The following is a 51,045-nucleotide window of genomic DNA, read 5'->3' as shown; positions in this document are numbered from 1 at the left end:
GACCATTCTGAGGCCACAGACAGAGGAGCAAGGGTTCATCTACACAGGAGGAAATCACCCTTGGCAGCATGTCTCAGAGCCACGGTCAACTGACTTGGACTTCCAGAGCTTGCCCTGTGGGGCAAAATACAGCTGTGTAGATGTTCCTTCAGGCCACAGATCTCAGGCTCTGAAACCTGGTGAAGGAGAACATCTCAGACCTCCAGTTCAAGCCCAGCCCAGAGTAACTACAGTGCAGTTTTTAGCCCCATAGCTCAATCCCAAGTCAGCTGACCAAGGCTCTGAGACTTCCTGCTGCGGTGTGTGGGCTTTTTTGCAGTGTAGACGTATCCACAGGGTCCCTGATTTTGACTCTTTGCCCAAGAACCTGCCTCAACCTCTCTTTAAAAACGGCGAATCCTAGTGATGTGCCAACGAGCCACAGGACAGGCTAGTTTTGCTAGGTGAGCTAGGTCTGACTTCTGAGTGAAACTGTCTGTGCTGATGTTGTCAGAGTGAAATGAACACAGCACTGCTTCTTGCAGGAGTTCAAAAGCCATTAGTCAGCCTGCCTAAAAATCAGGAAATTGGCTTAAAAACCATGAGATTTTAGATACATAAATTTGATCCTCTTGGGCGAGGTTTAAGGCAGGTCACGTTTCCCTCCAAGCTACTGACAGCTGCTGTCAGGGCTAGAAACTTATGTTAAAAAGTGAAAACTGAGACAGAGGCAGTGAGAAAAACACCAAATCTCACAAAACTAGTGATAGAGTGACAAGTCAAGAGTAGGCAATACTGAGAAAATCTGCATGGAACAGTGAGGCTCCTGCTCTTCCAATGAGCCAAAAGCTTGGCAGTGTGGGCAGAGTTTTCTCTTGAGTTTTTTAGGTTGATTTGACGCTGAAGTTAAAGCAAAACCGAGGGGCTTATGTCGTAGTGTCATGATTAATTTTTCTCACTGTTACGGCCCTCAAATATGTGCTAGGTAGGGTGGGATAGATAACAATGACTGGCCGCTGCTTAAAGAGCTGACAGTGTCTCTTAGTCTGACTTTTATGAGAGGATCTGGCAAATATGAGGGTTGCAGCAGGAAGAGGGTGTGGTTTCTGAGGGCCTGATTCTCAATTCGTCCATTGGGGAAGGGATGATGAGGATGGGGCAAAAGTTATTTTAGATTGGGATTGATCTCCCTGTGTCAGCCATGCAGGGGTCTTCCCAGCCCCTTTTGTAAATGACAGCAATCTCCAGGCTGCTCTAGTATATTCTCTGCCTCAGTGGGCCCTGGAAAGCAGCAAATAGGCACTGTGAACTATATAGCAGCCACACCCACGATCCATCCTCTGCCGCAGGAGTTGGGAGCACAGTCGGTGCAGAGTCCTGTATGACATCTCCACGTCAGTCAGGGAAGCCCTCTTCCTGGCAGCAGTTCTAGGTTTTCCAGCCAACTGGGGGACGCAGTGTAAATGAAAGCCCTTGAGCCCTGTTGAGTAAGCTGCTGCCCTGTTGGATGGTGCTGCTAGTTTTAATCCCGCCTCACGGTTCTGAGCCTTCCCGAAGCAGGAGCTCTGAGACATTGCTCTGGGATATAGGAGCTTGTCGACAGGAGCCATGGCTTCCCACCAAAGGTGCAAATAAGCTGAGGTGTTCCAGTGCAGTGCCCAGGAAGAGAGTGGCCAGTGCGGGGTGGGGCTGTGGATGCTGCTGGCCACTGTAAATGAGTAAGATTCCCATGCTGGTGCTGGGCATGGGCGTCCCACCTCCCCTCTGCTGGCTTCCCTCCCCCACAGGAGCCCAAACCACTTCCCCTTTGGCCCCAGTGTGAGATAGCTAGGAGCAGGGAGGCCAGGCCCAGCCCTGGATGGCCCAAGCCAGCACCCACAGCGCCTGGGTGACATGGCCATAACACACCCAGACTCCAGCCCCAGAGTTCAGGCAGCTGGGCAGCATGCTCCCCCCGTCCTACCCAGCCCCAGGAATCCAGTGACCAAGCAGTGTGATCCCCAGCCAGGCTCAGGGAGCTAGTGAGCAGGCAGCATGATCCCTGGCCTGCCCTGGGGATCTGACAGCTAGGGAGCAGGTGGTGGTGCCACAGTGACCACATAGAATCATAGAACACTAGGACCGGAAGGGGCCTCGAGAGGCCATCGAGTCCAGTCCCCTGCCCCGATGGCAGGACCGACCACTATCTACACCATCCCTGATAGACATCTATCTAATCTGTTCTTAAATATCTCCAGCGAGGGAGATTCCACAACCTCCCTTGGCAACTTATTCCAGTACTTGACCACCCTGACAGTTAGGAACTTTTTCCTAATGTCCAACCTAAACTTCCCTTGCTGCAGCTTAAGTCCATTGCCTCTTGTTCTCTCCTCAGAGGCCAAGAAGAACAAGTTTTCTCCTTCCTCCTTATGACACCCTTTAAGATATCTGAAAACCGTTATCATGTCCCCCCTCAATCTTCTTTTTTCCAAGCTAAACAAGCCCAATTCTTTCAGCCTTTCTTCATAAGTCATGTTCTCCAGACCTTTTATCATTCTAGTTGCTCTTCTCTGGACCTTCTCTAATTGCTCCACATCTTTCTTGAATTGTGGTGCCCAGAACTGGACACAATATTCCAGCTGAGGTCTAACCAGCGCAGAGTAGAGCGGTAGAATGATTTCTCGTGTCTTGTTCACCACACACCTGCTAATGCATCCCAGAATCATGTTTGCTTTTTTTGCAACAGCATCACACTGTTGACTCATATTTAACTTGTGATCTACTAGAACCTCTAGGTCCCTTTCTGCTGTACTCCTTCCTAGACAGTCTTTTCCCATTCTGTATGTGTGAAACAGATTATTCCTTCCTAAGTGCAACACCTTACATTTATCTTTATTAAACTTCATCCTGTTTACTTCAGACCATTTCTCTAATTTATCTAGATCATTCTGAATTATGACCCTGTCCTCCAAGGTAGTTGCAACCCCTCCCAGCTTGGTATCATCTGCAAACTTAATAAGCATATTTTCTATGCCAATATCCAGATCATTAATGAAGATATTGAACAGAACTGGTCCCAAAACAGACCCCTGCGGAACCCCACTTGTTATGCTTTTCCAGCTGGATTGAGTACCATTAACAACTACTCTCTGGGTGCGATTAGCCAGCCAGTTATGCACCCACCTTATTGCAGCGCAATTTAAGTTGGACTTGCCTAGTTTGTCGATAAGAATATTATGCGAGACCGTATCAAATGCTTTACTAAAGTCTAGGTATACCACATCCACTGCTTCTCCCTTATCTACGAGTCTCGTGATCGTGTCAAAAAAAGCTATCAGGTTGGTTTGACATGATTTGTTTTTTACAAAACCATGCTGGCTGTTCCCTATCACTTTACTACCTTCCAAGTGCTTGCAGATGACTTCCTTAACTACCTGCTCCATTATCTTTCCTGGCACAGAAGTTAAGCTGACTGGCCTGTAATTTCCTGGGTTGTTCTTATTCCCCTTTTTGTAGATGGGCACTATATTTGCCCTCTTCCAGTCTTCTGGAATCTCTCCTGTCTCCCATGACTTTCCAAAAGTGAGAGCTAACGGCTCAGCTACCTCCTCTATCAGCTCCGTGAGGATTCTAGGATGCATTTCATCAGGCCCTGGTGACTTGCAGACATCTAATTTTTCCAAATGGTTTTTACCTTGTTCTTTTTTTATTTCAAAAACTAACTCTACCCCTTTTCCACCAGCATTCTCTATGTCAGGCATTCCTTCAGACTTCTCTGTGAAGACCGAAACAAAGAAGTCATTAAGCATCTCTGCCATTTCCAAGTTCCCCGTTACTGTTTCTCCCTCCTCACTGAGCAATGGCCCTATCCTGTCCTTGGTCTTCCTCTTGTTTCTAATATGTCCAGCCCTGTGCTCCCCCTTCAGCCCCATGCACACAAACACTTTCCAGTCCTCTGCCCTGAGTCCCACCCCACCCCAGCACCCTGCCCAGAACCCCTGCACTACACTTCCTTACAAGTTTCTTACAAGTACTGTCATAGCATAACCCCCCTGCCACCGCAGTCCCCTGCCCTGAACTCCCCAACACGACTGTACCCATAAGAAATTTTAAGTTACTTCAAGAGTCCTCTACAGACACAAAAATTATAGTCCCATCTGTAGCCACAAAAATGAGCTGCGGATATCCACATTGACATCTATGGGTGCAGATACCCACGAATTTGCAGGGCTCTAGTTACGATCACCCCGGCTTCCCCCCTGTATTCAGAGGGAGCCGCTTTTGAGGCTCCCATTCTGCAAAGACTTGCACACAGAACTCTGAGCCTGGGCATCAGAAATGTGGCTTTGGAGTCTCCATGTGCATCTGCTCAGAGCCCCTCTGCCATTAGTCCTACCAGAGCCCCGTAACCTTATAACTAAGAGCCTCACCGTCTTTAATACAGGGATCCTCGCAACATCCTGGTGTGGCAGGCAATGTTATTCCCTAGCTGTGAAATGGGGTTAATGATACTGGCCTCTCTTGTAAAGTGCTTTGAGATCTGCTGATGAAGAGCTCTGGGTAAGAGCTCGTTATTATAATTATCCCCACTTTACAGAGGGGTTATCCACACTGCAAAAAAATACCACAAGCAGCAGGTCTCAGAGTCTGGGTGAACTGACTTGTGCCAAAAAAACAGCAGTGGAGACATTCCCGCTGAAGTTGGAGTCCGGGCTCTGAAACCTGGCAAGGGGAGGGTCTGAGTCCAGGCTGAGTGGAGATGTCTGCACTGCTAGTTCAGCAACACACAAGCCTAACTCGGTGGAACTGAGCTGTCAGGCTCACTGGCACAAGACTTTACTTGCCACGAGGCACAGACAAACAGTGGTTTCAATGGGAGTTAGGCACCTACATCCCTCAGACAGACTCATCATAAGTGACTTGCCCAAGGTCCCATAAAAAGTCCATGTCAAAGAATGGAATTGACCGGAGGGTGGGTTTCTGAATGCAAACTAGTACCCTCCTCTACATCATGTAAAGCTGTCCCCAGAGGCTGCTCTTCTTTGTTCGTTCTAGGCGAATTATATTTATGTAGGAAGTGGAGGGGTGAACCATTTCTCACAAAGAGGTGGACGTTAGGAGAGCTGGAGGGGTGGGGAGAAATGCTGGTGAGATAGCACATTAATGGCAGTGTTCCGGGTTTTGCAATGGATAGAAACGCTGATAAGGATCCAGGCTTCATAGCAATTCAGTTAGCCAGCCAGAAGACTGACAAAAAGGCTTTAAAAGGAAGTTCACCCAAACGGGAGCTGTGAGTACCATTTTTACAGGCTTCCCTGTAAAAATATATTGACATAAACAGGATCTGATCTGCCAACTGGCAGCATTAATTTAGGACGGGGCTGACCCCATCCACAGAGTTGGGCTTCTAAATTTGAGCGGTTTGTTTGTGATATGAGTCCATCTTTGCCCCCAAAATGAAATGAAACGAAACAGACACTTCTATGGCTGATAGGGTCATGTGGCTTTGATAATATTAGCAAACGGGCAATTTATTATCACACCATGACAGTAAGGTGGGAAGAAAGGTCAGTATTATCCCCCGATACAGAAAGAAAAACTAAGGCAAAGAATGGGGAAGAAGTTGCACTTAAAACTGTCTAAGCAGTTGAGATGCCTGAGTGGAGGATAGTGAATTAGGTGCCTAGCTCCTCTAAAAGCATTTGAAAATCCCACCTAAAATGAGGGGGCTTTTGGCAGAGCCAAGATTAGAACTGGGGACCCCCATAAGCCCATTTTTGTTTCTCCAGAGCATTCTGCTGCCTCAGTCTGGGCTTGCTGATCTGCCCTGCACCCATACCTAGCCAAGGGTAAGAGAGTGACAAGCCAAAAGGAAGCCTACCTGGACAGCAAGGCAAAGCGTACTCTTGAGGTATCCTATTCAGCTAAAGAGCAGAGCGGGTTTGGCATCTCTCCGGCTGCGCGTTGGGTTTTTCACATAGCAAGACATGCACTCACTCAGCCGCAGCAGTTAGACATCTCAGCACATCTGAGATGCTCACATCAGCCTGTTAATATCAAGATAAGAAGATTTCCCCCTGGGGCCCCATTTTTGGCATTGTCCAACACCCTGAAAAATCCAGCCCTGATTCAGTCTAATCAGGAGCCAACATAGACAAACTTACTTTGCTTTTAAGCAATGTGGGCATATTTCTTTGCACGGAAGAGATCAGTTCAGGGTTTCGGAATGGATCGGGGCTAAATCGACCTTGTGAATAAAAAAGCAACCAAGCTATAAACGACACTTACCTTTCAACAGTGCCTCTCGGCAAGGGTTGCAGACATTGTGAAGTGCAGAGAACCTTCTCTGAAGTGACTTGGCTCCTTTATTTCTTGCTGTACGTTTGGGACGCTAAGTGCGGAGGGAAGGGGCTGCTTATGCTGATACATTTCATCAACCTGGTCTGGGCGTGGTCTGTCATTTTCTTTCTCTTGCTCAACTCACTTTTCCGCTGTTTGGTTAAGCGTAACTGTTAGAGTTCCCTGCATTTCCTGTTCAGCTTTGCGACCTTCATGTAGCCAGACCATATTTTAAAGGGACACTGTTGATATAACAGCGAGAGCAGTTCCAGAATTTCAAAAGTTCTCAGCTCCCCTGGGGAACAGTTGAGAATCAGGCCCTAATAACAAAGGTGGCTGCTGTTGAATTTCTAAGAAACCTGGCCCATAGATTGCAAGTGCTTTGGTGTCTTTAATCTACCTGTAGAGCACCATGCACGCTTTTTGTGCTGTGTCCAGAGTTGAAAGTGAGATGCTCTGGAAAAAGCTGGCTGAGCTGCAGCAAAAGCCATCAGGGAGCTGTTGAAAGAGCTGGCAGGGACCCAGGTTGTACTGGGACAGCAGCTGCAAGAAATTGTAAGTTACTTTCACCCTGGACTGTGTGAGTCATTCTAATTTAAACAGCCTTTGCCTGTATTTTCAGACGCCCACAAAGTCCTGATGTCTTCAGCTCTGGGGAGTCTGTCCAGCCCATTTCTGTACTCTCTGGCTGGGAATTTTAAGGGAATGCAATGGCACTAGGCACTCATTGAGTCTGGAACATCCAACTGCCTTGAGTTCTTTTGACATTCCCTACCTGTCATTATGAACCAGGTTTTTAAAAATCTAATTTAGTTTTCGCCTTTTGGCTGTTCTTTGGAGGGCTGGAACCAGACTGGTCAGTGTCCCTTTTGCTTCGGTTTCCTGGATCTGGTGTATAGACGATTCATGCCTTAGATCAGTGGTTCTCAAGCAGATTCCCATGCCCCTGCAGAGTACACAGAGGTCTTCCAGGGGACACATCAACTCATGTAGATAGTTGCATATTTTTACAGCAGGCCACAGGAAAAGCGGAGTCAGTATAAACTCAAAGTTCATACACTGACTTCTTTATACTTCTCTATCTACTATACACTGAAATATAACAGAGTATTTGTAGTCCAATGATTTATTTTATAATTATATGGTCAATATAAGAAAATCAGCAATTTTTCAATGCAGGTTGGACCTTCCAGGTGTGGCACCCTTGGATCTGACCCATCCCAAAGAAGGGAGTTTGCAAGACCGGGGGAGGTCAGGCCTCCTGGCTGGCTGTGGCAGGGGAGAAGGACCGCTGCCACTGGCCCTGCTTCTATCAGCCCCACTGGCTTCACTGCCTCCAGCCCTGCAAGCTGCCAGGACACCAGACCAGCTCCGATCCCAGCTGCTGGGGGCGCTCTGGTGCAGCAACATCCATGGTCTTGCCAGACCATGGATATTGCCAGACCACACTCCCAGAACGGAGAGGAACAGCCTATACTAGCATGCTGTGACACTTATTTTTTGCCTGATTTTGTAAACAAGTCCTTGTTAAGTGAGGTGCAACTTTGGGGAATGCAAAACCAACCAGGCTCTTGAACAGGGTCCAGGAGTCTGCAAAGGTTGAGAGCCTCTGAGTTAGATGACAACAGAGAGAAAGCCATGCTAGTCTATATACTATCAAAACAAAAAGGCAGTCAAGTAGCACTTTAAAGACTAACAAAATAATTTATTAGGTGAGCTTTCGTGGGACAGACCCACTTCTTCAGACCATAGCCATACCAGAACAGACTCAATATTTAAGGTGCAGAGAACCAAAAACAGTAATCAAGGTGGACAAATCAGAAAAAGAATTATCAAGGTGAGCAAATCAGAGAGTAGAGGGGCAGAAGGTGGTGGTCGGGGGGTGAGCCAAGAATGAGATTAAGCCAAGTATGCAAACGAGCCCCTATAGTGACCCAGAAAATTCCAATCTCAGTTCAAACCACGTGTTAATGTATCGAATTTGACTATAAGAAAGAGTTCAGCAGCCTCTCTTTGAAGAGTGGTGTGAAAATTCCTCTTCGGTAACATGGAAACTCTTAAGTCATTAACAGAATGGCCCACTCCATTAAAATGCCAGCTAACAGGTTTATGGATCAGGAGTGTTTTTATGTCTGTTTTGTGCCCATTAACTCTTTGTCTAAGAGAGTTTGAAGTCTGTCCAATATACAAAGCATCTGGGTATTGTTGGCACATGATGGCATATATGATGTTAGTTGAGGAACATGAGAAAGTGCCCGTGATTCTGTGACTAACCTGGTTAGGTCCAGTGATGGTATCTCCAGAACAGATATGTGGACAAAGCTGGCAGTGGGCTTTGTTGCAAGGAGTAGTCCCAGTACTGGTATTCCTGGGGTATAGACTCTGGCTGTTGCTGAGAATCCTCATCATGTTGGGAGGCTGTCTGTAGGAGAGAACAGGCCTGTCACCTAGGGCCTTCTGTCACCTGGGCGTCCTGGTTAAGGATAGGTTGTAGGTCTTTAATAATTCATTGCAGTGGTTTGAGTTGGGGGCTCTAAGTGATGACCAGTGGTGTTCTGTTCTTAGCTTTTTTGGGCCTGTCTTGGAGGAGTTGGTCTCTGGGTATTTGTCTGGCCCTGATGATTTGGTTTTTTTTTTTCTCCTGGAGTGTAATTCAGGTTTATGAGTATTTGGTAAAGATCTTGTAGTTTTTGGTCTCTGTCAGTCGGATCAGAGCAAATGTGATTGTACCTAAGGGCTTGACTGTAAACGATGGATCTAGTTATGTGTGCAGGATGGAAGCTAGAAGGGTGTAGGTAAGTATAGTGATCGGCGGATTTCTGGTACAGTGTGTTACCGATCAGGCCATCCTTGATTTGTACTGTAGTGTCCAGGAAATGTATCTCTTGCGTGGAGTAATTGAGGCATAAGTTGATGGTGGGGTGCAGATTGTTAAAGTCTCTGTGGAATTCTTCTGGAGTCTCTATACCATGGGTCCAAATCATAAAGATGTCATCAATGTATCTTAAGTAGAGGAGGGGTAATAGGGGACGAAAGCTGAGGAATCATTGTTCAAGGTCAGCCATAAATATTTCAGCATAGTGTGGGGCCATGCGGGTGACCATAGCAGTTCCACTAATCTGGAGGTTTCTGATTTGTCCACCTTGATTACTGTTTTTGGTTCTCTGTGCCTTAAATATTGAGTCTGTTCTGGTATGGCTGTGGTCTGAAGAAGTGGGTCTGTCCCACAAAAGCTCACCTAATTAATTATTTTGTTAGTCTTTAAAGTGCTACTTGACTGCTTTTTTGTTTTGAGTTAGATGATGTGTGCAAAGTACTTTGGTGATGAAGAGGCAAGCGCTAAGTATTATTTGACTGAGGAACGAGAACTGAAGTGCTGTGCCCAGTGCATAATTCTTAGTTAAATTATTCAGTCCCTTAGAGATGTACCCACCACTGATTCTTGCTCTCCAAAGCTGAGCTAACTGGAACATGAGCTTTGCAATGTTGCCCGTGCTGCCTATGGGTACTTTATGGGGGGTGGTGTGAACATAAATGCCCCTAGGATGATTGCACATAAGTGGAACCATCCAACAAATTCTATCTTCCTCCCTGTTTAGGAGATCAAAGCCAAGCTCCTGCACCTATGGGTGACATGGGTTAAATAGTGTTAGAGACAGGTGGGTGCTCTCTACCTCTCAGGGCCTACCTCCAGCTGTAGTACCTGCTTGGCAAGTGACTTTGTTTGCCTGTGCATTGTTATGAAGGGTCAGTTGCAAGTAGTTTAAAATCTGAACAGCTGTTGCAGCTACTGGAGCTCCTGGGGCCATTTGGAGAACCTGAGAGAGGTCATAGGAAGTGTGCGCGTGTGTGTGCAATGTTAACATGATGGTAGCACAGACTGGGAGTCTTGTGACACCCGTTCCTGTTCCTTGCTGGCTGATTTGCATTATTTTAAGTGCTGTGGAGATAGATGCTTCTGTTGGTAGGATTTAGCCACAGAATTTATCAGTTAAGCTGGGTGGGCATTGTGGCACTTATGGTTATCAGGCAAGGAGACAGTGTGGTGAATTTTTGTGGCCTTTCTAAGTGGTTGCTGAGCATGCATTGTAGCGAAGTGCCTCATGCGGGTGAAGCACCTCACTGAAAGCTGGCTATCCTCCATGTGGCTCCTGGGTGATGGAGAAGAGCAACTGAGGAAATGGGCCTGGCTCATTCTGAGGTGTGTGTGGATCTCAGGAGATATTTGCTGACCTGTTTACATGCTTGGTATCTTTTCCTGCTGACAGCCTGCCAGGAAGCAGTGACAGCATGTGGAAGGGTTTGACGCAGGATTGACGTAGATTAAAAGGGCTAAATCTGCAAAGTTTGCCTGAGGAACAGCTAAAGGGTGGTATGACAGTGCTCTGCAAATATTTGAAGGGTGTTAGCACACTAGGAAAGGGGAAAATTATTTTGTTTGGCATGCAGGGGTGCAAATTAAGAAAAGCAGAGTTCTTGAACTATGGTGTGTATAGTTTATTCTCCTAAAGCAGTGCAGATCCCCCTGACTTGGGACTTTAAAACACAAGAACTTTTCTTTCACAGCAGGGATGAGAGCTGAATGGTTGACAGAAATGACATACAGGCCCAGCTCCTCAGTTGGTGTAATTCCATGGCTGTGAATGAGTCAGGCTGATTTACTGTAGCAGAGATTATGGCCCTGATCATAGAATCCTAGGGCTGGATGGGCCCTCAGGAGGTCATTGAGTCTAGTTCCATGCCCAAAGCAGGACCAGCCCCAACTAAATCATCCCAGCCAGAGCTTTCTCAAGCCAGGACTTAAAAACCTGTAGAGATGGAGATTCCACCACCTCTCTGGGTAACACGTTCCAATGCTTCATCATCCTCCTGGGAAAATAGTTTTTCCTAATATCCAACCTACACCTGCTCCTTGTTCTGATCTTCACTGGAGCTCTGGTGGAATGAAGTGGAATTGTAGAGTAAAACACCAGGGTTTGGGAGATCAGATCTAAGGGAAGGAGAAACTTGTTTTAGGTGGCAGAAGTCCTGGTAAGATAGCTCCTGAAGTTTTAGGCTCAGCCACATTTAGGAGCTGTGACTAAGACCTGTACATTGTGACTAAGGGAGTCCAGTCTCAGAGCCTTCTGTGCTCTCAGCTTGACTGCAGATCAGCTAGGCAGCAACAGCCACACTGCACGTAGGAGCTAATAATTACATGGCCCCATACTCTCTCAGGGGTGCATATCCTCCCCAGGGGCCCTTGTGGAAGGACTCCTGAAAGCCCTGAACAATCAGCAGCGTGACATTGCCCCAATGGGGCTGCATTAGCCTTGACTCTACACCTTTCATGGAGGTGGTTCTCAGCATAGCAGGGCAGTTATGATATTAAGTGTAGACACCACTGCAGATAGGTTGGCATAAGCTGCCTTGCATTGACCCAATTCTGTTTAGAACAGGCTCACATATCTCAGCACCTCACACTGCTTAATGTGTTTATCCTCAGGGCCCGCTGAGACAGGAGAGTGCTGTTATCCCAGGGTGTAAATAGGGGTCAGGGGCCCAGAGAGGCTGAGTGACCTGCCCAAGTCCCACCATCCATCACAAATAAGGACTGACCTCAGGTCTCCTACAGCTATGCTGTATCATAGAAATACAGTTTGAACCTCTCTAAACTGAGATCTGTGGTCCAGCATGATTTGTGTTAGCTGGATGTCCACTTAGTTTCCCCATGAACTTTATTTGTAGCTACCACTCCTGGCTCTCAGTGTTCTGTGCTATTATTTACCATAACTATCTTCTAAGAGCCTAGTGAGCAGTGGAGAACACTGACCTCCCTGCTTCAGCAAATTCTCTCATTCAGGTCCCAAGGGTGCCAGACTAGAGAGATTGAACCTTAGTGAGGGACAGAGGGTAGATTAATAAGGTACATGTTTCTGAAGCTACTGCAGCTATCCAGAGTGGACAAAAAGACAGGTGACAAGCCAGCTTCATTTATAGAACATTTATTCATCACATGCATTTTTAAACTAGATTTTTCCAAGAGACACATCTTCATTAAAGACAAATATTAGTGCTGAAACTTGGCTGGCGTTCTTCTGAACGCAAAGTGCAGCAAGAAATGAGGGTGTGAAGAAACACGACTAAGTCCATTCATGGCAGGGATCTGTTCTGTCCAGGTTTAGAAGTCTAACTCCCTTAGCAGCAGGTATGACCCCATCACTGAGAAAGTGCCTGAGGATTTCCAATCGTGCTTGAGACCATTTCAGAGTAAGACTGCAGCCTTTATGGACAGACAACCCAGCCCTGAAAGCCCCAAGCAGGGGCTATGAGAACTAGGCCTGCAAATACAGAAGCAGAGAGCAACCCCTGCTGAAGCAGTGTCATGTGAGAGCAGCTGCTTGACACCTCCTGGGGGAGGGGGAAGGAAATTAGCCCTGCAAGACAAGGCAGTGCTACAATTCTTCTGTAGAAATCAGGAAGTCTAGCAGTTGCTCTGTAGGTGGATTCCCCACAGATCAGGCCCTGGATTGGTCCAGGGTAGGAGTAAACAGTGTATTATGACATGAGCAGGGGGCACTCAAGGCAAGTCCTGTAAGGCGAATTGCAGGGTGAGGCTAGTGTGGAAATCAGCCCAAGACACTTAACCCTGAGCCCTACCGCATGGGATCAGCTGTCTGGTTTACACTGCAGCAAGCAGCTTTACAAGTAGTGAACTGGCCAGGCTGGTACTAGAGGGAACATCAAACCCATTGGAGTCCTATTTCCCCACACCCCCACCTCCCCATTTTGCAGAAGAGCCACCCCCCAGCCCAAGCAAGAGAGGATTCCTTTCCTCAAGTCAGCAACTAGAGGGCTGAGTTCAACCACCAAGCAGAACTCCATCTTTCCCAGCCAAACAGCTGCTCTGAGGGGGATGCTTGTGTTAGGAGCAGTACACATCCCCTTTCCCACCCCCCCCTTCCTCTTCAGGAAACAGAGCCCCAGTTTGAGACAGACCCCCACAACCTTTCAGTAGCATAGGCCCCTTGCAATCACCGTTTACTTCCACCCACCCCCAGGAGAGCTGATGCTGCCCAGCAGGGAGGTTTTAGTACAGCATGTACATAAAGCATCCCATGGACAGTAGGCTCAGTCTCCCTCGTTCAGAGCCTCAGCTAGGGCACTACACCCCTCTATTTGACTTCAGGAAGAGTACCTTGTCTCTTCCACCCACTGCTTTTACCCTATGCCCTTGAGGGTAAGTGTGTCAGTCCAGGGGGCATAGAACTTGATACTTTCATTCCTAGCCCCTCCTTGTTGAGCATCACAGGGTCCTGTTCTATTCCTGTTTCCAGCCTTTACCTCCCATTGTAGGCCTGCAAGAAGAGGGGAGGATAAGCCAGCAGTCCACAGCTATTTTAAATAAAGGCTTTACAATACACATTGCACACAAGGGGGTCTTTAGACACCTATCCATAAATACAATTCCAGTCTAACTGATATTACATCACTTCCTAGTAGACCGATCCAGGAGGCAGCTTATACAGTGCAATGCAGAAGGAGGCCGTCACTGAAGTCCCCAGAAAAGCCTTTCAGCAGCTAAATCCTGACCCAGGATTTACTTGTGCCCTAAGGCAACCCTTCCATGCACATTGATAGAAACTGCCTTCCTAGTGGGCCTGTAAGTTTAGTAGTTGAAGACACATCCTGATGACTGCCTCACAAGGCACAGGGAAGCAGAACAATTTGTGCTGTAGCATCATGGATTTGGCTTGCAAGGGACACTCCTCCGCTTCGAGCTGTAGAAATCTGGAGGGAGAAAGAAAAGGAGATTGCTCTCTGGGAGCACAAGTGAGCCCTACCAGTAAACTGTGGCTGGAGGAGCTGTGAGAGCAATAAGCATCTGGATTTGTTTTGGCAAGGGGCCTAGAGATCAGATTGCCTGGCTGACAGCAAGGAAGGGGGCATCGGTACAAGTCTCATTGGACTGAGTGGTGGTGGGACACTGGTTTGATTTTTATCGTCTGCTACAGTCTTGCAGTGACCTGGGAAATCCGATTGCAATTCCCAGCTCTGCCAGTCACTCCTGTAGAAAGCAGAGAATACTGGCCTTCTCCCTGCCACCCAAGCTCTTCAGGGTAGAGTGTGCCTCATCCAACACTAGCTGTTCTCTTTACACCTACTGCCATTCCATCTTAGTCTGGCAGCTACTGGGGTACTTGTGAACTAGGGGCCAGGACAGGCACATTTATCCTTACCTTTTATGCTAGTCTGCTTTCGTTTCAAGTGCCATGGGGAGCTGGCCAGGCGGGACCCTGCTTCACTTGCAAAGGCTGCATTAAGATCCTTTGTGGAAACCTTAAGTGCTGGAGAGCTCTTGTTCTTGTCCTCACTGTTACCTTTGGAGTGGCTCAGTAACTCCTGAGAAGGCAGGCAAGCAGGTGATGCAGATGCATAGAGGACTCGCTCCCACTTGAATTCACCTTCCAGGGGCGTTTCTGTCTCAAAGTCAAAATTCCACCTACGCTGGGCTTCTTCCAGGTGTCTCCTCATCAAATCCTGAAAGTCATTCTGGAGCTGCTCGTGATCCACTGGGCCAAAGAGGTTTCGACAGAGCTTCTTGCTGCAGGGGGTCTGCCGGAGGTTACTCTGGGACAGTGGCATGTTTCCAGCTGTAAGGAAAACAGGCAACATGGTCACTTAGATGCAGCTTAACTGCTCAGTAGTTAGGCTACTAAGTGAATTAGTAATCTGAGGTACCAGTGTCTTATGGGACCACTCTGGTATGCAGTGTTAAGCAGTCACTGACTACATGTACAGTCAAGCCCCAGTTATCCAAACCACACGTGAGGAGGTGTGGGATGAAATAGAATATTGGATGATCTCCCCCAGATCTGCACCCTGGGGGGCTGGCTGCAGCTCAGTGCCCTGGGCAAGTAGCTGCTGCCCACTCAGGACAGTGGGGGCTGCCCTCCTGGGGAGTTGCTCCAACCCTGGGGAGCAGATGACAGGTCCATGGCAGCCAACAGGCCCCATGGCAGCCTGCCCTAGGGAACCTGCCACCTGCCCTGCTTTGGCCTCTTTTGCAGTCCCCCATTTTCCCTCTCACAACCCTCTACCCTACTACTGATTAGCCAACATTTTAGGGTAGCAGACTATTGCCCAGTCCAGATTGTGTCACATAATCAAGGCTTTACTGTAATGAATTGTAATCCCTGCAAGGAGCATGCACTTGTCTCCCTCTAGTGGCCATCTACTCAAGGATCGAGTCTGCTACTGCTTCCCAGGTATGGGCTTAGGACATGTCTAGCCTTACTAGAAGAGCACAGTGATGGCCACTGGTCTCCTGGGGTTCAATTTTGCACCCCTAAAATGGCCACACTAAAAATAGAATGATCAGAGCACTACCATTGACACCAATACTCTGTCAGCAAAAACACCACCACAGTTTAAGGTACACCAACTCGCTACACAGTTCTCATAGGTGGAGTTGCACAGCTTAAATTGCTCCCCCTGCCCCCAGCCACATAGACCTGGCCTTAATCCTTGAGTGCAAATGGTAAGGGCTGAGCTATCAACTGCTCAGTCTCCTAGGTTCAAACCTAGTCCTCAGACCCTGTGATCCAATAAGAGATATCACCTTACACATTTTGTTGTTAATATCCCAGGACCAACATGACTACAACACTCCATCATCCAAGTGTGGTCAATTACTTGGACATTTTAAAGTTTTTCTACTCATCAATATGTCACCTAGGAATGATGCCCCCACATGACACTTGTGACCACCACCTGGACAGGTGGAATGGACCTGTGCAGCTGTACTGTTTAGTCAGTCACTCCCACCCCTTCTCCACTGCCAGCAGAGCATGGCTTGGAATTAAGTGCTCTAAGCTTCTAAACAACTGAGCAAACAGCATAGATTTAAAAAAAAAAACAAACAGACATCGCTGTTATAACCAGAACAGAAATACTAGATGTCCACTTGGAGTATCTCAGAACTGGACCTGAATTTCAAGTGTGCATGAGGCAGATCCACATGCAAACAAATGACAAAGGCAACTGGAAATATTAGATGACTTAAATCCAAGTACCAGCATACAGCAGCAAGACTGAAACAAGCTGCACAGGACAAACTGCAAGCATGTGCATGTTGGTAATTCCCTTACTGATAAAGTTGTTGGACAGCCACTGATCAAAGACCCTCCTTTGTAGATAGAGGCAAGGAAGAGCCACATTTTGTCTAGAAACAGGAAGTAGGCTTAAGGTAAATGGTAAAGTTGCCAATTGCCCCCCAGAAGTCCCAGATGGTTCTAACTGCCTCCTACTCTGGGCATGCAGGGTTACAAATTACTCCCTGTGCCTACTTATTATGGAAAAGGAGACTTGTTTTAAAGGGCAGGGTGAAATAGGTCAAACCTCTCTAATCCAGAATTCTCTCATCCAGCACCATCCATTGTCTAGCATGATTTTAATTAGTTGCATGACCACTTATGCATTGAGCCAAGTTTCCCTTCAGTGCCATAAACTTTGTTCCCAGTCACCAGTCCTGGCTCAGTGTTCTATGCAGTTTTAGCTGTAATTTACCCCCAAATATCTAGGAGCCCAGTAAGCAGAGGAAGTGTTGGTAATGCTGCTAGACAATATTGACCTCTTGTCATCTGGCAAGTTCTCATCTAGCACCTGTGATATACTGAGGGTGCTTGGACTAGAGGGGTTGAACCTGTAGTTTATATGCATTCATCCAATTTGTTTTTACATTTGATGGCCTTGTGACTAAGGCACTAACTGGGACTCAGATCTGTTTAATCTGTCACAGCCACATACTTCATGAGGACATTGAGGGAATTCACCCCTTATACATATTGGGTAATCATTCTTGGTCTCCCAATTTAGGGCAGGCCAGGACTGTCTTACTATGTTAGTACAATACCTATGGCCTTGATGTACCTAGAGATCATTAATTCCCCCCTCCCACTGCACATGTAAAACAATGAAGAGATGATGTGCACCTGCAGCTTCTGACTGGTGGGAACAGAGCTCAGCACATGCTCTCCAGTGGGCAGTCATCATAAATCCATGAACAGAAAGCTGGAGCCAAGACATTAGCAGTACAACAGGGCAAAGTTTTAGCCAAAGCTTTGTGCCCAAAAAGTTTATTTAAAAAAATGCAGAGGTATCAACCAGAACACTTCAAGAATTTGACAGTTTTGCCGAATAGATTAAGAAGATTCATAACCTTTTAGTGAAGTTTGCTGATCTAAACCAGCAAACCCCCCCCCCCCAAAAAAAGGACATGGGTTGAACAGAGTCTGAGTTTGATTCCAGTTTTAAAAAAGTTCACCACTGTAATTAGCAGTGAGCAGTTGGCTCAGCTTTGCCTTAACACAAAGACCAAATTGTAGGATTGTGTGATTAGTCTAGGCAATATTTAGGCACCACAGTGCCTAAGGCCATATTTGACTTGTAGATCTTGAACTTTGTTTTTTAATGGCCTCACTCTTAGAGTATTCTATTGCCCAGGCTTGGTCTGTTTCTGCCTTTTCACCCAGAGAGGAAGAGGCTAAGAGATAAAAATAGAACTCAGCCTTCCTATCGCCTGACAGTTCACACCCTTGTCAACAGGGCAGTGAATGACATCATTGTGAGTCAGTCAAGTTCCAACAAGCCCTGGCAGGTAACAAGTTTCAGCTTGTTCTTGTATACAAGAGCAAATACTCACACCCATTAGAATGCCCACTCCTGAGATACTGAGCTCTCTCAAGGCTTCCCTAGACTTAAACCAGTGTCTAAGGCATGGGTGGGGAGACATTTTTTTGGGCTGGGGCCAGTGACCCACAGGAAAAAAAAGTCGTCCGTTGGGGGCGGGGGGTCTGGGCTATATAAGAGAAGACAAAGGGGAAGACAAAACCCAAACTTCCTCTGCTGACCTGGTCCCCTCACACACCAGCCCCAGAGCCTTGGGAGGGTGCCAGGGCTAGTAGATGTCATGGGTCCCACCTTAGGCTCTGAGGGGAGGCCAAATGTGGGAGAGGGCTGCTGGGAAGCAGGCTTGCAGTCTGGGGGTCTGGGAGGGAGGGTGCAGGAGCATGCTGGAGATGCAGGGGTGCTTACCTGGCAGAGCTCCCCAGGGGCACACATGGCTCCCACTACTTCCAGGCACCACCCTCTGCTGCTCTGATTGGTCAGGATTCCCACCAGAGTGGGAGGAGAGGGACTAGAGCCTCTCCAGGCAGCACTGCTCAGTGCTTGTGGGGAAGCAGAGGGGTTCCATGGCCTTTCCTGCCCCCACCAGGCAAAGTCCATGTACACAGAACCTGCCTCCCCCGCAAGCAGGCCAGATGCTAGGGAAGGAACCCCCAAAACTCAGGGGGTGGATTTGGACTGCACGCTAGGAGTCCCTTCCTCCTGATAAGGCCTGGTCTACACTATGAAGTGAGGTCACTTTAACTGTATCAGTCAGGGACCTGATGAATCTGCACCCCTGCTCAGCAGTTATGGGGCCACATCTGCTTACCAACAGCACTAGGTAAGCAGGAGAATTCTTTCATTACAAGGCAGCAGCCAGGCCAGAGAGGACCCCTCCTATCAGCATAGGTAGTGCAGACTCCAGAGCACTACAACAGCATAGCTGTACCACTTCAGCATTAAGCTACTCAGCAGTTCACTGGATCAGTGTGCCACAAAACTTCAAGTGATGCTGAATGCTCCATTGGAGGCACCCAATTGGGTTTTGGAAAGTGCTGTGCACTGACACTGGGTTAAGTCTTTGCATTTAGTTTCCCAGATGGTCAATTTGATAGCCTTAGTGGTTCGTGAAGCCTTTTCCACTTCCTTTCAGTGAATGAAGCTTTCTTGTAAGTCACATGAAAATTCTGCAAGAGCACCCTGCAGGCTTCAAGTAGCTAATACAGAGTAACATTTATCACCAGTGGGTGTCAGGGCAGTACCCATTCAGCTACACAAACAAAGGACAACTTGTCACTGGCTCTGCTCACCACAAACCCTCTAAAATAGGAGTCATCCTTGCCCTAAGCATTTCTTAGAAGTGGCATGGGCTCAATAGGAACTTAAGCAGAAGGCTGTGATAATGTTGATTGCACTTTGAGGGCTGTACACTTGCTTCATGACCTCGGCAAGTCAATGCTTCTGCCTAATTTCCCCATAGGCAAAGTGTTGATGAGGGACAGTGACTGGTCTAGCACAAGCAATACAGGGGGAGATTTAATTACAATACAGTTGTGGGGATTCTCTATATGCTCAAGCTAAACAGTGGCTGAAGATCTGAAGATTTAATAAACCCAGAACCTGTGGGTGAATTTTTGCTATTATCCTCACTTGGGCCACACCAAGATCTTTCTTTCAAAAGAAATTAGGACTTGATGGTGAGAGACCAGAGTGAGAAATCCTGGAAGGGAGTGATCTTAACAGCAGGGTTTGTGCTTCCAGAGAAACTGGTTGGAGCTGAGCGCAGCCTCCTCCTTCCCATCCATCCAAGTTGAGAAAGGAAATTCTAGGTGCAAGAGGAAAAGCAGACAGGGGACAGGCTTTGATGTGCAGCTGATTGCCGCTCTTTGTGGCAGATCTGAGAGGAAGGAATGGGCTTTGAGTCATTCGGCTTCAGTTTCCTTACTTGTGAGCTTTATGGCTCTATTGCACCTGTGATCCATCTTAGCCTAAATGGTAATAAAGTCACAGATAGCCACTTTAAGCAACCTGGGATATCAGATCTACACTCCACTCTGCCCCCGAGATAAGTTGCTCAGTTTAACAGCCTACCACTAACAAAATTAAGCAGCAGAAATATAGCACTTTCAAGACTAACAAAATGATTTATTGATGAGTTTTTGTGGACAGTCCACCAGGGGTAGGTCTCAGCCAGGAAATCTCTCCTCCCCCTTCTCATTACAGTAGCCTGCCAGATCTTTTCCTCTTATTCATCCCAGAGGCAGGGGACTGTTTAGGTTTTGCTCCTGACACAGGCAGCAGACCCTGTCAGCTTGCTTATGTGACACAGCCTGGGACATACAGGCTGGCATGCACCTTCCCCCGCGCCCAGGATTACATCAGCTGGGACGTGCCAACCTTCTGTTGAGTCAGCATGTGACCTAGGTGTGGTCATATATCCCATCTATCGATATGGGACAGTGAGCCGCACCCAGCAGTGACACGTATGCCAGGTACAAGGGACAGACTCCTCCACAGGCTCAGCTGAGAGCCAGCTGGCTTTTAGCGCCACATGTAGCATCTCCTGCCCAAAGCCCCGGAGATCTGAGGTTCAAGGCCCCCCCGGGTACAAGCACAGGGGAGCCCGCTGCCCTGGACGCTTACTGGTGCTGGGAGAAGGCTGCAGCAGATCAGACGCGCCCAAGGCCTAGTGAAAGCCAAGCCCGGCCAAGGCGGAGGCCGAGCAAGCGGCTCAGCCGGCGCTCGTGGGCCCAGCACAGACTGAGCCGGGGGACGCGGCGTGGGAGCGGAGAGACACTCCAGCCCCCGCGCCCTGCCGGGATCACGGCGTCCTTCCCGGCCGCCTTCCGCCCGCAGCTGCGGGGAATCCCCCGCCATGACTCGGCAGTGGGCGGGCCTCTGACATCACCGCGCGTGTGACTCGCCGGCCCGGCCCGGCCCGCCCCGCCCCGCCAGCCGGGCATGCCCAGGCCGCTCCCTGCGGGGGACAGCTACGGCCGCGCCTCCAGCCCGCTCCGGGACCCACCGCCGGCCCTGCGACTCCCCCGCGTCTGCCTGCCGCAGCCCCGAAAGCGGCAGAGCTCCCGCACCGCTGCCTCAGCCCGGGGGGGGGGGGGTCCAGTACACCAGCCACCCCCCCATCCAGCCCCTCGGCTTGGCTTGGCCAGGCCAGCGCCGGCTGAACCGCCCCCCGGCCCGTCACCTGTCCGCCCGGCCCACGGCGGGGTCCCCAGCCAAGCGCATTAAGGCCACCGCGCCGGGACCTGCCCACCGCAGCCGCCCGCGGCGAGCGACACCAGACCCCACCCCCGGCCAACGAGACCGCCAGAGCGGCTGGCAGGGGAGACAGCTGCGGCTGCAGTTGTGCCCGGGGGAGCGCGGGGCTCGGCACCGGGAGAACCGCAGCAGGCTCCCGGCAGGGGGCTCAGCCCCGGGCGCTCCCTGCGAGCTAAGGGGAGAAGCCGCAGGAGTCCCTAGGGGAGGGGTGGGACCCCGACCCGGCACCTGGGCCGAGAGACCTCAGGGTCCCTGCAGCGGGGGGGGGTCCACTGGCCGCCCAACCCCCACAGCGGGGCGAGGAACCGCAGGTCTGCCGGGAAAGGGGAGTCGCTGTTCTGCCCCACAGCACGAGCGGGGACAAAGCCACACGCACCCCCAGCCCCACTCACCTCGCAGCCGCTAGTCCCCTGCGCAGCCTCCCCGAGCCTCCAGCAGCGCCTCGGAGCGCGGTCCCCTGCCAGCCGCTATATAGCTCGGCCGGAGCTCCGCCCCGCCCCACCTGCCTCGCGCAGCTGATTTCCCCCGCAGCCAGCCCCGGGCTGGCGGCTTCGGCTCTGTGGCTGTCTGTCCGCCGGGGCTGAGCTGTACGGATCCCCGGTCCGCTCCTGGACAGCTCAGCCCGAGTGCCCGGAGCAGCTCCCGAGGCCGGGCTGTGTCTGCACCTCCGCTCAGTGCCAGCGCCAGGCTCCCAGCGGCTGGGAACACGCAGGTGAGGCGCTGCTCGGCGCAGCTGCTTCTACTAATGTCAGCCCTGGGTTAGGGGCCCTGGGGAGAACAGGGCAGACTGGGCTCTGCGCTCAGCACCGCTGCCCCCTGACTCCGATTTGACTCGGGTTTCCACACCAGAGCAGGATATTGCTCCACTTAGCTCACTCCAGGACCTCCAGCAGTGGCTACCATCTCTGCTGCCTGACAGCAGCCCCCCAAAGCAACTACCTCTTCGTGGCCCAGCTCCACCAGGGTACATGGGCACTTCACACACATAACCATTAAACTCTGAAATACCCTCAGAAGGTCTGGGCCCAGGCTCCTAAATAATTGCAGAATTGTTGCATATTTAAGGGCTGCAGGAAGATGGAGAAAGATATCTCTGCAGTGATCAGATTATACCCTGAAGCAGGAGATTTACCTTCCCCTTATCACAGGGCTGGTCCATACTGAGTTATAAGACACAGTGTCACTGCAAACCCCTCATGTAAATGCAGGGCAAACTCTCTGGGGCAGCTTAGTTTTCACACCTCAGCACTGCTTACATTGGTGGCTTGCCCTGGTGGGGCTATAATGGAGGCTGGCAGCATGTAACATCTATTTTGGGGCTCTTTAGGATCAGAAATACAGGTATGTGCTGCAGCATCTATCTACTCTCTCTGCACCCACCTTGCCTGCTGAAGTCTCAGGGAGGGGTGGGTGCTCAGCCCCTGATTTAACCCCTTCCACAATGCAGGGCTGCTTGCTTCAGGCTGGCCTGCTCTGACAGAGAATATGTTTGGGCATGTTCTGCTGGAGACGGTCTCATGACACAGGGCAGAGCTCTCCCCTGCAAGTCCCCTTGCAGCACAGGATGCAAACACATCCTGAGAGCAGGAAATCAGCTAGATGTTATCATACGTGGCACAGAGAGGGGCCCTGAAACCTGGGATCAGGAGGCGAACTTTCAAAAGTTCAGGGGGTTACGTAAACACAGGATTGTAGACGGATTTGTGCTTTGACTTAGCAGCGACTAATGTTTATCCATGCCAGGTTAGGGAACAAACCCACGTGTTTATTAACCTGACCAAATCTGATTTTTGAAGTTGTGCATTTTAATTACTTTTGCAAGCAAAGGCAAATGTACCTTTCGTTTTGTCCACCACAAAATTTGGAGAGAGGCTTTTCAGCCAGAGCAAGGGACTTTACTTTAGATTGGGAACAGCCGCAACCCAGGGAGAGAACAAGAGTAAAGTCCTCACTGTAAGAGAATACAGAGTGTCTTCTGTGGCATTGGACTGTGAGAACAAAATGGCTGCCAACTAGCATTCAAGGAGTGGACTTAGAAACTGGAAGGTCTGTAACGCAGAGAACAAAAACATAATGGGGCTATAGCTAATTGTGTTTATCACCTGTGTGCTAGTTTCAGTTATTAACACTTGTCTCAGTGTGGCTGGCCCTGTTATGGGATGGGGGAGCGCCCAGTGCTCTTGTGACTGTTTATTTCTGCTCAGTTGGGCTTGAGGGAAGACACCTTATAAAGGAGGAACCTGTGATTGAGACTTGGAAGGTTTTTGTAGTTGTGGAAGGTTATAAAAGTGTTTGATGTCCCAGGAGGACCTGATTCTAGCAAGGTAGCACAGGGTGTGGCCTGTTAAAAGCAGAAACTGGAGTTCAACTGTGTAGACTTTATTTTGGGATACACAGTTCTGTTTACATTAATAACGCTGACTCTAGGGAGGGGTATTTTCACAAGAGAAGCTTGTATGTGAAGGTGCAGGAGTCCTAAAAGAAGGGAAACTGGGGGAAGGGGCTACAGAGATACCCCTTTTCAGACAGGTGTGCTTGGAAGGCTGCAGATGCTGCTGTATTGATGTGAATGAAGAAGAGCTGTGTTAATTAATTTAAAAGATACAAAAATAAAGACACTGGAATAATCAGACATGGTGAAATTTTAAATGTAGCGGGTGAAAGACGAGATTTCTGTGCAGATGCACTGTTAACCTGTAGAACTCATTGCCACAAAGTTACGCTGCAGTACGGAGTGCAGGTTCAAACAAGTGTGAGACAATCTGTGGTTATATATCCTCCTTCAGGGCAGAAGCCCAGCAGTTACTCGTGTAACTAGGGAGAGGTTGTACGGGTAGGTAAGTTGTTCCATAATCATCGGCTATGGAGTTTATACCTGGTTCTGAAGAATGTGATGCTGGCAGCTGTCCGAAACCAGACACCGGGCTGGGTGGCCCACAGGTCCGGTCCAGTTTGGCAGTTCTGATCATTCTGCATTACACCAAATTGCAGCTGTCTATTTCATTCAAAGGCAACGGTGCGCCGATCCCCTGTCTTCATCTGTGTGACTGTCCTTGTTTTCTGTGACTCAGCCAACGACCTCACAAATCCCATGTGCATAGAATTAAGACACAGAAACCCTTAGGGAATTGATTGTTAGCATAGCTGTGGGGGCATCAGAGGTGATGAGCAGAACACCTCAGCTCCTGCTGACCCCAATGGACAATGGGGCTGTAGATCAGCTCCCAAGGAGAGAAGACTGAGGGCAGGTCTACACTATCCCAGAAGATCAACCCCTAAGCGGATCCATCTCCCAGGTTCAATTGCAGCTACTCAATTGCCATAGCTAGAATTGCGCGTCTGCAGTCGACTTTCTTAGCCTAGTATCAGAGGGGTTGCTGTGTTAGTCTGTATCCGCAAAAACAATGAGAAGTCCTGTGGCACCTTCTAGACTAGCAGTGTAGCCTAGTGTAGACATTGCTTAAGAGTTAGACCATCTGGCTAACCACAGAACCTGCTGCAAGGATACCCTCCTATAGGACCTGAAGCCTTCCTGCCACCAGAGACTAACCCAGGGTGGGCTTCGCTTTAAAACACCCAAAAACCCAGCAGAACTGTAGCACCCAGAAAAGGCGAAGAGAAGAATATGTTGTGAAGTTTGATTTCAACAAAGCTTCTCAACTGCCTGCATAGCACTCAGGGTCAGATTTTCAATGGCATTGAGGCCCAGACCCTCAAAGGTATTTTAGGCTCTGATTGAAATCAATGAGAATTAGTAACAGAGAGGGAGCCGTGCTAGTCTATACAATATCAAAACGAAAAGCAGTCAAGAGGCACTTTAAAGACTAGCAAAATAGTTTATTAGGTGAGCTTTCGTGGGACAGACCCACTTCTTCAGACCATAACTGTTGTGGTCTGAAGAAGTGGGTCTGTCCCACGAAAGCTCACCTAATAAACTATTTTGCTAGTCTTTAAAGTGCCTCTTGACTGCTTTTTGTTTTGACAATGAGAATTAATTGTCTAAATACCCTGGAAGAGTGGGGCCAAAGCATCCCGGGACAAATTGCTCACCTAACTTGAGTTCACTGCTCTGGTTAACCATTGGCAGGTCCTCCTTGTTCTGCCGTAACTGAGAGGTGAAGGAGATTATACGTATAATTATTAGGTGCGGTGCATACAATGTTTTGGCATCCTCTGGGAACTTGCTGTCACCTCTTCTAGCTTTCTCTCAGGATGCTGTCCCGTGGCTGATCTCCTGCTGACACAGGCCGTAAATTTTCATCCAGTGATTCCTGCACTGATCCTTTCATCCTTTCCATAGTTCAAAGCCAGAAGAGATCATTACATTATCTCCTCTGAGGTGCCCTATGTCGCAGGCCCCATTAACTCTCACTTACTTTCCCCTGTATGGATCCCACTGGCTTGTTTGAGCTAAGCATAGCTTCCTGTTTTGGTTTGCTGACCCCCAAGAGAGAAGAATCCCTCCCACTTCCCATGTAATTAAATAGGACTCAGGTCCTATTCCCACTTCCGTGCGATGTGGATGACTCTCACCCATCAGAACTGACTGACACAGCTCTAAGTGGCAGATCTACTTGTCCCACGAGCTCTCGCTGAGGTTCTCCTTGTCTTTACAGCTCCCTTCTTCCCTTGCCACCAGTGGTAATGCTTTGCTGAGTTACAGACAGACTGTCCGTTCAAAGGGGCAGGGATGGAGCTGTTCTCATGTAGCCAAGATTTTAGTGTTGCCACCTCTTCTGGCTGTTAGTATGAGTCTCTTACAGATTCGTTTTCCTGGAGACAGTCCAACGGCTATGCAAGAATCTCACCTTTTATTTTAAAAAAGACCTTCCCCACTCCCTGATTCAGGAGAACAAACAAACCTGACCCCAGAAAGCTCAGAAAGCCAAAAACTTCCAAACTTCTTTTAAGCTCTTGTAGATTTTAAACTAAACTCATGAGCCTGGGGGGTCAGAGCCATGACTTTTGGGTGCTTGGTGTCACGCCACATCACCCCCCCCCCCCCCCCGTAATGCTATATAAAGAACAATCCTATTAATCCTTTGACAGTGTTTTTTCTTTATGCTCTGTGTTTGTTAACAGAGACCTCAGCACACGTACTCGGCCTCCGGCTGAGCGGGTTGTGGGACTTGTTCCAGACTTATAGGGAAATTTAGGAGCCTAGCACTTGATTGCTGAGGGCAGTGTCTGTGAGTCACCTGCTGCTCATCAGTGAGCCGATGTGGGACTCATGCTCGAAGAGGTGGCTGAGTCTAGCTGTAAAACATGCCTGAACATGTTTCCTCAAAGCCCAGTTTCATTCTCCTCCAGCAACTATTTGTCATGTGGGGCTGGCTCCCAAACATCTGACTGAGTAGTGTGAACCGGAGTCCCAGCAACAATGCACCTTCTCTCAAAACCGAGTTCCATCCATTCTTAACATGTACGACAGAGGGATATGGGGGAGCTTGGCTCTGGGCTGTAAAATTGAAGTGGTGGTGTCAGACGCCCTGAAACTGAGTGGGTTTGGGGCTGGGCTCTGGTTCAGCCCCTGCCTAATGAGGAAAAAAGCCACATCTGTGTTTTGCAGAAATAGCTATAATACACTGACCAAATGAGCCCACTACGGATTCAGCTTTACCAGTGTGCTTTTGCCAGTCTAGCTTATTCCAGGACTCCTGAGGGTAACACTATGGGTATAACTGCATCTGTGCTGGAGACTTTGGCTGGCACATCTCTGCCAGTCACTAATCACACTCTGACTGACCTGGGCTTTGTCTACACTTGACCTTACAGTCAACTGCAGATACACAATTCAACCTACCTCAATTATGTAGCCAGAATCCATGTATCTACAGTTGACTGTAAGGTCTGTCCTCACTGAGGGAGGTTGACTTGAGCATTTCACCCATCCGTCTCTCTTACTCCTTGCAAGAGCAGGAGTACAGGTGTCAACTGCCGACCCCAGAACGATCACTTCAGCATGTCTGTACCAGATGTGCAAAATCAAACTCCAGAAGATTGACCCTGAATGGGTCAATCTCCTGGTAAGTATAGACAAGCTTCTAGTTATGCTGGTAGATGGTTGTGTTTTAAACCTGGCGTTGCAGGCTGGAATCTCTGCCTCTTTGTACCTCGTGGGGTCATTGATCTCCCTGCAGTGAGGGGAACACTCTGTCAGGTCAGAATTGAAGGCCAGATCCTCAGCTGGTGTAAATCAATGGAGCTCAGTTTAACCCCATGGACTGACACCAGCTTAAGCAGAGTGAGAATCTGGCCCCTCATGTTTTAGGAGTGATGAATCACACCCCGTGTCTTATGTCCAACCTGAACTGCAGCAACGATGATTTTTTAAGCTTGCATGTATGTACTGTGTCTCTACAGTTGAGGATTTTAAAGATGATTTTTGTAAGGTGCAAGAGGTCATTAATATGTAACTGAAGTGTCCCCAGGCTAAATCGTGCCTGCACTGAATAGGAGAACTACGGGATCCTTGAGTTCTCTTTCGCTTTGCTCACTGGGAGTTTCTCTTGAGGGAGACCTGCAGAAGCAAGGCCTCATCTCCAAAGCAGAAATGGCAAAGAACAGAGAGGAACGGCACTACTTTTTCCATTCTGTTAGATAAGGACTTGATCCTGTGAAAAGCTCTGTTTTCAAGCTCAGCAGCTCACAGGATTGGACTGGGATGTACCTGAATTCCTGCCTCTCTCTAGCAACAGCAAGAGGCTGGCTGTTTTGTTCTGAAACAGACTGCATTTGACAGACGATAGTTTTGGTCCAATTTCCCATTTTCCTGCTTCTTGTTATCCCTTGTGCTGAAAGCTACCTGGCCAGGTGGGCAGTGGTAGATGTCCCCTTTGCACAAGGATCAATGTCTGCACATCCATGAATGTTCAGGTTCTGAAAATCTATTCAGCAAGATTAAAATCTCCAACGTTTCCCATTATGGTGGCTAATGAGCTTTTATTTTTTTCAAGCTGGAAATGTGAACACACTTAATGAAACTCTTGTGCTCCAGCAAAAATCCACTGTGCGGCTGAATGGCGTTGATAACGGAGTGAAGGATGTTTTCCCATCTGTTCTTTGAAGTGCCCTATTAAGTGATTTTATACTAATAGGATTTTCCCAGGAAAGAAAGACAAGAATGACAAAACGCTGAATGCTTCATTAACTCTGCCCCTAAAAAAACTTGGATTGTGCTCATTGACTCTTTCCCTGCCATATTCAGCCATTGTTTGCTCCATTTATGAAGGCATGTTGATGAGACACCAGAGCCAGTAGCATGTAAACAGAATCCTGCCAAGCCTGGATGCTTCTATGAGGCATTCTTTAAAGCAAGGCCTTTGCCTCACTGCAAATATTGCTGGATCCAGTGAGTCTGGAGCATGAATTGTTCGTTTCATTTGCCGCCTAACTCATTTCCACCCAAGATCGGTCTGGAGGCTTGTTCGTGGTCATTAACGTAATTGGTTCAGGAACTTTCCAGGATGAGCTTAGGGGACGCTTTGGCTGGTAGAGAAAAAACTCATTGTTACAATGGCCTGGAATCAGGCTGCAGGAGGGACCTGCAAGGTCTGAATATTTTATTTTCTAATTCATACCGTTTGCCACAGTGAGAGAGGAAAAACCAGGCCTAAGCGAAATGCACCACACCTGCCGAAGGAGCGGCAGCAGGGCTCAGCTGTTTGAGCTGTGGAATGGTTGCTAAGTGTCTTCAGTCTGTCTCCTGATCACTGCCGATTTATGGGCCTGCTACTGCATGATTGGCTACTTTAAGAGGATGTAGGCTCCAGTGCACCTGTGATGAGTAAGGGAGAAGGAAATAGGGGAAGAATGAGCCATGACCTCTCTCAGCCTTAAGAGCGAGGGAAAGAAGATAGCGCCAGAGCAGGCTGGCGGGACAGGGCAGGGCCGTAGAAGACAACTCCTGCGAGGTAGGGTGTGAAAGGATGAAACTGATTTTGATTGGAAGAGTTTGAAGCTAAACGTGTGTATTGTGAGGAGTGTTTTAAGGAGCCCCAGAAATGAAACTAAGGCAAGATGATGAAGAAACAACAGAGGCTATGAGAGGGCACTCACATGCACATTTACACAGCTCAGTCTGGCATGGTGGTAAGCACCCTTATCTCCTGGCTGGGTCAAGAGAAGTTGAAAGCGTTCAGGACATCATAGGATTAGGCCCCAGAAAACAGCTCCCAGGCCTAGCTCTTAATGCCAGTGCTGATCCATCGTTTTAGATTTACTACACCGTAAGTGACAGGGGGTAGCCTTTGGAGCACGGGTGGTGAAAGGCTTCTGCTTTTCAAAAACTGAAACAAAATGAAAACTTTTAATCCCAAAACTTGGTCTACGATGAAATTTATCTTTGCCAAAACCCTGTCCTCTCTCCTAACCACACCAGGGTGTCCAGCGTACTTCAGTCTCTCTGGCCAGTTCTGTCCTGGGCCAGGACCATCACTAAAAGCTTTTGTTTGTGGCTTTGCTGGTCAAGCCATTAGGAATAAGTTTAGACCAGTGATACTCAGATAGATGCTTGCAGGCCGCAAGTGGTTCTGTAATGTCTCCTGCAGCTCTTCACAGCATATGATATTAAAACACTGTGTGATACAATATTAACCAATCAGGATGGTTTTACTATGTTGTTAACCTATTGTAGTTGATCAAATAATAATGCTTGGTCCGTCATTTTGCTGTGAGAATGGTGAATCACTAGTGAATGAAACAGTGATTGCTAATTTGGCCCACGTGCAGCCCATTGGGGTTCTATGAGCGGCCTGCAAACACTTGGTTTAATTTTGCCTACGTGCAGGGTTGCCAGTTTCTGTCCATACAGTTTTTTTCACACCAGTATTATTAAAGTGACTCACCTCTAAAGCCAGGGCAGGTGAAATGAGGTGCGTGCTGCTTGCACACAATGTTGACTGTGAGAGCCATGGACTTCCTTTAGGGTGGTGAAGCACTGGAGTGTGTTGCCTAGAGAGGTGGTGGATTCTCTATGCCTGAAGGATTTTAAGTCCCAGCTTGACAAGGTCCTGGCTGGGATGACTTAGACGGGGTTGATCCTGCTTGAAGCAGGGGGCTGGAATAGATGACCTCCTGAGGTCCCTTCCAGCCCTAGGATTCTATGATTCCTCTGCATCCAGTCAACTGCAATGCTGCTATGGTTTAATTGGTTAATCCTGCAAATTCTAGATGCACAAGTGGTTAGCAAAACTGCCCTGTCCTAGGAGACTGTTTTGGTTATGACAGTCTTGCAACCCACAGAGGCCACTGATGAGGCCTGCTCACTACCCTACCTTGCCCATCACTGGGTTAGACCCACTATGCTGATTTCACACGGCATCACCAAACAGCCATTCGAGGGCAAGAACTTTCTGGTTGTGCTAGGCCAGGTTTATAAAGGGCTTTGGAGAAGGAGTTTGAGGCTTCTGGTTGCAGGGCATTGTGAAACAGGCTCTTGATCTGTGTAGGCTCCGTTGTGAATCCCACTAGAGGCTTTTCTTCATCTGTTCTGCCCCTAAAGACCTTTGTAAATCCTGGCCTGGACTCACCTGGACTGAATGGGAACTGACCACTCAGTCACTGGTACACCTTTAACCTAATGTGATCCTTATGCATAACATAGGGCACATTAAAAGTAAAGCCCACCCGTCCCATATCACGGTAGGGTACAGCAATGCCAATGCTTGAAAGTACTGGGCCCAATGCTGTCACTCTTATTTCCCCAAGTAGCACCTAACTGGGCCAGTAGTCCCATTGATTTCTATGTCGAGACTTGGGCTCATGTGCAAAGAGAAATGAGGACAGGGAGAGGGGGCGGTGATGGGGTTATAAACCCTCATCGTACCTGACTCTGGGCATGCAGGACCAAGCGTGCCTTCTTATTCCCTCTGCCATAGGTGGGCTGAGAATAGATGGAGCTCTGGCTCGGTCCCCAACATGGCAGCTGGCACAGCTGAGCACAGGAAGGGAATGTTGTAACTCGCTGCCAGGATAGGTCAGTAGATGAGTATCTATTGTGCATCCTGGGGCCACTCTGGCTTAGCGTAACTGAGAGCTGGTCCCTTGCATAGGGTGCGTACCTAACACTGCAATCTAACAGTGCCACTTGAGGAGTATGATGCAAGTGAGGGAGGATTTAGCCCTCCTTGTCACACATGAGAAAGATGCTTCTATGGTAAGCTGTTAACTCAAGCTGGCTCATGATTAGTGGTTTAAAAATCAGGACGCCATGCCCTCTGCCCCCGTTAGCAAAGGCCAGAGTCTTTCCAATGCAAGCCGCTCCAGTACTGTTTGCAAAGCCTGACTCCTTCACGTTGACCTCCCTGCAAAACCAAGACATGGCCCATGCCTGGATAAATGAATTCCCATTGTTTGGGGGGTGGGACGGATGATTTGATTGTGCTCTTCTGCCTTCACCTAATAAACAAGGGCCTGATCCTACCAGGAACTGACTACCTCCTGGGAGTCAACGAAAGAGACGAGATCAGCAGATTCTCACTGCGTGACGGTAGTAAAAGGCAATCAGAGTTCGTGTGCCAAACCTTACAGGGGTCCAGTTAAGCTGGGTGATGGGAGGCTCCCTGCCTCTCTAATGGTTGTGCAGGTCTGTACATGGGCAGTACTGGCAGAAAGTGGGGATAGGCCAGGGCAGGGGATGCAGATCTGTGTTTACCTGGTCCATTGGCCTTGGTATCACTAGCCTGGGGAGTTTCACGTAGACAGAAGTGGCACCATCAGATAGGCTGTGACTGTCTCTGGACTGGGGGATCAATTTCCTCTTTCCTGTCACACTCCACCCACGTCACACTTGAATATTTTGTCTTGGAGAATGGCAAAACTGCCACCTCCTAGAGAACTAAGGAGCAACTTTAGTTAATGCAGATGAGTGCAAAAAACTTCAGTAACACTGTGCCAGACCCTTGGAGGATGGAAATTGACACAGATCCCATTGACTTTGCTGCAACTGTGCCAGTTTCAAGGCACTATACAAATATAAGCAGCTAAATCATTGACCCTTACAATGACCCTTCAAGGCAGGGAAGTCCTTTTACCCATTGTACAGATCGAGAAGTTAAGGCTAAAAGTGTACAGGAGGGGCAACGGACAGCTGAGTTTTTGGGTGAGGCAATATCAGAGGTGGCTTCTGAAAATTTCTCAGCATGGGACATGGCTGTGACTGCAGAGAGCACAGATAGGCATGCCTGGCTTCCAGTTGTGGGCTTTGGCCACTGTGATCTGCCTGGAGTATAGGGTGACTATCTGATTGTTTATACAAAGCTTTAAACTGAATCTGGGACTAAGAGAGAGAGCCTAGCTGTACATAATGAGGTACGTTAGGAGATCGGTTACAGCTGTGCAGCTCCCTTTGGCCTCAGTTTGCCATATGCACGCTAACGCTGAGTTCAATCCTGCATCAGAAAACCAATAGGAATTTTGTCACTGATGTCAAGGAAGCAAGCTCTGGCCCTAGCTTTATAGATTAAGGGCTATCGTGGGGTTTGCTGGGGAAAAGTTGTCCCAGTTCTGCTTTCTTATAACCATGTCAATCTGGTGTAACCCCAACAAAGTCTGCAGACACACCTTGTGAAATACATAAGCTCAGAATCAGGCCTTTGACTTTTTGTAAGTGTAAAGCACCAAGGACCTGATCCAAAGTTTGGATCAGGCCTGACTGGAGCTTATAATAATCACACAAAACAAGCTGATTCATTTAATCTGCCTTAAAATTTTATCTCAATGGAATATGCTATCTTGTGTGCACCAGCTAAACAGTTCTGCCTAGATCACCACCTCCTGGCATAAATATAGCATTGTTAATGTGATTTTAAATAACATCTGGATTAGTCAGGAAATGAGATGATGTTTTTAACCATTGTTACGGCCTGAGACAATCTGAGCAAATGCTGGATTCAAATACTGTGCCTCTGGGTATGATTGGCAACATTTAGGTTCCCATAAAGGTTCTCAGGCTGTGTGTGGATAGTGTTTCATTGTAGGTACAGTGCATGCTCAAGGGAGTTTTCTGATTGTTCCTGTGCAAAGCAGCATGTACAGTCTATGACCTGCATGGGAAAGCAATGTTTTTAATTACTGCTGGTGGTAATGATCTTCCATCCAGTTGAACAGTGACACCTGTGGGCGACACGCCACCTCTGATACCAGTGCCACACCCTGATGCCACCACCACTGGCAAAATGTCTCTGAGTGCTCCCCAGGCATTTCTCTCTGACTAGGAAATGAACGAGAATGCATTGTGTGGGTTGCACGCTTTTTGGATGGTGTTGACAAATCAGCACAATGCCTCCAATGTGATTTATAAATACACTGCAATTGATCAGGGCCAAACTGCTCTTTACACAGAGGCAGCTTCATAGTTTGCATTTCAGTAGCTTGGGTCTGAATAAGAACAGAATTTCTGAGCTCTGATGCTGATCCAATGTACGTTGATGTAAATGAGGAGTAAGTCCACTGAATTCTATAGTTACACCGGTATGAATTTGCCATTTAACTTTGGCTTTTATATGTGGTATCCATAATGAAATCAGATATAAAATCATCCCAGACATAAAATCACCCACTTAAGCAGCAAGAAAGACACACATTAAATTCTATGGGCTTTAGATCCAACCCCATAGCAGTAGCCTTGCCAACTTCTGAATAATAGAAATGAGGAAGTAACATATGAATAACTTAGCTATGTTTGGTTCCAGTGTCTTGTTTGCCTGTATTTACCTGGATCTGGCATTATAGCACATTGACTCCAAAAAGCACATTTGTTCGTTTGGCAGGGATAAAATAACCCTTGCAGCACTGCATACCAAGAGTGGGCCCTGTGATCTGTCTCCAAAGTGGAGTCTTTCAGATGAAACCACAAACTGAAGCAGTGGCTGCTCGTGTTGGTGGAAGGTAGTAATGCACTCTTGGCAAGGGTTGGGATTTTAATCCTGGCTACACTCCAAGGTAAATGATTGCTTCGTTAATTTTCGTCCATAGTTTAGATGGTAGAAGATCTTCAGTTTGTTGGCTGAAGTTATTGTTCAGTGTTGCAATGTCATGTGAAACAGGTGTGTTTCACCCCAGAGCTAGCTGCATTTTGTTCCCCGTATATGAGATTTAGCATAAATACTCTGTAAATCTTCAGGGCAGGTCCAGCATGCCACCCCAACATTTGGCTCAGTCTGTTCCCTGTTATGGAATCTATGTGTGGTCTGTGCGGTCAGGCTGGAGGCAGGAGACTTTTGTTGGCTTTTTGTTTTCATGAAATTTTGAAGCTCCACCTCACCCCCCGCTTGTGGAGGATGTCATAAGAGATTTGAGCTGGTCTTGGCTGACGGGATTTGCACCTGGGTCCCTCGGATCGTTCACTGTGCCACTAAAAAAAAATTAAAAAGGGGTTTTCATACAGTCCTCCCTTCCCAGAATTATCATGCAGCAAAAGGCTCATTAGACAGAACTTGACACACTCTTCAATATTGGCTGTGTGGTCCAGGATAATTAATGAGGGAGAGAGTGTAAGATGAAGAACATCCTTATTTGGCCTTCAAAATATGTCTGCTACAGAGCTGCATTGAGTACCAGTTGGCACCTGCAGCAGAGGCATGGGGAATTTGGAATGGGATAGAGATACAGATGGACAGTTTTCAGAAGGGTTCAGCTTTCGTAGATGGAATTAAATTTTCCAAAGAATGTAACTTAGCTCTCATTTAGACATCAAAATAGTAGTAGTAGGCACCACAGTGTTGTCAGTTCCACATTCTCCACAGTGTTGTCAAATCCACATTCTCCACACCCCACTGCCTTGTGGGTTATCCTGGGAAGGAGAAAGGCTAAGGGAGTAAACCCTGACAGAGAATCTGGAGTGGAGTCCGAAGGCGGTTCGGTGTCAACTTCTGGCACTGTCCCGGTAACTCCTGCAGCTGAGCTGGTACCAGACGTGGAGGTTATCCTCTCCTTTGGACTATATCAGTAAAGCCGAGAGGGGGACACTGGTGTCTGGGCAGCCCAGTGTCTCCATAATAAGTGCCCAGGCTCGCACCCGGAGAGGTACTCCGGCATTGCTGAACAGCATTGCATCAACACGGGAGGCAACAGATACCGGTTATAAGCTCTTGCTTGATTGGCGTAGAGAACGAGCACCAGGGGTTGCCTTCAACGGTGGGAGAGATCCTCGCATCTCACTGGACAGTCACCACCCGTCTCAAGCTGGGCAGCCCCCAGCCAATAGGGTACTGTCCCGCCAGTTCACCTGCCTCGCTGGGTGCGTGAGGCTTAAGGTTCCTGAACCTGACAAGTGACTGAAATTTGGGCACCAGGCAAACCAATAAGAAAATCAACAAGAAATGAAAAACATCAACAATTTAAGCTTGCTTGCTGGAATGTGTGGACCATGCTGACCGGCTGGACTGAAGATTTTCAGGCCATCAGTGACACCCAAAAGACCGCTGTCATCAACGAGGAACTGAAGAGGCTCCGAGTTGATATCACTGCACTGCAAGAGACACGACTCGCAGATTCAGGATCTCTAAAGGAAAAGGACTACACCTTTTTCTGGCAGGGTAAAGCCCAAGAAGAACCCAGAGAGCATGGTGTTGGCTTTGCTGTCAGAAACAGCCTTCTACAAATGGTGGATTTAGTCATGGGCGGATCAGAAAGACTTCCTCGGATCACGCTTCAAACTTGCGCCGGTCCCGTCCACCTGATCAGCGCTTATGCTCCAACCCTGTACGCCACACCAGAAGTAAAAGACAAGTTCTATGACGTGCTTAGTGCTGCTGTAGCGCAAATACCTGCTCGTGAACAACTGTACATCTTGGGTGACTTCAATGCAAGAGTTGGAGCTGATTGGGCCTCATGGCCTTCCTGCTTAGGACACTTCGGTGTGGGAAAAATGAATGACAATGGACAGCGTCTCCTTGAACTGTGCATGTACCACAATCTGTGCGTCACAAACACATTCTTCCGAACGAAGCCACAGCACAGAGTGTCGTGGAGACACCCACGCTCGAAGCACTGGCATCAACTAGACGTGGTCATCACTAGGCGTAATTAACCTCAAAAACGTCCTTCTGACACGCAGCTATCATAGTGCTGACTGTGAGACGTCAAAATAAAAAATGTTTAAAGCGAACTTTCATTTGAAGACTTCTGAGATGTAAGGGGGAGCTGTTGGATACCAAATGCTTTGAAAAATCTGTTGCCAACTGTGGGTGTTGAGTACTTGCAAATCCAAATCTGTGGGGTGTCAGGAAATATGTTCAATTCTGCTAAGCATAGAGATGTGGGGCTCTAAATGGACAAATTGGAATTGGCGGGGGGGTTGCAGTTGGACTCTTTTAGGAGATTGTATAGGTTGACCCCCACTCATCCAGCAACATCCGTAACCCAGTATGATTTTAGTTATCCAGATGACCACTTACCATGGGTGTGGCCAAGTTTCCCATGGTCCCATAAAGTTTGTTTACAGCTACCGGTCGTGGCTCTCAGTGGTCTGTGCTGTTATTCAGCTGTAAGTTACCCCTCGATGTCTTCTAAGAGCCCAGTAAGCAGCAAAAGTGTTGGTCACCTGACACATTCTGGCACTGGTTAGGTATGAAGGGCGCTAGACGAGAAAGGTTTAACCTGTAACGCTGTTTTTTATCAGTCCTATGTCCCTTTAATGGTAACTGTATAGGACAGTGAAATCTGTTTGACTTGATGCATTATCTCTTCTCCAAGTTCCTAAATCATCTTATTTTCCATAACTGCAGTAACTGTAGTACTGCAAATCACGTATATTTTTTCCTGCAGTAGTAATTTCTTCCCCCTCCCACCAGTGAGGCCAGCTAGGGCTATCACCTGATTCTTATAAGCTAAGCATAGTAGGTCCCTACTTGGAGATGCAACATCACAAATAGCGAGGGTGATTCAGCAGCTTATGGTCTATTTCCCCTGAGTCATGATGAGGGGGAGGTGTGTGATTCTGAGTAAAAGGAAATCCAGAATAGGAAAGGGGGATGTGCCAATGACAGCTTCAGAGCAACAGAGGAGCAGACCTGGAGTCGCGCTGCCCCACTGTGCACAGCCTGCTCAGGAATGAGGCATCTGTACCTGCCATTAGCTGTGTCTCCTGCATGCTACAGTATGCTTTCAGGATGAAAGGCAGTGGGTCAATGAAAATGCATTTTTTTTTCATTCCTAATGTTTAATTGGGAGGATTGGGAAATGGAAGTTCCTTACCACCTGTGCATCAATGCGTGTGGGCCTGGAGCTTCCAGAACCTTCTGGAAAGTAGTGTCTGTTGGTGCCACTCACCCCTTCCTGCTTTCCTCTCCCTGCAGGGTCTAAAAGGGGGAGTTGGCCCCAGCCTTTCCCGGTTCCTACAGTGAGGGGAACAGAGCATTGGAATAGAATCTCCTTTCTTTGGAGCCTTCAATTCAGGATTGGATTTATTTTGGAAGGATAGCTCAGCCACAATTTATTCAACGCAGTGCAAGACTGGGTTCTTTGGCCTGCATTAGGCTAGCCTGGATGACCTCAATTTATGCCATGTGGGCGATGGTCAAGTCAACACTTGGGTGATTCCAAGTTGAGAGGAATTTAGGGTTACTGAGATCTCCTGAAATGCTGGGATAGCTGCTTTATTGGACCCAAGTACTCCCCTGAACCCAAGGGAGGCGTGGTAAAGGTGAAGATGGGAAGCCTTAGGTATTTCTATTGCCCACGATGTGTGTGTGGTATTTCTGTTGCCCGGGGGGTGGGTGGGTGTGTGTGTGTGCGCGCGCATGAGAGATATTTCTGTTGCCCATGATGTATGTGTGTGTGTGTGTGTGTGAGGAGGAGGGGATGGGGTTTGGCTACCAATAACACTACTCACTCCTAGATAATTTTGGTACTCCATGGTGAAGCCACTCCACATCCTGACCTGAGAAATCTCCTTCCTTGCTTAGAATTGGTAGGTGGGAGGTCAGCTGCCCAGATGCTGATTAACTGTATAATATGATTCCAGGAACATCCCGCTGTGTCTGTCTCTGAAGCCTAAAATATTTGTCAGGAAGAAGATGGAGGATGCTGCAAGTATGGCTGAGAGTGTTTTGTTCAGAATATCATCAGGTTCAGTCATCACTGGGTCTCCAGGTTTGTTACTCTCCAATCTTTTAAAGCTGTCAGCCATTTTGATTCTATGATGTATGTGTGCCTGTGCTATGGAAGGCACGGATCTATGCCATGCCGAGAGACTCCAGTGGTCTCCAGGCACCACCATTACTCTGCAGTGGGGTGAGCAAACTGTTTACATTAGTCCCCACTTTTCGTCTCTGCAATTAGCAGGGCCCCCCAACCTGTCTAATGTAATCCAAACCGATGGAAATTTCAGTTATGTTCACATGAAAAAACAATAAAACCCTTTTGCTGTGTGTAAGAAAATGGCCATAGAATGTAAAAACTTTATTAATTTGTATATAAATGTGAATACACAAAAAAAAGTAACATTTTAAATGATATGAGCTTGAGACCCAACAGCCGATCGTGCTGTACCCCCACCTACAAAATTTCACTTTGCTCACCCCTGCTTCTACAGCTAATTTGCATGCACAAATCTGAGTGGTTGTATGACAGAGATTGCACAGATGGTGGATTATCTGGCCCATTTACCCCAACCATGGACCCAACTGTCATCCACACAGATCAGGGCAAATCTGCCAGCACATCACACACACAACACAACTAGTACACATAATCCCAAACCACACTGACGCTCGCTGCGGGACTCTCCTCCTCTCTATCTCCATACATACAGCTCTCCCAGCACACATGCAAATCAACACATCCAGCAAACAGCCTCATGATTTGTGGTCTGTTACCATCCCTTGGTTAAGTTTGCAGGCATTTTGGGCTTTTTTATACTCATCTTTACAGATTACACCCATGAGTCCACACAGGCTAACAAAATTTCCTATGAGAGGTCAGACATGCAGATGTGTCAGTATATCTACTATGTCAGATCCAGGGACTATCAAAGTGGGTCTCTTGGCACCTCTTATACTGCTCTAAACCTAATGTGGGGGCTACAGCACTCTGCCAGCATTCTGCAGAGATGATACAATGTGCCTTTTAATTTTTTGATGAAAAAGCATTCCAGGCAGTGTTCTGTAAATTGAGTGCTTGGGCAGCCACCCTGGAGAGATTCTATCCAGCTGATTTAACAGAGCACCTGCAGCTGGCAGCATATGTTTCTATTGGTGGTGCATATCTGCACATGCCTTGGCAAACATAAAATTTATTCTGCCCATAGATGGGAAAAAATTAAAGAGAACACTCGTTCCAGGTCTTTCTGTCTTTGTGTTCTGTGGCTCTAAAGAAATGCTGAAGCCAATCACTAGATCCTTTGGACAGAAGATCCTGACACTGGAATCTGTTTCTCTGCAGAGGTTGCATTGTACAGAAATCTTGGGATGTGTGAACTCTATCAGTTCTAAGAAGTGAGGTTTGGAGTACAGTATCCCATGCCCTATGGAAAGGCTGGGAGTCTGAACTTTAATGGCTATGTTATCTAGCAGAAATTCAACCACACAAAACTAGGTTTCTGAGCACACACTTGTTGAGGATCTAACTGGCTAAAAATATATTCTGGCCAACCTGCCCCTGGGCGACCAACATTCTGCTAGACAACTGAGATGTTAGGAATGGGCTGGGAGCCCAAGAGAAAGTCAACAGATTTTATCCAGAACTAAGGGAACTGACAGTTCAAAAACTGACTCAATAGGGCTTCTGATAGTCTAGAGATGGCTCCCTCATCTCACTCTCAAGGCAGAAGGATCTGGCAGATGGAGCGTCAGAAGGGGAAAAACAGTCTGAGACAAGCAGGGCTGCTCATTTGAAATGGCCAAAATGAATCAAATGTTAAAACGCTCTTCTCTAGTGAGAAATCTCCACTCCTGGATCAGGTCAGAAGTTTGTAATGCATCTCCCCTGCCCAGTGTTTTGAGGACTTCAGCACCTAAATATTTTTGAGGATTCGGATCTTCTATGCTGGACCTGTTTGCTCTCCTCACAGAATCATCAAGCCAAGCAGCTGTGCATTGATCAGTGTTGAAACTGTACTAAACTCCAGTGATGCAAACAGATGTTTGGCCTTGCTGGTACAGAGCCAGTAATGAAGTGACTTTCAGTACTCAAAGATGTCACTCTCATACTGGCTGTATCCCAAACAACAGGACCTTTTCTTGCCAGTTGTGCTTGGCAGACATAGGAATGGCCATCATAGCCAGTCATTGATGGACCTGTCCTCTAGGAAATTATCTAGGTTTATGGGTTTTTTTTTTTTTTTAAAACCTCTAGTCTTGGGCTTGACAATATCCCCTGGCAGAGTTCCATAGGTTGACTGTACATTGTGTGAATACATAGTTCCTCTTGTTTTAAACCTGCTGCCTATTAATTTCATTTGGTCCTTCATATTTGGTTGACAAATCTGAACCACACCACCACACTTGTAGTGCACTGACTTTCCCTCCTTTGCAAAACAGAATGCACTTGTTTTATATTAAATCAGCCAAGTCAGTGGTTTTCAACCAGCGATGCAGTGTCTTCCAGGGGGCATGTTAACTCACTTAGGCTGAGGAGTAAAGGCACTTCAAAATACCCACAGCTACATGCAATCTGGCACTTTGAAGTCTGATACTTCAAAGTTGCCATGGGGGAGACTTAGCCTAATCAAGTGCTACATATACACCTTTAAGGTTGCCTAGACTAGCCCTCAGCTTGAGAGTTGCCTATTTAGCCAACAGGCGACATAGGAAGTAATAGTAAAGTCAGTACAAACTAAAGTTTTAGCAGAAGCAAGCTTTAATGTGAGTTTTGTAAGCAAGGTAAATCTTGGGGTACATAAATCAGACTCCCAAGAGATAGAGTGGAAAGGTTGATAATCGGATACATATCACAGGTGCCTGGGTGTTTTCCTAGGGGGTACCAAGTGATAAAGGAACATTTGATACTGAGGACATACTCTTCCTGGCAGTCACTTAGTAACAAATAGGACATCTTCATGTCACCCTATTTGAGAGTCCATTGATAGCTGATCAACCTGATTCTTAGGGAGGTGTTGGTAACTCTGGAAGGGATAAGTGGCAGACATTTGGTGTATATGCTTGGCTGAGGCATCAATGGTAGCTTCACCCCATCTGTGGGGTTATGACTGAACACCTCCAAGCCAGAATATTCCTTAAAAGTAAGAGGGCACCCCCTAAGAACAAATCAGTATGGTACTACTACAAATACTGACTACCTTATTAAATCAATACACACTGCCAACTGTTTCAATATTGGACTTGTCTTCACTTACCTGAAGACAGAGCTAGAATATCAGTTTCCCACTATTTGGACAAGTCAAGTAAGGATGGCTAAATCCAATATCGATGACACATTCCTGTCAGCCCTATTACTCAAACAGGTCAGAGTAAGGGAAGTCAACAAGAGAGTTTCTCCCATCCACCTCCTGCACTAGATATGCCATAGAAATTAGACATAAGAGGTTGATGCCAACTCTGCTATTCTTGTAGCTAGAGTAGCTTATTTTAGGTTAACTTTCTTCAGTAGTTGAGACCTGATTGTTACCAGACTCCAGACACTACACAAACTCCAACAGGCCACAAGACCTGTATGCACTGTTCTGGAGAGGGAGGCTAAGGTGAAATGCTGGACATACAAAAGATACCCACACCATCTCCATTTTAGAATGTTATCTAAAATGTCACAGTTAGAGATTAAGTTCATATACAGCTGTAGCTTTTACGGCAATGCAGCAGCAATTTATTAAAACCAGATTTGAGTAGTCAATCTAGAAAATATGTAGAAAGCACTGAAATTTTGCAAAGATACACAACTTCATTCCCATTTGTGGATGTGTTCAGGGTTTAAGAGATTTTCCTCCAGCTAAACTGCAACAGTCTTGCATAGAAAGTGGAATAGTTGCCCACTGACATATCTGCCTACTTTTTGGGGGTATTTAATCAGAAGCAGACCAAACAAAAGCTATCATGAGCAGTTGCCAGGGTCTACTGATATTAGTCATGAACAAGCCCCACTGCATCAGATGGTTGATGAACATGGAATGTCAGCCTCAGAGCTGAAGCTGCTACTGATGAGTGATTATAATTGTACCCTGTGCACACCTCTCCATTGTATTAACTCTTAACATCTGTATTTCCTTGTTAAAGTCCTAGAACAGAACAGCAATAGTATAAAAATTCCTTGCATTAATACTTCAAGATTGATGTAAATCTGATGCAGCACCCTTAGAGACATTTAAGGAAATTAAACCACACAATTGTTCAAAGTATGATGGATTTAATCTAAATGCACAAAAAAGACTGATTACGAATCCCACACCTCCCCAGACATAGGACAAAAAGAAGCATTATGCAGTTTGGTGCTCCAACTACATGAATTTTTACACCCTGAGTGGAATCTCTAAGCAAGACTTCACTTTACAAACAATGATTTCATGGACATAAGTGACAGAGCTAGGTTGATAAATTTGGAATCCCTGATTTTTAAATAGGCTGCCAACTCTGTTATGGAATGGGAGATGTTCATACCATTATTCACTGAAGTGTTTTCTGAACACATTTCATTATGAGGAGCAAATTAAGCCCTGAATTTAAGAGTAATCCTGACAGACTGCCCAGCCATCATGGGATCACTCTTCTTAGGTCATGGAAGAGTTAGCTATTTCAAAGCATCAAATAGCTTCTCAAGGACTTGCATTTTACAACTGAAATGTGGTAGTCACTACTAGCTCATTATTCCAAATATATGATGTATTATGTAAGGCAATCCCCTTTTCCCTTGACACACTAATTTGAACTAAGATGTGCCTAAATGATCCAGATATAAATGTGTTCTGCATGGAAATGTTATTCAGAAGTTGAATGCTTACAACAAAATTTTAACCAAAATTTTAATCAAGGATTTCTCACAAAACATTTACAAGTGACATGAAAATTCTTGCACAGTAAAGAAATGTTCTCACTTCTACAATGTACCCATATGCACTCAAGCCATCCACTCCAGCTGTGCAATTTGGTCTGCTCAAATACTGGAGTACACAGTTAGTTAACTAAAACAAATTGCATTTTAGGCCTATCATTTTTAGAAATCTCTGATCCTTATAAGTACAAAGTTACCTAGGCTGAAGGGGCAAAAATCTACATTTTACATAAATGTAGCTCTTCAAAGTTCCCATATAGGAAGTCCACAACTTCTCAAGAAGCCCAATACAAAACTGCTTACAATTCAGTCATTTCCTTTACTTACTACTGGTTTGCAATTTCTGCCTGCCTTCCAAAATCTATTAGGAATCACCCATATTGTCCTGGGAATAGACTGAATAGCTTGAGGTTTTAACAGATGTTTGTTACAATGAATATTCCCTGCAAACTTCTTTTCAAAAGTTATTTATATTGGATACCCAGCAAACATTCCAGGACACGAGAACTATATTCTGTCTATGCAAGATAAACTGAACACCATTCAAAGCAAGTAAAAGTTAAACATATGGGTACATTGTAAAACAAGTTTATTACAAGTCATATGATCTGTTCAGAACCATATACAGATTCACATCTTTACATTTGCCACCTGTTACGGAGATACAAGAAACAAAGTTCAACAGCTAAAACATTTTAAAAATGCACCAAGCGTTATAAGTCTCAAACAAAACACAATGTTCTGTACATACGCCTCCCTCCTGTGCTCAGATTTAATGGACTTCCTGTACACAGCTCCTCCTGAGGTCTCATTTCCTCTCATTTGACCTAGAACGACTAAAAATGAGATAGAACAGATTTTACTTAGGGAAATGATTTCCAACCCAACCATAAATTACATACTTGAAACAAGTGCTTTAAACAATGCATCAAGTGGATGAAGTTATAAATATTATACTGATCTTGAGTTTGAGGGGAAAACTCACCTGAAGTACCAAAGAAAAAAAATATTCACAGTAGACAAGCTCTCCTTGATAGCATAAGTCTTTCAAAATGAAATTGCTTAGCCACAATTTTTAAACAGGCTCATCTCCAAACATTTGAGAAAATACAATACCCTTACCTACGAGACCTGGAAAAGGAACGGGAAGGCTTATGATTTCTCTCCCGTGAAAGTGATCTCTCTCTTCTTCTGTCTCTAGAGAGGGACCTAGAAGAGATTACAATGAAAGAAATATCCATGTGATAAATTTTAACTGGACTACATGAATATGAATGAACCATTACTACACAAACAGGCAGAGTCTATTAAAGTGTTTTACAAATGGTACCATCCCTGGAGGTGGAGGGGCTTAGAGCTTAACCCAAGAAAGTGTGGTTATCTAGAAGGGGTGTCACACCAAAGGAGGAGTTTACTTCTGGAGTCTGTTGGAATTGATCCCAGAAGACAGAAGGGTCTATGGCTTAATCCCTGGGAAAGGTGTAATCCACAATGAGGCTGGCACACTGAAGGAGTTCTAGGAATTGTGGGGATCTGCAAGCACTGGTCTGTGAGCCAGGAACAGCAAGGAGATGGCCTACAACCATTTTAAAAAGGACAAAGTTAAGCTGTGCAAGAGAGGGCTGCCATGTAGCAAACCCCCCTCGAGCCGAGCTGCAAGAAAACAACTGCTCCATGGAACTAGGGCCGTCCCCTCAGGGGCTGCAAGTGAACAAGGATATTAGAAGCCTTTCAATCTTTGCAGTGTACTGCTTACCACATTACTATCAAAGTGCCTTTCAAATATCACTGCCCTCATGTTTAGTATGGCTAGTTTCAGCACTGCCCTCTACCACTTCTCCTTAAAGAATTTACTCAATTCTCTTAATTTTGGGGACAATTTAATCAGGAAGCTTTTCCAATAATAAAGGCAGCTGTGACAATAGCCACTCCTTCCTCATATAGTTGAGGAATAATCAACTTGAATTTTGATATTGCTTGAAACTATTACCATATGCTTACATTTAAGCAAACAGATTTTTAAAATTACGTAACAGTACTACATCCCAATGGGACCCCAAAGAGCCCTGTGACGACATTTTAATCGACTGGGTGGGACTTGAACCTGATGTTTGGGGCTGAAGCCCAAGTCCCAATCCCACAGTCTGAGAACTGCTGTATTCATACAGTAATGCTAAAAAATTAACAATCATGGAGTAAATCCAAAGGAATGGAAATATTTCCTACCCCTCAACTCTGGAACAAATTAAAACAAACAGTCTTTAGTATTTGCAACATTTACCACAACTGTTTTGTAAACTACTTTAAATGACACTTGAGTGAATACACTCAAGGATTTTACAAAGAGAAAAATCCATAGAAAGTAGCACTGGATGAAATTAAGAGCTCATTTTAAACTGTTGCTTACCTGCTCCGACTACGAGAAAAGCTTCTCCTTCGTGGTGATCTAGAACCAGATATAGAAAATGAGGCTTTTTATCAATTTCTTTAACATTAATGGTGTGAGGTATTTCCCAACTTGTCAAACTCACTGTTGGGCCCAGTGAACGTGCCAAGAAACAACTGGCACCCATCGTCCAGTAAAAGTGCATGGAGAGTAACAGTAAAAACAAAGCTCAGTGTGAACAGCACTTGTCCAACCAAGAATTCACTAACTAAATGCTTCACAGCAGACCTGTCCAATGCAAAACTTCCACTTCAACTAAGTTCACTGCCCAGAACACCACACCAAAGTCCCACAAGTGGTTCCAAAAAAACAGCAAAACCGATGTTTTGGAACCCATGCAAGCCAAAAGGTCCATGATAAGAGATACCAAGTGAAGAAAGTGAAAATGCCCTATGTGTAAATACGGATATGCCATTAAGTGCTACAGTAGAACTGCATATTTGTGAAAGGCATTTTCTGAAATGCCATAGAGTGTGTTTAGACTTAACTTTAGCTTGGCCCAGTTCATCCCAAAAAGTAATTGTTTTAAGTTTTGAAAACTGTTAGTAAAACCATTTAAAGGTGATAGGACTTGACAGATTTGCAAGGAAAGCTAAATTTGTTAGAGCTTTATTAAAAATTTAGTTTGGCATCTCACATGCAAATACCTCATTTATTTTTGGTTCTATACATATTAAATGTTTCCTTATCACCCTTAAAAGTTTTTTTCAAGCAACATATGTACGTTACCACTCAATTATGCACAGCCAGCCTTTGATTGAGAAAAATAATTACTTATAAGCCGCTTACTCCTTATTTTAACCAGCAGTAAACTGTATAAGCAGGAAAAACTTACTAGTTTTTGGTTTCAACAAGCTAGAAATGGTGAGGTGAGGCTGCCGGACTGACTGCCAAGAAGAATTTGCTGAAAAGGTTTTGCCAGATGTTGCGTTGTATTTAGTTGGTTGGCGAAGGGGGTGTTGTGGATTTTTCCTGCTTTTTTGTTAGCCGAAGGCTGCTGCTGTAGTTGTTGTGAAGACATTTGGTAAATAAACAGCTGAGCTGATTGGCCGGGAATGTGTGGGCGGTCGAGGTGGCTGCTGCCGATTTGGTTAAGGTTGGAGAGAAGGCTGAGAGAAAACAGCATGCTCGGGAACCAAAGGGCGGTGCAACCTGACGACTGGCCATGCCTGGGTCATGTGAAACGACACCAGCCAAGCTGAATGGGGCGCGCTGGTCACATGACGCTGAAAGGGCTAGTTGACTGGCTAATGCAGACTCAGAGGGTGGTGAGAAGAGACATGATGGTGACTCTGTAACGGGTTCATTTTTATTAATAGATGGACCAAAAAGCATAAAAAATGAAAAACAAGCCATCAGTACAACCATCTATCAGCTAACATATTCCTACTGTGGTTTTTTTAATAACCAAAAGGGGAGATGGTTTCAAGCTTACCCTGTGAGGACCTCACTCACCTGGCAATAGGTAAATTCAGCCCTGTACGAATCATGTTGTAGGTTTGAGAAGCGCATGTTATGCAACATCCAGACAAGTTAGTCTGGATCCAAGAAGTCGGCAGTTACCAAAAACCTTGCTAATTTTAGATTTGGTTTGCAAAACTCAAATTACAGATAGCGTCACAAGATGTTTTAAACTCTTTACTAGGGTCAAATTGGATTTATACGTTTGAAAGCAACTGTTGCTTGTTTAAACATTAAACAGTTACCTTCATGGCCCTTATGATTTGTTACACAGTGGAGAAATGAATTTACATGGAAAAGCTAAGTTGCTGTATGTAATGTTTGCTATTATGGAGTCAAGGAAAGGGAACAGCCTACACAGATGTATGGGAAGAAAGGGAAAGTGACTAGAAGATGTGCAGATTTTAGGAAGGAAAAGGGTAAGTCCAGGGCAGAGGGCACTGACTATCAACTTACACAGAGACCTAAGGACAAAAGCCAATGTTCAATACACTATATATTCTCCTCTTGATTTTATAGCGTGTCTGGCAGCTCCAAATTGTGATCAGGATGTTTAAGATGTTACACATGAACATGACTTAAAGAAAGCCTGCTTCTATGATGCTAAATGGTAACAATTTCAATAGCTCTATGCATGGTCTTCAACCTAAGGTACCTGCGACGAGGCGGAGGACTTCTTCTGCGATAATCATCTCGAGGACGCCTACCCCATGATGGAGGCGGACCACGGTTACGACTCCGTTTTTCACCATTAGAAAGCTCCACCCTGACACGGCACCCACAGAGTGTTCTAGGAAAAAGGGGTTACTGTTAATACTCTAACCAACAAATTGTCTGCTCTGAAGACATGCCGACATAACTCTGGAGAATGTAAGATTCCTTGTGTACATTCAGCACTGGAATAAATTGCTTAGGAAGAACGTGGCATCTCCATTACTGGAGGAAGCAGGTTAGACAAACACCAGTTAGGAACGGTCTAGATACTTGGTTCTGCCAGGAGTACAGGGGACTGGAAGAGACTTCTAGAGATCAAATTCAGGTGACTGGACTTGACCTCTAGGAGGTCCCTTTCAAGTTCCTGAGTTTTGTCAAATGCACACAACCTAAACAGGTCATTCACAGGTGACCAGAGCCTCATGCCCAAAGCTACTCAAGGAGGGAGGCAAAAACAAGGAGAGAGTCTGCACAAGTGTTTTTTGGGGGTGGAATTTGTAGATTTACTATTAACTCAAACTGTGGTATGGAGCAGCCCTTCACAACATTGCTGTCCTACCCTCAAGACAATCTGATTCAATACCTAAAACAGATTTTACTGTGTATACTAGAAGTCTGGCTTCTCTAATACCCTTTCTAATGGAACAAAAAAATCCTGCATCTCTCTCCATGTAGCGCAATTTACAAGAAAACTAAACTGTCACTTGTGTCATTATAGGGGCTCTTTGGCCTACTTGGCTTAATCTAATTCTTTACCCTCCACTCCCACCCCTCTACTCCCCGATCTGCTCACCCGAACCATCTTTTCTTGGCTTTCCAACTGAACAAGCTGTTTTCAAAGACACTAAGTTTAGCTCCATCTTAAAAGCAGTGATAAGACATACACTTCTGAAGTATTGTAGTTAAAAACATTCCCTACAAATCAAAGTGAAATGCTGACTTAGGTGTCAACATACCAGGTACTTGGAGGGGGGGATGATATCAAACTCAGCTCAAGTACTACACTTCTAGTTTCCTATCTCAGGTCAAGAAAGAAGGCACTTACCAGCAAATTCACATGGTAGAGGCAGCTTAATCCAACAGAATGTCTTCTATACAAATTCCACACCCCCCCTCCAAAATGAAAACTACAGAGTAAAAAGGACTTCTTGGCTTATATAAATGGGTGTTGTACAAGGCACTGACTACAGAAACAAAAATCACAACCCAACCAACATTACACCAGCAAGGGACTTGCCATTTGACTTCAACAACCCGAATATAAAATACTAAGATCACATGCCAAAGAGCCTAGGCCATGTCTACACTAGGCAAAAAAGTCTATTTAAGATACACAAGTCCATCTACAATTGCATAGCTGGAATCAATATATCCTGATCCATTTTTCTGGCAGTGAGGGAGGCCAATGGGAACCCTTACTTTTGCCTGTTAGAGCCCTGATGGTTTGATTTAGCTTGTCCCCACTAAATTACCTAAACTGAATCCTAGAAAGTAGACTCCAAAGGCATCTATCGCCTAGTAAGTGTGGACATACCCGTTTTTACACAGTAACTCCCTCAATTAAAATGGTTATTCTGCATTACAAGTTTTAACCAGTAGGTAAGTAATACCAGCTATTCAACAGCTGAATGATTAGTTAAACTCAACACCATGTTGTTACTGGATCTTGATCAACGTGAATACAAATTGCTTAATACAGCCCATACTATTCTGTTCTGATTTAACTACTTTCTCTAAATAGCAAATATTACCTTCCATCTAGCTCTCTCACTGCATCAGCTGCATCCCGGGGATCTTCAAACTCAACAAAAGCAAAGCCTGGAGGATTTCTAGCAACCCACACGCTGCGCAGTGGTCCATAGTAGCCAAAAGCTCGTTCCAATTCAGTTTTGTTGCCATTGTTTCCAAGGTTGCCTACATAAACCTTGCAGTCCAGCGGACAAGAGTCACGATGCATCACTAGGAGAGAAACAAAAGGTCAAGTTTATTTTTTTTCCTTCTGTTCATCCTATTTTCCCTAAATCCTCAGAGGTTAAGCTGAGAACATCACTGAAATGCATCAGCGTTAGATAACTATACGGTAACGATAAATAATGACGGGTAAAGATTAGGCTCCCCCAGTTGTGTTAAAATGACAGTTAACTCAAGGAGGGCCCTTTTGGAGGAGGAAAATAAGATCAGCGGTGTTTTAACCGAGCTCCTGGAGACCAGCGATTGCCCCCGCCCCGCCCTTAAATGTCGAGCCTGGAAAGTTGGCACTAGCAAAGCCTGCAGGGGGCGCCCAGCCCTCGCGCGCGCTGGGCTCCATTGTTCCGGGCGCAGCGCGCGAGGCGGAGCTGCGCCTCCAACCGGGCCGCGTACCATGGCCAGCCCGCCGCAGGAGGGACCGGAGCCATCCGGTCCAGGCCGGGCGCGCCCCACCCGGGAGCACGTTACGAGGGACCTCCCGCCCCGCGCAGCTCGGCCCCGAGCCGGTTCCCGTTCCGGGCAGCCAAGATAGGTAAGCGGGCTCCATCCGGGACCGCCTAGGGAGGAACCTCTCTTCGGACCCCCTCAACCCCTTCGCGGACGAGCGCCTAACCCCCCTCTGGCGCCCTCTCCCCGCCGTTCTGGCCCCGCCACACAAAATGGCGGCGGCTCTTTGTTTGGCGCCGGCGGGCCACGGAGCCTCCACCCGCCTCCACAGGTCGCGGCTCGGACCCGGCCTGACCCCGGGGGAGGCCCTCACCGATTCCCGGGGTGGGCGGGTGCGAGACGGGAGCACGCGCTAGCGACGCCGCCGCCGACTCGGTCCCGAAAGGGCTCCCGCTTCGCTTCTCCTCACTGGACAAAATGGCGGTAGTCGCTTTCACAGCCCCTCCTTATATATCCCCACCCTAACCCCTCCCCCTTCCGTCATCCTACAGTCAAATCACAGGGCGCCTCTCGAAGGAGTGACAGTTCGATGGAACCCGCCCTCTCTTGCTTCCTGATTGGCCCTTCCCCCTCCCATGGCCCAGCCCTGGGGAGGACCACCAGAGCCTTAGGAAGGGGGCTGGGGACAAAGGCATGAGGTTAAGATGCTGCCCCCACCCTGGTACCCCAACGAAACCCACCCCCTGAACACCAGGGGGTGTGGTGCCAGACCCCAACCAGTCTCTGTCTATAATGAGCTAAACCAGAATCCCCCCAGTCCAAACCCCCCGAACAGGGGACTATTTGGGGTGTGATGCAGGCCCACCCCTTGTTGTCTTATGTCCACATAAGAACGGCCATACTGG

The 51,045-nt window shown here is 46.9% G+C and overlaps 2 protein-coding genes and 1 long non-coding RNA gene across 5 annotated transcripts; 1 reads left to right on the top strand and 2 right to left on the bottom strand.

The window, feature by feature from the left end:
* Positions 1–12,265: 12,265 nt before the first annotated feature.
* CDKN1A (cyclin dependent kinase inhibitor 1A) lies at positions 12,266–21,739 on the bottom strand. 3 transcript variants are annotated; one of them, XM_074977830.1, is made up of 3 exons: positions 21,615–21,739; positions 14,517–14,930; positions 12,266–14,067 (listed from the first exon to the last, which is right to left on the bottom strand). In XM_074977830.1, the coding sequence occupies exons 2-3, from the start codon at positions 14,920–14,922 to the stop codon at positions 14,018–14,020; spliced, it is 456 nt and encodes a 151-aa protein (XP_074833931.1). In that variant the 5' UTR covers positions 14,923–14,930; positions 21,615–21,739; the 3' UTR covers positions 12,266–14,017. The 3 variants fall into 3 exon arrangements, with proteins under 3 accessions (XP_074833931.1, XP_074833933.1, XP_074833930.1); XM_074977832.1 differs by lacking the exon at positions 21,615–21,739 and adding an exon at positions 20,590–20,763; XM_074977829.1 differs by lacking the exon at positions 21,615–21,739 and having other exon boundaries at positions 14,517–14,952.
* Positions 21,740–21,795: 56 nt separating this feature from the next.
* LOC142002042 (uncharacterized) lies at positions 21,796–47,857 on the top strand. Its single transcript, XR_012642610.1, has 3 exons — positions 21,796–21,934; positions 38,189–38,316; positions 47,723–47,857. It is a non-coding gene; the product is annotated as an uncharacterized LOC142002042 (long non-coding RNA).
* Positions 43,122–50,627, bottom strand: SRSF3 (serine and arginine rich splicing factor 3). Its single transcript, XM_074977828.1, has 6 exons — positions 50,514–50,627; positions 49,537–49,744; positions 47,727–47,861; positions 45,572–45,610; positions 44,287–44,373; positions 43,122–44,000 (listed from the first exon to the last, which is right to left on the bottom strand). Exons 2-6 carry the CDS (start codon positions 49,740–49,742, stop codon positions 43,973–43,975), a joined length of 495 nt encoding a protein of 164 aa, XP_074833929.1. The 5' UTR covers positions 49,743–49,744; positions 50,514–50,627; the 3' UTR covers positions 43,122–43,972.
* Between the last annotated feature and the right edge of the window lie 418 nt (positions 50,628–51,045).

The sequence above is a fragment of the Carettochelys insculpta genome, chromosome 26 (genome assembly GCF_033958435.1).
Source record: "Carettochelys insculpta isolate YL-2023 chromosome 26, ASM3395843v1, whole genome shotgun sequence".
Classification (NCBI taxonomy): Eukaryota; Metazoa; Chordata; order Testudines; family Carettochelyidae; genus Carettochelys; species Carettochelys insculpta.
The sequence above is the reverse complement of the archived record's forward strand: the minus strand, read 5'-3'. Positions and strand labels throughout refer to the sequence as shown.

What these genes read in the sequence shown, in the direction of transcription:
- SRSF3 (XM_074977828.1), bottom strand. Translation starts at nt 49,742, where the DNA reads ATGCATCGTGACTCTTGTCCGCTGGACTGCAAGGTTTATGTAGGCAAC. An exon ending in AGTCCTCCGCCTCGTCGCAG is followed by an intron (nt 45,611 to 47,726) that starts GTACCTTAGGTT and finishes ATCTGGTTCTAG; the next exon opens with ATCACCACGAAGGAGAAGCT. An exon ending in TCCTTTTCCAGGTCTCGTAG is followed by an intron (nt 44,001 to 44,286) that starts GTAAGGGTATTG and finishes TCTCATTTTTAG; the next exon opens with TCGTTCTAGGTCAAATGAGA.
- CDKN1A (XM_074977829.1), bottom strand. Translation starts at nt 14,952, where the DNA reads ATGTTGCCTGTTTTCCTTACAGCTGGAAACATGCCACTGTCCCAGAGT. An exon ending in AAAGCAGACTAGCATAAAAG is followed by an intron (nt 14,068 to 14,516) that starts GTAAGGATAAAT and finishes TTCTCCCTCCAG; the next exon opens with ATTTCTACAGCTCGAAGCGG.